Source organism: Solea solea, chromosome 11 (assembly GCF_958295425.1).
Source record: "Solea solea chromosome 11, fSolSol10.1, whole genome shotgun sequence".
In the NCBI taxonomy this organism is placed as follows: Eukaryota; Metazoa; Chordata; class Actinopteri; order Pleuronectiformes; family Soleidae; genus Solea; species Solea solea.
Genome location: NC_081144.1, coordinates 21186757 through 21258845, shown reverse-complemented (window position 1 = coordinate 21258845; position 72089 = coordinate 21186757). Strand labels below are relative to the sequence as shown.

At 38.5% G+C, this 72089-nt stretch overlaps 1 protein-coding gene across 3 annotated transcripts; it reads left to right on the top strand.

Annotated features, from left to right (window-relative positions):
• Nucleotides 1-26347: 26347 nt before the first annotated feature.
• Nucleotides 26348-52011, top strand: LOC131468638 (solute carrier family 41 member 3). Of its 3 annotated transcripts, XM_058643125.1 has the most exons (12): nucleotides 26348-26537; nucleotides 26759-26893; nucleotides 29561-29880; nucleotides 37864-37971; nucleotides 38820-38891; nucleotides 39577-39721; nucleotides 40641-40787; nucleotides 42310-42454; nucleotides 42925-43004; nucleotides 48338-48472; nucleotides 49161-49309; nucleotides 50432-52011. In XM_058643125.1, exons 3-12 carry the CDS (start codon nucleotides 29581-29583, stop codon nucleotides 50603-50605), a joined length of 1455 nt encoding a protein of 484 aa, XP_058499108.1. In that variant the 5' UTR covers nucleotides 26348-26537; nucleotides 26759-26893; nucleotides 29561-29580; the 3' UTR covers nucleotides 50606-52011. The 3 variants fall into 3 exon arrangements, with proteins under 3 accessions (XP_058499108.1, XP_058499109.1, XP_058499110.1); XM_058643126.1 differs by lacking the exons at nucleotides 26348-26537; nucleotides 26759-26893 and adding an exon at nucleotides 28190-28351; XM_058643127.1 differs by lacking the exons at nucleotides 26348-26537; nucleotides 26759-26893; nucleotides 29561-29880 and adding an exon at nucleotides 34349-34558.
• The last annotated feature ends 20078 nt before the right edge of the window (nucleotides 52012-72089 follow it).

The following is a 72089-nucleotide window of genomic DNA, read 5'->3' as shown; positions in this document are numbered from 1 at the left end:
CATGCAGGTCATGGAACTACTGTGGCCTTCGCATACCAGAAAGCCTGTAAACACACTGTCTCACAGTGCATCAGATTTGCGTGAGCGAAGCTGATCATCACATCCAGGCTGCTATAGAAATGTATCGGCACAAGATGGTGACCTCCATAAAGCAAGGCCTTTGCCGGCGGTCCCTATAAAAGGGTCATTCCAAGGCCATGGAAACTCATTTCTTAAAGCAGTTATACACTTATACACACAACTGCTGCTAATTAACCCCTCTCAGAAGTTACACACTGCACTCTTAAATAGAACATGATAGGCGTCAACATTAGTTGAGTGGAGCCATGTTTTTTCTGGCCAAGTCATTAGTCCCAGTGATAACAGAGATTGTCCATCAGCGCTGACCGTGCAATTCAAACAGCTGCAAATTACATCCACCGATGTCTCCAAGAAATTAACTATTATTTGTGTAAGAAATGTCACGTCTCCTGGGTTACTTTTCAAAATGAATATTAATGTATTTTTCCACAGAATGATGGCTGTGGATTTTGCTTCTTCTTAACAGGAAGAATGGCTATGCCAAGTTAAATCTCCTAATAGCCAATATTCATAAAAGTCATACTGTATTTAATTTGAATCCTTCACGCTACTTCCATATTGATACATTTTAGTTTCAAAACAAGCTTTTTCAAATGAAAACGAGCTCAAAATCAAAATTAGTCACACCTGAAAATGCAGGTCACATGATTTTCTGTGAACAAATATTCCGTTTAATAAAGCTAAGGTCCTTAAATCAGCGTTTTTAATTTTTAAAAGTGATATACTACTGTTTTAACTTGCAGTGTATCTTCGTTGTATGATTGTAAAGTAAGTGGTTTAGTCAAAATCCGGCTTGTCATCAATTCATCGATTCCTTTTCCCTCCTCTTTATAGAAATGAAGCTCCGATCTGCTGCCAGAACTTAATATCGGCCGCTTACCCAGAAGGCTCCCTGTAATTAATTGCTCTGGGAGATATTTGGAAATGTAGTCAGTTGGATACTTTCCTTTCATTTGACATTGTTTGTGTGCCGGTGCCGGTGAGAATACGATTTTATGTCTCTCTTGACAGCGTCTCATCAATCATTCATCAGCTCTGTATTTTTTAACAGATGCCATGAATGCAGCATTGTAGTAGACAGAGAGAAAGACCGGGGGAGAGACAGAAAGAGGCAGAGAGAATAATTTCTCCCAGTTTTAAATGCGCTTTTGTTTCTCTTCATGACCACCATATCATCTGGAGCGGAATCTGAAAATTGGACGTCTGTGACTCCTCTTGAGGGTAAACAGGCTTGTATTGCGGCTGTGAAGGAATGGCTGGAGGAGGAGGGAGGATACATGAAGGAGGCTAAACAAACAAAAGAAACAGCACAGAAATTGAAAAAATAAAGTATCTTCAATGTGAGTGCTCATAAACAGAAGCTTTCATAAATCTGCTGAGGAAACACTTTCATAAGACTATTTCTGTTCTGCAACTTTCACTGTCTCTGTGTCTTTCTTTCCCTTTTATTTCGGGCTGTAATGACATCTGCAGAATGTCCCGTCGACTGCATATATGAAGAATCAAAGTAGCTTAAAGGGATAGGTCAGTTTGTATGTTTGTTTTCTTTTTCCAATGGTTGCATATTGTCAGCACTGACTACGCAGAGCCAGCCACCATTGCCAAAGAACTTAACTACAACAAAGACGCTAGTCTATGATATTTTAAGAATATCATGACGAAGCTGAAGCTGAATTTTGTCAACTGCTCACTCTCCCACACTAAAGTCCATTGAGAAAATCCACGTTTTTAGCTCTTGGGAACGTGGGAGCTGCTGGTCTACTGCTGCCTCATTTGGTAAGTTTGTGTAACGCAGGTAAATTTGAATGATGGATTTGACACACAAACATCACAAAATAACACATTTCAGATTGCTGACGGAGGCAACAGTGGATCAAAAACTCCTGTGTGTCAAGATGGAAGATTGTTGTTTTTGTCTATGGAATTTGGTGTAGAAGTGAGCAAAGCCCAGTTGCATTGTGGGTAAGTTTGGTGGTTGCCAGGTTCTTTGCAGATGTATTTATTTCCAGTTAGCACACACAATTTGCATTTAATCAAGCACATTTCAACTTGTTATTCAGTCAATTTTCAATGAAAGCTGGGGTTTTTTTATTGTTGTTGCAACACAGATGATTTCTATTTAACCATCTGGATAATTATCTGATCTCGGAATCAGAACAACCCCCCCCCCCCCCAAACATGGTATATGTTGCCAGTATAGCTTCACTGCTTCAATTCCAGAGTGTGGTATGAACCATGAAGCACACTTATTTATAAAAAAAAAAAAAGAAAGCCTAGCCAAAAAAGGAAGAACATAAACAGGGATTGAGTTGATATCCCACCCACCTGCCGAATACTAACTCAGCGTGTGATTATGCTCATGATCCACACACATAATCTTTTACGCTGTGTTGTGATGTCATGGATGACTTAGATGTTATGCTGTTTTTTTTATAACTTTTGAAGCATGTGATGAAAGACAAAATGATGCGTGAATAAAGTCTTCTCATCTTATCTTAGCTGTTTTAATATAAACTTCCTGAAGCAGTGCTCATTGCCACCACCAACCCAGTGAGAATGGTGCCTGAAATACTTAGGAACTATATCCCCATTGCTGGTTTGTCAAAGAACAATGTCCTCATGGAAAATGTGCATTTTAAGCAGCAGAATGCATTTTATTTATGTGGGAATGTGGGAATTTTTTTGGGTACAGGGTTGGAGTTTAAATTGAAACATATCACCGAATGTCTTTGGGTGTCACTGTACAACAACGGCATTTATGTTCCAAGCAACAACTCCTGTGATGCCCTACTGTGCTATTTAGATTCAGACTCTGCACAGGCGGTATATTTCTGATGGCCTCCTCTCCCTCTGTGGCTTGTTGTTGGAGGCTCCCTGCAGGGCACGTCTGAGGGCGTCTGAGACCGAGTGGTTGACCACACAGAGTCCCGCCAAGCCATTGTAATGTTAAAACAACCGCTGCATTCCTTGCACTGCAGTGCAATCACTAAACTCGGCTTGGAAAGTTATCGACTTGGGGCCCATGGTTTCCCAAAAGCTTTTTGAAGCTCAGATATTAGCCGCTCTGTAGTAAAACTAATAGATAAAGATTATCTGGGAAAGAGAGAGGGAGAGTTTTCAATCGGTGCCATGTGAAAACATTGGCACGTGTCAGATTGAGATATAAAACCCAGCGTCAGTCGATTGGATATGATTCTGTGCTGACGCTGTCTGCCTCCATGCATTCTGGGAATGAGAACACAAAGCCAAATCACTAGTGTTTTTATTGTCCACCATGCCAGTTTGCCAAAGCTGGAAAACCTTAAATCAACATGTTTCAGTCTAATCATCACTTTCGATTATGGGTTTCTTGTCCGAGCCAAAAAAGTGTTGCTAAACTGTTAAAGTATAATAATATATCAAGGAACAAGAGGAATTTTAAGATGTTTGATGAAAACATATAAAATAAAGGCAGCAGTAATATCTGACATAAGGAATCTGACCTCATCTCTGCCAAAGCTCAGCACAGCAGGATCATAATAACACCTCCAATCTACAGCAAACATACTGTAGATTCAGTGGAGAAGGACACTGGAGAGGAAATGGGCCTTAAATGGTGTAAAGTTCTTTTCAAGTGTAACTAAACCCCTAAACCACTTTTTTCCAGGTGAAAACAACTGTATCTGAGTACTGTAGTATTGTTTCCTCAGAAGCCACACCTCCAAAACACAGGAACGCGCAATGCTTTGTTCACGGAGAGCGTTGGTTACACACGGAGTCACGACCACTGCTCAGCATCGGTAACCTTCGGTACTGATGCTAACTTTGTTGGACACTGAAACAACAAAACAAAAAATACTCTCAAAAGATCACAAAGGCATAAGTTAACCTACCTCTCCGGCAGAAACAGGGCCACCACGGCAACAGTTGTTGCCACCATTCAGGAAAAGGAAGGAAGGAAGGAAAGGAAAGGGCCTACAGGCACTACAGGGCCCTGTAGCGACTTCCAGAGGGTAGCAATGTAAAAACATGATGGAAAGGGTGAGTATTGTCACTGATAATTCTACAGGCCTTGCTGTGATAGACTGTTTTTTTTCTTCCCTACAGCAGTGGTGTTTATACTCCATTTTAGGTTAGCGCTGATGTGTGTCCCTGGAAACCTGTTTGAAATCCAGGATGAGCTCTTTTGTCTTTTTGATGTTTCAGGACAGGGACTTCATCCCTGTGGGCGGTCTCTTCATCATTTGCGATGAGACTCAAGACAGTTGTGTCATCTGCAAACTTGATGATGGTGTTTGTAGGTTTGCAGATAAAGTAATGATATATTATGTGGTCAAACACCAGCTGCTGCACTCACTGTTCTGTTTGACAGTCTGTCCACAGGCGAACAACTCTATGACTGATGCACAAATACAGTTAAGCTTGGTTACTGTTACTACCTTTTCAGTTATTAACTTGTTGAACTGGTGTCATTTTACTAATACGGTCTTTAAAATATGTAGTTTTGGTTCCAGTGTGTATCAATTTAGCCTCACAAGATGTCAGGAAACAAATACGATGTATACAGTATAAAGAACATATACAATAGAGTCACAACCTGTTCCCCTTGTTTTCCGAATACTCCATGTTCAGGGTGTCCTGTACATAACTTCCCATGTCGCAAAATTATGAGTTCACAGTTTCCACTTTAACACAGCAATAGAGCAATAGAGAGAAAGAATAACCGGTCACGCGGATGTGAAATAAGTATTTTTATAGCATCCAGCTGAAGGACAACCTCCAGTTTTACTCCTGAAGAAACCCCTTGTCTCTGCTGGACTGGAAGTAATTGGATGCATGCATTTAAAGCTCCAACATACAGTATAATCCCCTTGGATATGGTTTAAATCCAGGCTAAATGGCTAATGGCTGTTTTAATTGCAGTTTTGGTCTCTCCTTGTCATGTTAGTTAAAGTGTAACTGATGAGCTGCGTTGGTTATATGCAGGTTATGAATTAAATAAATAAAGTTTAAAATTACTGTTGCATGTCAGTTCTTGCAGTCTGTTTTCGTCTTGGCATCACAGTCACATATTTGTTTTGGTGTGAAATGCTGTTGCTATTTTGCACAACTGCACAATAAATTGTGTTTTTACAGGAATAATAAATATCAAATAAATCATTCAGTGTGTTTGTGAGAGAGGGATACTGGGATTTCTGCTTAGTAGCACCAATGTGGGTATGTGTGAACACCTACACCTGCAATTTTTCTCAGTTTCACTTTACAGTCAATACACTACATCTACGAGTACCTTCAATGCGGAATTAATTTTTCCTAATGCATCCTGGTGAAGAAGGGACACGAGGTGTTACAGTGGCTAGCATTGTTGCCTCACAGCGAGAATGTCACTGGTTCAAATCCCTTCCTCCCACAGTTAACTGGACACTCTAAATTGACCATGTGATGGACTGACAAACTCTCCATGTTGTAACTCGTGGAGGGGAATGTGGAGGATACAGCATTAGAAAATGGATGGTTGGATCCAGGTGAAGAAAAATGACCACTGGAAGAATAAAAATCAATCCTTGCTTTATTCCTAGTTGTTTGTTTTGCAAAAGGGCAAAATGAACAGGATTAATGACTCCAAAGCAGTAGGTGTTTTAGGTGTAGAGTCATATGCAGTATTTGTCCGCCTGCTAGAAAAACTGCCTGTTTCATTTTTACCCTAAGAAAATAAAAAGCTGGCAGCGATACACCATCTGCTGGCTGAATAACTGTGTGTGTTCTCCATCCTACAAGTTCCTCATTAACCTGAGATATCAACCTGTGACCTGCTCAGTTACATTTCCAGCCCGCAGTGCCAGCCCTCTCAGCGCAGCACCCGCTTGACTAACAAACTGGAGTGGATTTATTATTAATGCTGTTGGCACACAGGACCTGGAAACTAAATATCACAACCTGAAGCTGTTTTTACGTATATAGCAGCATTTATAAGCCACCAGTGGAGATTTTACTGTTGCTTTTTCTATTCTGTTTTGAAGCATATGTTCTGTAGTAGGTCATTAATTTTCCTGTAATAAAAAGGTCTCTGTCAGACTGGTGCAAATGCTCTCTGCACTGCTGCCACTCTCCTCTGTACATTTTTCTCTCTCTCCATAAATCACGAACAAGCGCGCACTCACTCACTTGATCTGTAAACACATGATTTGAATGAACCGCTTTGGACTTCATGATAGCGCCAAACTTAGTCCTTTAATTGGGCTTAATTTCCTGCATGTTGTCCAAATCAGAAAGTGCAAGTTTAAACATTACACACACAGTCAGAAACCTGGCAGGCACACAGCCGGACTTTGTGCCCACTGCGAGCGCTGGGGCAAATAGCACTTCAGATATCAGTGGTGGGGCTCGTGCTGGTTCAAAAACAACGGGTGGATAAATAAAACCATTCTCTCAACATGCCAACAAAACCTCTCTCACCCTATCTCTCATTTCGCCATCGTCTTCCCTTCCTCAGAGTCTCTTGTGTTAGATGTGCTTTTAAACTGGCCACACACTCAGTACATTCATCACATCTTGAATCTTTTGTGTGTGTGTGGTTTTAAGGTTAGAATCTGGCGTTAACTGGCTATGGTTAGATAGCCAGTTAACTGACATCAGCCACTGATGTCAGTGTTGTGCCTTTGTTTGGTCTTTATGAATAGAAACAGTGTAATATTATTTGAATTTGAAAATAGCCTCTGTCAAGCAATACTATCAGAGCTGATTGAGGGAGTGTTTCTGTTAGTACAGGGCTCACCCCTGTACTAACAGAAACACTCCCAAGTGGAGGCAAAACGTGTTCATCCAATCAAAAGCTGTTGAAAAAGGGTTGTTTTGGAATGGGAGCAGTAGAATTCACATCATCTTACTATTAACACAGTTGCCTTTATGTGTGTGTGTATGTACTTATATTCGCTGTCTTTTTTGGTCCTTTTCTAACATAAACACTAACCTTGTCAGGGCTAGTAGTCCTCATGGAGACCACAACCTGGTCCTACTGAGGCAGAACCTAATTTCTGAGATGGTTAACTTTAGGTGTAAGATTTGAATTGGGTGGAGTGGGTCAGTGGTTAAGAGCGGTACCCTGTGTGCAAAAAACATCATGGTCACAATGGTTGCAAGTTCTCGCTTGCAACGCCACCCCTGGCTGGTTGTACTCAATTCCATTGTAAGTTACTTTGAATAAAAGTGTCTGCTAAATGACAAGTAATGTAATTGTAGTTAGGTTATGTTTAGGGTTATTGTCAAGACTTTTGTTATTGAAATTATTTATTATTATTTGTGGGTCTGAATAATTTATTCAAGGGTTTTGTATCTCTTCATTTTATTTTGAAAAGCTGTTGGTAAGTCCGTCTGATTCCGGGTTTTTCTTTATCATGGAAGTGGTTCATATCTAAGTCTTTTACAGAAGCACACAGCCCATTGGTAAGTAGCAGCAGCTATCTGGGAAATACGATGTTTATCTTATAAATACATGTGTTGTGTTAATGTTTACCGCACTGTTAGGCAGCTATCAGTCATAAGAGTTAATCAGGCAGTCATAAGAGTATTAATTAGCGCTCGCGATTAGCGCCCGCGATTAGCGCTCGGCTAGTATTTCCACTAGCATTTCCGCTAGCTCCCGTTAGCATTGTTGGTTAGCGCCGGGCTAACTCTGTTAGCATTCTCAGCTATTAATGTTAGCCAAGACAATAGTATTTTAATCAGTTGGGTCTGCTGTGTTGTATGTAATTCAACATTACTGTTCTGTATAAAAAGGGACATTTTCATTGCTTATATATTTAAAAGAATCCGTGTTTGTTTATTGGAAAAATGAAAGTAGCTATTTAAAAGTTACAGTTTTATTGATGATGTAATTATATGTAACTTTTTGTATTTGGTTTGATTGTTGTTTCAGGTTTATGACCTGTGGTCACATGTAGCCTTTGATAAAAATAAAAAGAAGACCAAGGACCAACACGAGTTATAGCATTTGTGTGCTTCCTGTCAAGCCTTTTCGGAGGGCAACATTTAAAAAATCTGAACAGTTATGCATTAACTAGTTATGGTTAATCTGGGTGATAATGGCTGTCCAAATGAATGGAAGCCAATGCAGTGTCCTACGAAAAGCTGAATAAACCTGTGTGTGTGTGTTCTTGTATATGTATCTTTTTTATTGGAAGGACCAAGAAACATAAAAACATAAAAATCTAGAGTGAGGACATTTTGTCTGATCCTCACAACTTTACATGGCTTTTGGAAGGTTAAGGGTGTGTGGGTGATTCCCATACTATGTACTGCCAAGAGTTTGTTTGAATTGGAGAGGCTTTCTGTGATAGTCAATCTCATCATGTCTCCTCTCAGCCTGACTCCCAGGCAAAAAGAGCCAACCTTCAACCCACCCAGAACTTACAACATAAATAACAGACATACTCCACGACTATAGAAACTATGACCTTGATGTTGGAGTCTTTACGATGTTGTACTAAATCCACTCTCTTAAGGCTCACAAATGCACTAACGAAGACATTTGAGGCAAAAATGCTGGAACTGATTTTTAATAGAAGCTTGAAGGGTTTTAAGCTCTGGGTGAAAAGAGCAGTTGTTTGACTTTTGGGTAAAGTCAGTGTGAACAAAGGAAGCAAAAAGCAGCCTCACTGCCTTAAAGCGTCACTTTGTCTTCACCATCAATTTGAGTCAATAAGTTGCTCTCAACTGCAGACCGACTCTCATTTGAGTGTGGAGAGAGTGATCCAAAAGCTTTTCATTGCCCGGAGGGTGGATGAAAAATAGCTTTGTATCTTACCTCATAACTCTGAATATTTCAGTAGTTATTCACTTGAGTCTTCGCCAGCAGCAGGCCTGCAGCCCATCTCGCATCCTGGGCATCAGCCGCAAGGTTGTCACATGGTTAGACAGGCTGTCACTCAAACAGAGGAACTGGACTCGAGCCACGGTGTCAGCAAATATCCTCTCTGCTGAAGTCCCTGTGAGTAAAACACCAGCTGAGTCTCAACATTTTCACTCTTGCATTTGTGCACACACGGAGAGAAGGTGAGTGCCAAATCATATCTGACACCCATGGGTTCATGTTCGAAGTGTGGTGGTGAGTGACACACATGTTTTCAAATCACTTTGCAGGGACAAATCAGCAGTAAATTTGGGTTTTATAACCTTGACATGAGTGAGGTATTGCTTTGCTTTTTCATATAAATCTGTGTGTTTCCAGTTGTATTTCAAACCTGGATATTAATCTTAACAGCTTTTACAAGACTCCCACGACTCGTACCCATATAACATGAACATGTCACTTGTAAGAGGTGCGTGTGTGTGTGTGTGTTCTTGTAAGGGTATCTTTGTGACGACCAAAAACTTGTATACCTAAGGAAGTGAGGCTGGTCCTCACATTCTGACACCCCTAAAAATTGGTTTAGGTTAGGGTAAAGGTTAGAGTTAGGTACTTAGTTGTGATGGTTAAGGTTAGGGTAAGGGGCTAGAGAATGCATCATGTCAATGAATGTCCTATGAATGCGTCAAATTCTTGTATAGGTGAGCAAAACACATAAATCAAAGGGAGTGAGAACATTTTGGCTGATCCTCACATTCTGTCACCCCTTAAATGGCCATTTTAAGGGTTAAGACTTGGTTTTAGGGTTAGAATAGGGCGTAGGTTAGGGTTAGAGAGAAGCATTTAGTTATGATGGTTAAGGTTAGGGTAAAGGACTAGGTAATGCATTATGCCTATAATGTCCTCACAGTGAATAAGTGGCTTATAAGCTTTCTACATTTTGACAAGACCCAATAGTGAAAGCAAAAGACATAGACAGACCCTATATATATATGTATAAAAAGTGTATGTAGTCTACTGGTTTGCAAGGTGAGTCAAACCAGGAAGCTAAAATGTAGTGCAGTGGTTCCAAAACAGTGTGTTGGGACACTCATGGTCATGGTAGATGTTCCCTAAGCAATTTTGCAGAATTTTCCTCAAACTTTTCTTAACTAACTGTACATACAGTATGTTTTAAATAATGTTCAGTTATAATTATAATGCCAAACATTCTCAATTCTTAATTGATTTATAATATCAGAAAACATTTTCCTTAGTAGTTAATGGTCTCAATTGCTAATTTAAACTCTTCTTCAAAAGAACATGATATTGATTTTGTACATTTTGTTCCCAATTATAGGGAAACTGATGATAAAGCATGTTACATATGAGTGGACATCGTGTGACTGACAGCTTCTGTATGGGCCTGGTTGCAGGTGACATATGTGGATTTCCAGTTTCAAAACCTGACATGGCACTGGTCAAATAACAAATCCTGAGGGTTCAAAACGGGAGTTTGTTTTGCAAACAGTCTATGGGCGTAAGTGACAAAAAGACTAATGTTGGATTCCATCTAAGTCAGTTTGATACTAATTGGCATTTACTTTTTAGATGCTATTCATTCCATGACTTGCTATCTTTGGGTCTCTCATTAGGAAAACACGTCTGGTCACAAAAACGCAACACGGTAAATTATAATTTTGCTCAGTTTTACATAATACAGGCCATTTTTCTCATAGGACTGATCATTTTATTGTCCCCTTCTTCACTCATGGACCAGTGTTCAATGTTTTCATGTTTAGGGTGACCACTGTCTTTACCCCATCTTGGATTTCTTAAGGTGACATAGCTGGAAGCATATTTAATCACAAAGCATTCACACATAGCAACTGGTGACTATCCATCACGGGCCGACTGTATTAGGGTTTCTACTTAAGTTCCAAAACTCGTCAGCATCTGGAAGCTCTGGCTGAAAATCTTCTCAATGAGGGCTTAGCAGCTTAAATTTCAGGGTCGTGGTTTTGATAAATATGGACTCACTGTCACATTGTCATGGCTTTATGGGACAAACGAAGAATGAAAAGTACATGTTATTAGAAACAACCTTGCTTTTCCCACTATAAATCAAAATGTCTGCCATGAAAAAGACCTGTTGGAAGGTCAGAAGTGATGTCACGGCTGTGTATGAGGCATAATTATCCACTGATGAGATGCACCTGGAAGATGCCAGCAGAGCAGCAGTGGAAATGTTGAGCAGTACCATTCTAAGAGGGCGAATTGTTTGACTTATTATTGTTGGACTGTGCTGTTGCAACAATCTAAGAGCGGGCCATTCAACTTTTTACATAAAATAGAACGGGAACTGTCACCAGCAAGAGAGTAGCACGCCGGCAGACAATTTCCCGAGAACAGAACTTCAGCCATGACTTCTGCCATGTCAGGTTCCATCTGTGATACAGAGTCCAGACCTGCAGTTACAGGTGAGTCAGAGACCACGGTACCAGAACGCGCTCATTAGAACAAACTGGCAAATCATAGCATTAAATCTGCAGCACTTTAGAGTAATAAGCAAATAATTAGCAGAATGTAGGGGGGGGATCCTTTTGTGTGCCGTGCCATTAAAAACATCCTTGACAATGTTGACCTTTGGGAGAACTATTATGTTACTGAAGTGTCATAGATTTAGCTGCTCCAATCGACTGTTCCTCTGCCAGAGAGTGGACTGCTCCACTAAAGAGGCATCACTTGCAAACAGGACTTTCTAGTACAAATACGCCTGCTGACTAAAGGGTGTGAACGTCCTGTCTTGAGAGTCAATGTGAATGACTGGTACAAGCACAGCAGTCCCATGCTGGTAAGTGTATTAACAACTATAGCCCAGTAAATTCTCAGTCTCCAGCCATTCTACTGCATTTTCACGTTAAAGCAATATTCATCCAAAGTAACCCTTGGGGTACCAGAGTAGAATGGTACGGTATGGTCAAGGTGGCGCTAGACCGGTTATTCTCATACAAAGCTTGCTGAGAACAAACAGCCACAAACCGAGCAGGAAATAAGAGCTGCTGGATGTCCCCCGTTGTTGTCTGTTGTGTCGCATTCGTCATATGTTGTCATCGCACCGACACCACATCACGCTACACAGCCATTGGTCGCAGCCCACACACACCCGGCTACCAATTAAAGGTGCTGTTCTCAGTCGAATTGCAAGCCTGACCCAGGGCTTTACCATTCCAAACACTGTACTGTACCATGATAGGAACACAGCATTAAAGCAAATGGTAAAGGAACTCTTGAATATTTAGTTGTGGTAAATAAGAAGTGGACAAAGTTTTCAAACTTCTCCATTTTGTAGCTCAAGTTTCTGGACCAGATTTGATTACTATTTAAAATAAAGTTGAGTAGTGTGGATGTAGCCTTACGTGGAGGAAGATGCTGCTAGTTTTTGCAATTGCTGCATAGCCATTGTTAGCAGTTGACTTACTACCTATCAGTAGTAACAATTGTCCAATATTAGCATTAAACAAACCATCTAACCTTTTACTCACCAATTTAAGTATTTTTCCCCTTTCCAATGCAACACCAACATCTTTATTTTTTGTGGAAGTAGTATTTACTTGGCTAGTCCAAGCCCTGTTCCTCACTTTCACATAGTAAGTCACAGTAGTGTCCCATCCATTGTGCTGCTGCTTATGGCGCTTATTAACCACTTTTAGTTTACGTTTAGTGTCTGGTTGTATCCCCTCCAGAGGGTCATAAGATAAATCTGATATTTACCTTTTAATATTAGTGAATTTCATCTTTTCCAGCCTTAATTTGTCATTTAAGACTGTAGACGGCAAGATCATCGGTAAAGAAGTTGAGTCTTGTTCCTAAAACAAGGCTCTCTCTCCTTAGTCCCTCCCACCAGATGAGCACTATGAATGACCAATAACATTTTGCAATCCCTCCATCTCTGTGATGCACCGCTAATGTTGGCATGTGTTTTGTTGTGTTTATTGTCTGACTCTTTTTTTAGACTCTTCCTTTCCTTTTTTAGGTTTCTTTGCAGTGTAGGCAAACTGTAATTTGGTTTGGGAGAAATACTTTACCAAATATATTTATTTGGAATGTTTTGCTGACCTGTTTTTCAGCAATTTCTTCCCTTTTTATGTGTCGGTTGACATGCAGACAGCTCTTGCAACTGGCTGTACAGTATATGGCTTTTCACTGGGAGTGGGTGTTTTCAGTATTGAGGCCTGGGATCATGTTTGTTATAAGACAGCATCTCTCCTGGGATATCTGCTTTCTCTGTTACTCAGGAATGTACAGAAACTGAGACCTTGTGAAGACTTCATGGTGGGGCATCCAAGAGAGAGAAGACAGAGGTAGAAACACACACACACACACGCACACGCACAGGAGAAGAAAGAGAGAGTTGTCTGAGCGTAAAGTGCGCCTAAGCTTTGTCTTTAAGGCATAGCTTTAAACGCTACCACATGCTATGAATCCAGCAGCGGGAGAGACACAGACACTGTGTTTGAGCTTGTGCTTGTCTAACCATACACACATGGTTGTGCCGCAGCAAAGTAGAAAATGTTTGTATACATAAACTTACTTATCTGAGCACATGAGGGTGAAAATAAAGAACGAGAGTGGACTGAGTCTTGATTGTACTTTTATTATTCACTGTTGAGGGCCCAGGCTCATTATAAGATTGATTAGGCTGTATCCTTGGCAGAAAACCACAAGGTTCTGCGTGCCTGCTCTAAGTCAACAAGACACACAGCCAGAGATTTAAGTGTTGTTTAACACAGTCAGTCACACACTCAAAATGTTGCTTTTTATAATGAACAATGGTTCTGTGAGAAAGTTATGTAAGAAGACGCAGGCTCGGTCCGAAAATGTGTTTTCCAGAAAATGTCACCCTCTTCCAACATTTCCTGGTTAGCATATAACTTTCTTCTGTGGTCAGACCATTCTCTGCTCCATGTGTGTGTGTGTTTACCTCTTTATGACTTTTTCTGTTATAAACACTGAACTTGTCAGGACCAGTAATCCTCATGGAGACCAAAACATGGTCCTAATGAAGCATAACCGTATTTCTGAGGAGCTGGTTTAGTTTAGAGCTAAGATTTGAATTGTAGTTAGGTAAAGGTTAGGGATTAAGTGGTTATGGTTAAGGTTAGGGATAGGGATGATGCTTTGTTTAAGCTGTCCAAATGAATGGTCAATGCTGTGTCCTAAGAGGAATAGCTGCACAAACCTGTGTGTGTGGATACATACTCTATATGTGTACGTGTCTTTGTGTTCAGCTGTCCATTTTCCACAATTTGAAATGAATGTCAGAGGACATTTCCAAGAGAAACCATTCATTCAGTAAAGCGACCCCATCGCATCATGCTCCAAAACCACGAGATGAGAAAATCACATCCAGCACATCTCACTGACAGATTTTAGTCCAACACAGTCCATAGAAAATCCTTTGTGTGTGAATGTGGGCGAAAAAAAGATATAGTGTCTATACAGTATGTTGTGTAGTGCGTGTCTGTGTGTGTGTGTGTGTGTGTATGTGTGTGTGTGTGAAGGCTCTCTCGAGTGTTGTCTCTGACACTTTAAGAAACTCTCATTAAAAACAGCTGAAAAAGGGCACAGGCTCATATGTATGACGTTACCTTACTGCTGAGAGACCGTTCGACGAAGAAAAATGCATAAATGATAATAATTCATTAAATAATAGTTCAAAATTGTTACATTTGCACAGATTAGGGCTGTTACTCCCCCCCCGAGTCAAAATGGATATCCACGTTTCGTGACAGCCCCAATACAAAAACGTTCAATCAGCATCTGTTCAGTCCCATACAAAGAAACTCCTCTGTGGTTAAGCAAGAAGGATGAGATGCAACATAAGATGCATATGGTGGTCACATCAGAATAGATGAAAGCCTATGTTTCATATTTCTGCTGCCAGGTCCTGATGGATGCAGGTTTTCAATTTCACCAAGTGGTCAGCATTGGTCTGTTATTGTTGTGAGATGTCTGATCGATATGGAAAGTGCCTGTGTCTCAAATAGTGGTTCATACATCTACATGCAAATTATTCATTGTATGATTTTGCTAATCACTTCCTTAATGCTCCCAAAATGCAAAATCATGTCTTGTCGATGTGGTTTACAATGATAAATTTGCTTGGCCAGTGTCCCCTCGGACAGTGGAGTCTGGTGCTGAAAGCAGGTGATCATGAGGCAAATCAGAACCCGATCAGCCGCATTTTCAGTTCAGCGGCCATGTCAGACAGAGTCTGTGCTCCAGTCATGCAGGAAGTACTGAACTAATCTTTTTAATTGACTGATTCTAATGATTCAATACACCGAAAAGAACATTGAGCAGAGGTACTATAGTAATCAAAAGTGACATGCCTGATATCAAACCGCGTAAATACTCTTACTCCACTATGGTAGTACAGTAGATCCAATTAGTGCTAGTACCGTATAGTGGGAAAGCACCAATAGTTATGCTAAATCAAGTGCGCAACCAAGTGCTATGGCAACTTTCAGGCAGCATGGAGGTGAAGATGATGTCATTACAAACCTACACACCCTGGCACTGGACCCATTTAAAGCTTAGTTTTAATCAGCTTGAATGTTCAGTCGAACATGTTCTGTGGTGCATATATGATTCATTTTGATTATTTTTTTTATTACTGTGTCATGCATAAAGAATATGCTCAGCCCAAATGAGTTTACGAGACGCCATTATTTAGGCAAACAGACTTGCAACAAGCCAGAGTAGAACATTAATTACTGGCAATGTTATACAAATAAACCTTTCTGGCATTTTTTTTTCCAGGCTTTGGAAACAAAGTTGTCAACTGATATACAATAAACTCAAACATCCATGACATTCTGCCGTCAACAGTGCGTGATTTGCACAAGCTGTGTGTGAAGTGTGAAGTGTGAAGTGGAAGGAACTTAGCAACTAAGGACGGCAGACTTGCTGATACATTTACTTTACTACGTAAACTTTTTAATTTACTTCACTACACAATATTTTGCTTGGTTTTAGTGTATGCTCTTTCTTTGGGTCGTTGTCATTTTTCTTCCAATTTAGCCAGTAACTTAATTCTTATTATGTTCAGGCTACATGGCAATTTATTTCAGTAAATATATTGCATTTCAACATGTTCTGTTTAGTCCATGGAGAATTGTGTGATTTACTCCAAAGGAAAATGTTCCTGTTCACCCTGTTACATATTTGCAATAGTGTTTGCAGTTAATGATCAGCAGTGCATTAGCAGAAGAACTTTGGCTTTGAGAACATGTTGTGCATGATGGGAGATTGGCAAATATGCTCGGCATCAAAAATAATCTCTTTTAATTATTTAAAATTAACGATCAACGATCAGCTGATTTCACAAGATCCGATGCATTTTTTATGCCACACTTTTACACTATAAAAAACATTCAAATGTTCAATTCATCTACATTAAAAAAAAAAAACATTTCCCACATATCCCCAGTGCCACTCTGTCTCCTGGAAATAATGTTTATATACAACTTAACTGTTTTCCAAATTCTTCTGTGGTAGCAAATGTAATTACTGGCTGGATTATGTTCAGAGGCAATGTTTCTGTCTTTCTATTTTTATCAATGAATGAACCAGTACTCTCTTTTTTTAAACAGGATTTGAGTCGCTACAAAGTCACTGGTGTGGATTCATTTGCTCGCAGTGTTTCCTCTGTGGTTGGTTTCAGGCAACAAATGCACTCTGGTTAAGGTTAGGAACATATTTTACTTAAGTGTTGCTTCTGAAATGATTGAACCGCACCACAATCTCCCCCTAACCTTTACAGTGCTAACCACGGAGTTATGTGAGTGCCAAAACACATACATAAAAAAATGTTTATTAATTTTGTCTCCTACATCAAAATACATTGACCAGTATTTAACTTCCAACAGTTAGAAAAACACTCGCTAACATCGTGCTTCTCTCTACAGTGGAACATTTGACTTTTTATAATTTGCAAGCACAAAAATTCAAAAACAAATTTTGAAATATTCCTTTAAGTGTTTTTATCATGGAAAGGTGGAAAATTTGGTGTGTCAATAAAAGGTAAATGTGAATAATTGCTATGGAAACAAATGAAATATTTGGTTGAAAGGAGTGAATGGAAACACACATTATTGCACTGCCGGACTGGAACGACGTGCTAATGTCTTCTACTACTTTATTTTGGCGGTCTTGTCTCTTGAGTCCGCACCTTTTCCAGCCATGACATTAAAACATGAAATGGTCAAGCAGCAATCTAAAATCATTGACTTCCTGCTCACTCTGAAAGAGAGACTGTAGTGAATCACGGGTCCACATGATGCAAACTTCTGTTGTGTGTGTTCTCACTGGAGAAGGAGTTAATCACCTTTAATCCACGTGTAACTGCTAGTTAATAGGTAAAGGACAGGGTTGCTAGGTGATTCTGTGTCCAATCGTACAGAAGGCTTCAGTTTCTGTGTTCCAGATACGTCGTGTCTTGCGTTGCTGACCAAAAACAGTGAGAAAAACACAATATCATCTCTCCCTCTCACTCTCTCCTTCACATATGTTCACTTTGATGCTCCTCCCGAGTATGAGTCACCACAGAAAATGAAATGTGGTTCAGGGACATTCTTTTGCATCATTTTGTGTACTTAACACTTGGACTCAAACAAGCAGATTTCCAAAGAGAAACAGCAGATGTGGTCGACATGCCTCATTCTAAAGAGCACGTTCACGTTCGCAGCCACAGACGCACGCTGATATCTCACTCGTGGGGAGATCCCTTACTTTGAGAGCTGAGAAAAGTCGAAACACACCCTGAAGTCCACCTCATATCCTGGTGGTCCATGTGACGCAGGTTCACTTGGCAAAGTAAAGGAGTGAAGACACACGGGCTCCGACACTTCACGCCACAACTGAGCACAATGAGGCCGGTGGTTAGTTTCCCTCGGGACGAGTGCGGTTTCCGCGCCAGTTTGTTTTTTGTCTATTTAGTGTGCACAGTGACGTGAAAGGGAAATAAACTGAAGCGCAGACCATCAAACAGCATCACGTGTAGTTTTGTTTATTTCTGATTCGTGGGTTTGGTTTTGGGATAAGGAACGGAGGAAGGAAATGTTTCATGAGCTGGATCAGTTTTGTAGACCGTGCCAGAGTGAGAATCACTTTGTGGTGAGCCGATGTGGAAGTGACTCCAGGATTGTTTACAAGGAGAAAAGGATTATTACAAATGCATGTGGGGTGGTTATATAATGCAACACTGACATGACAACATGAAAATACTAATACTAACTTGTGTGCAGCTGTTGCTTGTGATTATTTATTAGTTCTCAGCGATAGCAAAGACACAGAGGGCTGGTTGTTTTTTTTACTTTCCTGCTCTGTTTTACAACCTTTCTTGCACTATGGCCTGTTCCCTTTGCTCTCAGCAGGCCACTGGCTCTGTGGGAGGAGTCAAAGAGTCTGCTCACGTCGTTAAATATGAGTGCTGCAGCCTGTCTGGTATCAACTTTTCAAGACTATCTCTGCGGCTTTTAACTTCCACAAGGTGCTGGTGGTAGCAGTGGTGGTGATCTAATTATTAGCAGCATTAGCAAGTGGTTATAGTAATAATAATAGTTGTGCAAGTGTTCATTTGATTAACCACAGCAATGATTACGATTTGACATTATTTCACAAAACAGAAAAAACAGATTAAAGAACATCCCAGTCACCATTGTAGGTGAAACCACAGATATCTGAGAGCTCACATCTCTGAACCACACTACATTAATTACTTACGTGTCCACAGTGAGTAACCTGTGGTTAGAGTGAGGAAAGGATCCTAGTTTTTCCCCTCATAAACCTGTTTGTGTTGAAGCAATTTCCGAATACGGCAAAGCAGGTTTGTGTTTATCAAAGTGAAATCACTTCCAGCTTGTTTGGTGTTTCCTCACACTTTTGATTATGGGCCAGTACAGCTGCAGAATACAAAGATGAATGACTAACTATGAAGCTTCTCATTTGCAGGGGGCTTCATAATGCTCTTACAGTCTTCTGTGCTCACCTGGGGGCTTGTTTTCTCTGCCCTTGTGAAAGCCCACTGGACAGGAACCATGGGGTGAGCGAGAAAGAGAGCAGAATTTAGACACAGTTCACATGCAGCATCTTTTCGTGTGCACAAATACAGCACAGACACGAGCATCACGGTTGCGATGTGCATCCGCTGCACCTGTTTTTGTGGGTGCACTGAAAATAGCGCTCTCAACGTCTCCTTTGAACCTCGGGCCAAAGAAGTAGGTCAAATTGTTTTTGGAGACTCAGAAATAAACGCTGAACCGCCATCATACAGACAAAGCTCCCGAAGTTGCTTAGTAACAACAAACACGACAGGTACCTCTGATTATTTCATGCATTGTGTACGCGCTTTTTTAGGTGTGGCACATAAAATGTTCACCTATGATTTTTTTCACGATCTCAGTGACCTCAGAAAAATGCCACTGCTTCACTCCAGGTTGCGTCCGAGAGCTGAGTGTGTAACAGGCTCCTGTCGCACTAAATCAGGTACTGAATACACCGAGATTGTTACCAGATAAAGACCCACTGAAAACCGCTGCATGCATTTGCACAATTCTATTCTGTGAATCCGTCCCCGAGGCTGTGTGGGACTGACAACTCTACTGAACTGTATAAACTATTGCAGATTGGAATAATATGGAAAAAGTGTCCTTCCTCCTAACTTACAATCATCCCAGTAACCATGGTGACGGTACATTTAAAGTGTACTCATGATAAACTGTAATAATAAGGGTGATTATTAAGATAATTCAAATCAAGGTAATGAAGATATTCGTCAAAACACAGCAACTGATTCAAAGTCCCAGTGAATACAAACAGTAATAGTCAGCAAATAGATGCAGCAGTATTTACACTCATAGCTGTGCTAACAGTGAAAGCAGCAGCAAACAGTGACATGTGATCAGCATGAGCTGCTGTCTCTGCACCTGTGAGCTCATGGAAGAGTTGACAACTGGTTGAACCAATGTGATTTGCAGTGTCAGCGTGTACAAATAACCCCATACACATACACACAAATATACACACATGCACCCTACTTGATGGCATAATCTCACTTGTGGCTCGGACACAACGTGCTTTATAAAATCCTAATCCCCATTAAATTAGCTGAGTCATTTTTGTCAAACCCCTGAAAACACAAACTGGAATGTAGAATTAAAAATTTTGTAATTACCATATTAGATTTAACTCAGTTTTGAACTTTGAAAAATCCTGGTACGAGCTGAGACACACTGGTACAACCATAGATACCCTGGTACAACTGATTCCACTGATCGGTACACTGTGTTTCCACTAGAATATTACCTGGTACCAGGTACTTGTTTTAGCACCTGCTCTGGCGAGGTTCCAAGCAAGCTGAGGCGATACTAGGCTACGTGTGACGATGGGAAATGTCTAAAATCTCAATATTTAACAGAGGAGTCTGGTGTATTTAGCGACAGCACTGCCGAAAGCCCGCGATCGCGAGCTTCTTCTTCTTAAATGTGAGTATTTTCTTCGTTTCTTTGCTCTGGAGGACAAATAAATCATTAAAAGTTAATCATTTTGGTTTGTGGTCAAAACAAGACATTTGAGAACATCATCATTTCCAGGTTTGACCAACACCAATTTCTTATATTTTATGGACCAAACGATTTATCGATCAATCGAGAAAATAATCGACAGATTAATCGATTACGAAAATTATTGTTAGTTGCAACTCTATACTATATTGTATAAACCGTGTAGTGTCGAGCCACGCCGAGCATTACTATGTGGAAAAGTGTCACAAGTGACACCCTGATGCAACCTGAGACACTCAGAGGCAATCCAACACACTGAGAGACACGAGACACCCTGTGACATCCGAAGACACCAGTTCCTTTACTCCAGTTCTAAAAATGTTGAGCAAAGGTCTCTTTGACCCTTGACACCAAGGATTATACTGAGGAATCAAGTAACTTGTATCTTGTTCCACTTGCAGGAAATAAATTACAGTTATATATAATGTTTTTTAAGGTTTTGTTAACATATTATTGATATAAAATCATACAATTTACATTCCAGATCTCTCTTCTTACCCCTTCTGCAGAGTTTTTAGCTGATTCACACACAGAAAGGCTCTTGGTCGAACTGGGATCCAAACCAGCAACCTTCTTGCTGTGAGGCAACAATGCAAGCCACTGTAATTTTCAGTTTCTTCATTCCTCACTCAATGTGATATTCCTGACCCTGTATTGTTCCTTTCCATTTATTTAAAGTTATTTAAATAAATTCCTCTGAAAGAGGGATTGATCTGTAAGCAATGTTCTCCACGTTCACAATATTCATTAAAAATAATCACACTTTAAGGTCAGAGAAACAGTCCTGAAGTCATAGAGAGTCTGTGCAAGAGTGTGTCCCTGTGTGTGCATGTGTAGACAGGGAGGGACAGAGGCGACAGAATGGGTGAAGCTGTATAATCACAAGGCCAACAGCTGCTGGTGTGACCAGCAACAGGTGCTCCAAGGTAAACCAAAGGTAGTGCAGGGAGACGGCGAGGCCATCAGGCCATAGACTCCAATATCTTTATGCTGATACCTGCACAACTCACCTGTGATGTGTATATGATACAGAGCAAACCAGAGGGCATGACACTTGTCTCTCATCAAGAAAAGGTTTTACAGAACGAGTCAAGGAGTCAAAATAAAAGACACAGAAGCCACCGACTGACTTCCTGGAGGTCTGATAGTGTGGTTGGCAACAGGGGACGGGGGCATTTATTTATAGCAGCATTACAAAGTTTCCATGATAGTTTCCACCACACGGGCCAGAGACTCTGCACATGGCTATCTCTCAACAACTGTGCTTATCGTCACACTGGGTAGCAAAGCTACTCTGTCGCCAGCAGCTTCTCAAACTCCGCATGAATAAAGACTCTTACCGTTCCGAAACACACGTCCGTAATTATTTTTTCTTTTTCCCGGTAGTAATCAACCGTTTCCTCTGGTAAATACACAACTAAACAGAGTGTTTCTTTCATTCTCTGTTTGGAAAACGAAACCTGCAAGCTTTCAGTCAATGCCGCAGTTTACTGTGTAAAGTACAGCGCACATGTCAGCCGTCAACCAGTCAACCAACAGCTTCATTGGTTGCGCCTACACTCGCGTGGCATGCTTTATCGTTGGCACGGAGCCTACAGTACCACTCAGCTTAATACACTATGTTTGTTATGCAAGTGTTAGTGAGTAAAACTAGAGCCAAGGGTCTAATATACCGAGTGAGAGCGAGACGTTCGTCAAGCAGCAGACCACACTTCCAGACCAGATGTTTATGTTGCGTTTCTTTCATGGATTTTACAGCGTTTTGAGGACATTCTGCTGTGTTTTTATGGAGAGGTGTTTGATACGATGAGGAAAACACTTCCCAACCCCGACCAGGTGCTTTTTGTGCCCTACAAATAAAGACATTCACAACCAGGAAATGGCTAAATCACCACCCTCATTCCCTTATTTCAGCCAGCGGCACCTCAAGTGGTTTTAACACTGTCCCGTTACGATGCACATCTGCATATCCATGTCAAGTCATTCGTGTCATTTTGTTTCAGTGTTTGCTGAAACATACAGTGGCAGCATGTGATTCTTGTGACTGGCTGCTGCATGTTTTTGGGTAGAACCTCTCAACACCTTTCAAACTCGCGAATGACAAAACCAAAATGAAACAATGGTCTCTTCATAGGAGCAGATTCACAGACTCAAGTGTGTAAGAACAGAGTAAGAGTCTGTTTAAATGCACATGTTAAATTACTCACTGGCAGTGGCAGGTTTTTGTATTGTACAGACTTTGGGGATTATATTTGAATATTAAGACTTTTTTTTATACTGTCAGTAAATCCAATGAAAGGCCAATACAAAGTTTTTGGTTGCGTCTGTCTCCAACTGCAGTTACAAATAAAAGTGACTCACTGATTCCTTTTAAATAGCGTTTGAATAAACAATTACATTACTGTACAGGGCAATGAGGTCTTTTTGTACACACACTTGTCAGATCGTTTTGTTGATCATTTTAATGGCATTTATGAGGGGAATATCGAGCAACGCTGCACTTATTTACCCAAGATTCACCGTGTTTGTAATAAATTTGTAACGATCCAAACTCGCAAAAACACACTTAACATGTATCAGATACAGAATGCAATACGCCCCAGCTGTAGTCCAGTTAAATAACACTAAACGACATTTCCTGCTACGCCATTGCTGCCTCACACTGCTACTGCTGGCAAAGCTTTGTCTAACAGCACCAAGTCTAACAGTGTTTTAATTTGTTGCCATGATTTATGATGACAGTGTTGTTGACTGAACGTCTGTACAGACACTGGCTTTAGGGCTTAATCGATTATTTTCTTGATTATTCAAGTACTTGTTTGGTCCACAAACCCAAAATGATTGAGTTTTAATGGTTTCTTTGTTATATGGAGCAAAGAAGCTTTATTTACTGATGGCTATCAGAACATGAGGGGGATTACGAGATCATAAATGTTTCAGAATCAAATTACAGACCTGTGCTTTATGGGTTTTCTTTCATATAAATCATGTTTGCTTATGTTGGTCCTCTTTATTACTTGTTTTATTGACTCAAATTGCATTCATTTATACTAGGCCATAAGTCTCATCCACTTAAACCAGCCTCCTATATGTTATTCTTCCTTTTTCTACAACTTCCTTGACTCTTAGATTTCATTCATGAAAAGACGGACTCAAAGCTTTTGCATAGTTTCAAAATTCAAAGGACTCTATAGAGACATATATATAGGTTTCCTTTCACCTCTGCCATCTTGGCTCGTCATATGATTGTGTTTGTATCTTCTTTTACATATAGATGGAGTAACAGTGTGAGCTCGGATACATCATGTATATATCTACACGATGTGACAACAATATTTGAATAACTATACATTTAAAAAAGGAATAAGGTGGGGTTGTATATATATAATATATATATGTGTGTGGTGCTATGTTTAATGCATTTTTAATGATGTACTTCATACATGAATTTCTGCCTATATATGCTTTGCATGTGCACAACATCTGCATGGAAGCGTTAATGAGGTGCTGAAAATGCCAAGGCTCACACAGCCATTGCGATCTTAAGCCAAAGAAAAATAGCACCACACTGTACAACTGGTACACGCCGTGCACACAGGAAGGCAATCTTTGGCTATCCTGGTTTTGATTATAGATAATATGAGTTGAAAATAAACAGTGAGGGCCTGTAAACCAGCTTTCCATAACCCCCAAAGGGCTTTTCCACCTCTGAATAGAGGGATATAGGAACCCATAACTCTGACATGGGTCATGTTACTATAAACTTAAATAAGACCAGGACTTAAAGCCTGTGACATATGTATGATCCTTACAGACCACCAACACTCACTGTACCTGAAAGATTTTTTTTAATATTTTAAATGTATCTTTATACTTGAACATTTTCACAAGTCTCATTATTTGAACTGTAGCAGTTATGATCAGGCCAAAAACTGTTCAAGTGTACTTGTATAAATAAAGTCTCTCCATAGGACACTGTTTTTAGACTCAGTATAATGTTGCAAGGGGGTGAGAACTTTGCCAGGCAATTGTCTGTTATAAAAACTCCTGAAAGTTGTTGGGGTTTTTTAACAAAATAAAAAAAGAAAAAGAAAAGAAAAATCAACCCATTTTTGTCTTTAATCCATGCTACCATCTAGTGGTAAAATGGTGTACTGCTCGTGTACCAATCTTTTGGACTGGCATCTGCTGGCAGTTAAATATGTTCACAGAAAAAACTTTCTTCAGGACCCTTGGGCAGTGAGAAAATAAGAACAGGAGTTGTTGATGATGTCTGTAAACAAGAGATCAAGAGGAGGATGAGGAAGTCCTGCAGCCTTCACAGAAACAGTAGAATGTGAGGTCAGTTGAAAAGTGCATATATTGGATGATGAATGTGTGGGGGGTTTAAATGTTAAATGTGTATAGTTTCTGTTATGTAATGTTTTTGAGCACTGTATGCAAAGCAACTTACCTTTTTGGATGATCATTCGTCTACAGTCATGGTTCCTAACCTGGGGTTCGAGGGTGCCAGAGATCACGTTTGCTGCAGACCAATTCCCAACCTTTTTTCTTTTTTCCTCGAAGCCCCCTTTCTTGTGCCCTTTTTTATAACCTTAGAGCAGACAAAGCTCTGCGAGCCCCCATGTGATCTGTGGTGCTCCCTGAGGGGGGCTTGGACCCCAGGTTAGGAACCATGGCTTTATACATGGCTTTAGACACTTAACTTCACTAAGAGACGCCATTAAATGATTGAGTCCATTTTGTTGCGTTGAACTGTCCATATGGTCAAAGCATTTATCAGCGTTGGTTTCTACAGAAACAAGCACATTAGCACTCATTAGCATTCTTTATGACAGTGACCAAAAAGTTGCACACTGTAGCTTTACTTTACTCTCTTTTCTTCATACCAGTGAGCCTAAATAACTACATACCACCACACTGCTGTAACCAATGCAGTTGCAGGTAGAGCTCTGAGTTGTACGTCAACACTCACGGTGAGCAGTCTGCCATGGCTAACTACGTAGCAAGAGTTGCTAATGTTGCTAAAGTGAACTTTTGCTATGTCCGCCGTTGATGGGTGTACTTCATCTGACAATAACCTTTGTAATGGGGAGAACAACCTTGATCGAGACCTTCATTTGAGCCATGTAGTGTTTGAATGCATAAATGTGATTTGATTAGCTGGCGCCTGTGTTAATTCTTGGAAAGAGGAACAAACAAAGCGACAGACCCACAATGCAGTTTGAGGACTCGTGACGCTGCTGCATTCAAAGTGAATGAGAAGCATTTCAGGCGACGCCTCCACCGTGTACATGTGAGTCCAGCACTGGAGCTGGCAACTGCATAGATGGGCCTAAACTAAAAGAAGAAACTCTCACTCTGTCACCCACGTGAATGGAATACACAAGTGAGAGTTCTATTTAGACACTGACCACTGATGGACATCGCCATGACATAACTAGTGAATGTTACAGCATGCGCGCAGTGCAGTGTCACATTACAAAGCAACAGTGAAGCCTCCTGTAAAAATATGTTGCTCCGTGTTGACTAGTGGACGACAACTCATCAGCCATGTTTTTGACAAATATAAATATATAAACTTAACTTATACTTTGCAGATACCAAACATGCGACCCAATATTGGCTGACTAACTAAGTTACCTCATGATTATGGGGAGTTTAATGAGGTTTTTTTCCTTTCCATGAATGAAGCCGACTGCTGCTGTCAACAGTCTTACCAGAGATGGAAAATGACAGGAGGAGAAGGGGGATATCCTTATCTGCCAATGCCGTGAAATTCAAGATGGTGACACACACTCACACACACACACACACACACACACACACAAACGTGCACACACACCCAGTTTAACGCAGAGACATGCAGTACGTAAAGAAAATTCAGGGGCAAATGGAAAGCGGAACACACGCACACATGCAGCGGTAATAGAGACAGACATTTACTCTCCATTTACTCTTTTTTTAGAAGCTTGCGTTCACCTCAGTTGAGCCCACATTGGGCTTCACAAGCTGTGGAGACAAAGGTAAGAATGATACTTCAAATCTGTGTGTGTGTGTGTGTGTTACAGGCTTAAGTTAATTAAGTGACTGCGGTAATGTTTGTGATTTTCAGCCTCAATATAAGGAGCAAATGTTGACCAAGCATGTGTCTTCATTATCAGTGACACAGACTTTGATCATACAGTGTGTGTGTGTGTGTGTGTGTACCACTTGGGAGTGACGCAGTCATTGTGATATCACTCAGTAAATCAGAAACCAAGGAAATACCAGGGAATCCCTTACCTCCTAAAGTCAAGGATCCTTGCTTAGAAGAGCAGATCCTTCCAAGTCCAAGTCCAACAAAGACAAGGCAAGACTCCTCCCTAGCATTCCGGAAGGGGTAAGTGGAACCTTGGCTAGCAAACGATTCCACCGTTTACATGGACCATCAAGACGTTTTACAATTCGGAGTTCTTTTAGAGTCTCAAGAAGCAGAACTGTGTCACCTCCTGGCCAGTTTTTTGCTCCCAACATGGTTCCGTTCTTTTCGAACAAAAACACGGTAACGTGGATGAGACGTGATAGCACCAAACAAGGAAGTCATGATGAACACAGATCCACAAGACATCATCAACCATGAAGTTGTGAACATTTTATGCTTTTTTCTCATTTATTTTGTACATGCAACTTACAGCAAGTACAACAGGTTCATATTTTGTGTTGGTATCACGATCACGTCAATTGGACGATTTCTACAGCACCAAACACGCAGGAGTGTATTTCCATATTCCAATATAGGCTAGTGTTGAAGTCGAAATTGAGAGGGAGCTGCATAGAACAGCATAGTCTGTTTGGAGATAGCTACAGCAGTAGCATAATAAAATTCTGCAATCGACTATTACAGACTTTGAAGATGACTTCACAGGAAGACAACTACAAGTTATGGACACTGTGGTTTGTCTGTAGGAACCTTCTCCTCACTACCACAGAAGTCAAATGTTGTTTTGAGCCAAACAGTGTTTTTAAAAAAATAGCGATTTGTCTCGACGCAATGCTGTGCCCTGTCTTAGCTCTTTCAGTCGAAATCGCAAAACACAAAATTTCTCAAAAATCATTTGTTGGACTCGATTGTAGACCTACAAATAGACCTAGAATGGCTGTAACTCTGGATTTTTCCCTTCAAGCTGTTTGGTCCAAATTTGGTCCTTGAATTTGAGAGAATTGGTCATGGAAAGGCCTTTAATTTCATTTCAGCTAAGGTGCGCAAACTCTGTCAACAGCCGTGAAGCAAGGTGAGGCTGTTACAAGTCCCATTACAAGTCATGACATCACGAGACATGAATCACCAACAACCAAAAACAAATTGAACACTAAAGGTGTTCAACTTGTGAATGTGTCCCACTGCAACCACATTTACTCCTCAAACCTTCACGAATTTAAAACGTTTTCAAGGAAACCTGGCATTAAAACATACTCAAACGGTATGGATTATGTATTAAGTGTGATATTTCCCTGTGCGTTACACCCACCCACTCTTCCCTCTCAGCTTTCACCCAAACTTCACTTCAGAGGGGGGCGGAGCTTAACGGTGCTTTTATTTTACCACCGTTTCTATCCAATCAGAGAGCGCCATCTGCTTGTGTAACCGTGGGTTACCGGGAGTCGTAGCATTATGGGATGGGACACATGGCAGCCTGCTGCAGTCAGCAGCAACAGCGGCGGCAGAGGACAGCTCAGCTCGGATTGCGGGAGACAGTCGCTGCCGTCGTTTGTGTACTTTACTGTCGTGACGCGTTTCCCGACGACCTGCGCACGAATGTTGACATTTGACGACATTTCCGGGACTCAGTCGTCGACAGTGTGTATTCATATTTTCATTACTCCTTGTTTCAGACTGGGTAAACAACACCGATGAATGAGTGCTCCAGTGGCCGCTGTCAGTGACCATACACCACTTCCACTGTCATAGGCCGTCTTATCTGTTTTAAAATGTGCAAGACAATCTACTGCAGTTCAGCTACGTGACAGTAACTTTGATTTAAGTTTGCATAGGATCGCTTATGACATACTCTCTCCCTTATTTCACATTTCACATAGTCCCATGAGAATGACCATTCAATTTAATCCTGGACGTGGTTGTATATTGATTTAATACACAGTCAAGTTACGCCTTAGAGGTAGATGTTTTGTGTTGTGACTGACGTATGTTTACGTTAGTAAACAACTACATCTCAGGTATTTTAATGGCAAATCATGAATAACTGAAAATAGGATGATAAGAGCAGAGGAATTAAAGTTTATAGTTATAATCCTATTGTTATATCCAGAAGCCACATGAGATATTGCAGTCATGGCTGTGAGTAATATTTGATTTTGCATGATTGATGATTATTGGTCACAGTAACTGCAGATATCTTATGGATCAACATGACACGTGCAGTTGTAGACATCTTTACAAAATACTGATGAGTATATCTTACTATACTAGTAACAGTGAAGTGTAAATAGTACCAAAAACAAAATGGTAAAACAATTCATAAAATCAAACAATTCATTTGACTGTAATGACAGATAAATTAAAGGATGCAGAGACAAAACCTGCAAATGTGCATAAAAATCACACTATTCATGGTTTAGAATGAACTTTTTCAATTAATTAAAGGATCACTCAAAGGCTATTCACCTATGAACTGAACTGAACTGAGCTGAGCTGAACTCCCCTTTTTTTTGTATCATTGTGTAGTTTATTTGGTTTCCTGAAAAGGAAATTATAAACTCAGTAGAGCTTAAAGGATAAAACAACATGCCCAACATGGGCTTGCAATTTCATAATCGATTAATTGAGTACTTGTTTGGTCAAGAAAATGTTAAAAAACGTTGATCAGTGTTTTAAAACGTGGAAATAATTATGTTCTCGAATGTCTTGTTTGTCCACGAACAGAAATTATTGAGATTCAATGATTTCTTTGTTATATGGAGTAAAGAAACCAGAAAATATTCACCTTTAAGAAGCTGAAAAATCAGAAAACGCAATAATAATGAAAACAATTTTATTTTGCATCCCCAGATTTAAACCAGCACACCATCATGCCCAGTGAGGAGAAGGCACCACAGCAGCCCCGCCACAGGAAAAAGGGCAAAAAGTCCCGCTCTAAGGGGAAGAGCCCAGGTGGGAGTCCCAGTGCCACCTTAGACGGACAGGATGACCTCATCTTACCCCCAGTCTTCCAGCCTCTGCCTCCTAAAAAACCAGCAGAGAAGCCGAAGTTGTCAGTGGCCAAGGTGGAGGAGGAGTCGTCCACAGCTATTTGTCTTCAGGTGGTGTTTCCTTACCTGTTGGCTGGAATGGGCATGGTGATGGCCGGCATGGTGCTGGACAATGTACAGGTGAGTTTGCACAGTGCTGCAGCAGCAAACTGTTACACAATATCTCTTAAATTTGCCTTGCAGCAAAAAGACCCATGTTCTTACCCTGGTCCGACTGAGGGCATTTCTGCCTGTGGAGGATAAAGTGGTAGACCACATGTGTCAAACTGGTGGCCCGGGGGCCACATGTGGCCCTCCAATCGATTACATGCGGCCCGCCCACCACTGTGCAAGGTGATGGAATAGAGACAGAATATAAGACTAAATGTATTTGCCGGCAATATTTTTATAATAGTAATAAGACATTCCGTTGTAATCATTGCTTTATTGAATGTATTACACTCAACATGAAATTACATATATTTAAGCTGTTTTAATCACAATTATCCTCATCATTATTTGCAAAATTTTCAATTAAATTCTCCGTTTTTGTGCATCATAAATATGTTTTTATTGTGAATCATTTTATATCAAAACAAGCACTTTTACTTTACTTTACCAAATAGTTGTTTTTTCCCCATTTCACCTCTATGTCAGCCCCCGCTTGACCAGACTATATGCTCATTGGCCCCCAGGTAATTTGAGTTTGACACCCCTGTAGGTAGACAATGAATAAATAAATGAACCAAATATGTCTTGATTGGTTGGGGTAGGAGAGAGGAGAGAAAGGAATAGGGTAGTGAAGGAGAGGTGGTGGAAATTAGAATGAAAAGGAAGACGGGGAAGAGAGATAGACACCAGGAACTGTTGTGTAACAGGTGTATTTGACACATGTCACACAAGAGTGACCACATCATCCTCAGCTTGTCTCCTTTGCACTTGAAGCAGAGGGTTGTTGATTTTTGCACGATGACACAAGTAAATCGATTTTATTCAGGGAAAATTTGGTATATTCACTTTGTTACATGACAATTTCTCCAAAAAACATTCAGTGTTTGTCTAATTTATGAAACCTTTTTGGGCTGCAACTATTGATATTGTTATCGTTGAGTCATCGGCCAACAATTTCCCAGATTAATAATTGTGAAACGATAACAAAAAAGTCTCACTGTGAGGTAATGCAGCACACTGAATCACCACAATATTCTGCTGACAGTGATATAAAACTAGAAACATTGCTTTACCTGTTTCCTGTCTCTCCTTCACTATGGAAATGTCCAAATATTCATATATAGCCTACAACCAGCTATAGTGTTTGACACTTTTAATAAAATATGCCCCTGCAGCTTTAAACATAATACAGAGAGTTTTATATTATCTTCCCATAAAGTGTGGAAAATGTTTGATTGGATCACAAAAAGCATAACAAAAATCTTTTGTATACACTTTGAAAACCAAATGTGTCCCCAGACTCTATAGTTTTGTTGTTTATCAAGCAAATGTTGTCACAGAGTCTTTGTTCTACCTGAGGCTGTTTGTATTTTGTGAGTGTGTGTCTGTCTGTGTGTGTGTGTGTGTGTGTGTGTGTATATGTGTCATCCCTTTTTACTGATGTGGAGAAAATGCCTCTGTTTGTGTGTTGTCTCGTCTTCATTCCCTGCCAGACTCCCTGGCAGTTTGGTCTGCAGCCATCTGGGCTCAGACGCACTGCTGTCTGGCTTTATGATGAGCTGGTGCCTCTTCATACCTCTCTGTCGACCTCGTCTTCCCTCATATGCCTCCCTCCTTTCACTCCATCTGCTGCTCATCAGTATTTCCTCCACTTTCTCCTCTACAGTGACAGTTTCCCTGCAGCGTCTGATGGAGGGTTTTGACTGAGCACTTTGTCTGAAAAGCACAGGGGCTGTAGAAGGATATTAAAAGTAGCATTTCTTAATGGAGATGAACTTAATATGAGAAGATTTGACTATCAGCATGAAGTGTTGTGGCTGTGGCCTGTGGCGGATGTGGATCTTGTCCAACCAAAGTCTTTTGTCAAACCTCTACCCTCTACTTTTTATCGTTACATCCTACATCCATTTTCATTTTGCTGTCCAAGTCAGGTTTACTCATTTTAAGCTGCATCACACAATTGTGTAAATCATGGCCTCAATATTATTACTTGCTCTCTTGAAATAGACCTGCAAAATGTAATCTTACATTCTATGATACAACTTTTCACCATCATTGGTCCAAATAAAATGTATTAAGGCCCTGGTATACTTAAGCGCACATGCCGCACGCACCGAAGTGCGCGTCGCATTGTGCTGCGCATATTGTATACTCACGCGGCAGGGTCCTGTAGTATCCCACTTCACCACCGGGTAGCGGTAAAAGTCTGGACGTCGGGTATAGGACGCATTCTTACCAAAGAATAAGAGAACAATGCTACAGCTCCCTCGTACACGTCTGGTTCGAGTGGGTCATCAGCTGAAAGGCCAGTCGGCCAGGGGAGTCGGGGTGTCTGCTGGTTTGAGGGTCGCCAGGTCGAGGCTTGGGTGACTATCGTTGGCGACGACTTCTTCTGTTGTCAAAATGTTTTTTCTGCTTGGTGAGCGGGGCTTAATACTCCGCCTTCCTCTCTTCTATTCGGTGTACTGAGACTGATGCAGTTCTTCTCAAGACTCAAGGTTCTAGGAAATATAAGGGTGCACATTTATCACTTTTTTGGTGAAAATCACTATTTGAATGGAAATTAAATTAGAAACAGCTTCTTCCAGTGACGACACTCGCCAGAGCAGACACTAAAAAAAGCACAGAGTCAAGCCGAGTTGTGCTAGAACTATGTAATTGAAAAGTACCAAATGTTGTCAGCAGCAATGGACAGGATGTTAGCCACAACACCTGACAGCAGCTTCATTAACTTCATTGTTGTGTTATTTTACTACAGAAAATAAGTCAATTGTTTCACCAAAAGTGTTTTGTCTCTTAAGTTTAATTCCTCATGCTTACAGAGAAGAAGATAACAAGTCAGTAATTTGAAACGATTAACTTAAGTAAAGATTAGACAATAGAAGACCCTTAATCTCCCTTCAAAATAGGTCATTGTTATATGAAGGGATAATTGTTGTCACAGAAGCAACATTTGGACTGAAAGTGTCAAGGGAAAGTGATGTAGATTCTCAGAAGATTATTAATGTTCAGTTCAGCTTCTTAGATTGCTTGTGTTTTTTAGAACACGGAGAAAGAGTAGCAGGGCAGGTTGGCAGGATTATGGTGCAAATGCATCATTTATGGTGGTGAACCCCGGGGTAAAGAAATATGGATTGAGTAAAGAGAGAATGAATCGCATTAGGGAGCGAGAGATTCGAAAGAGAAGGAACGAGGAAGAAATGCAGTCAGACTGGGTGACATAGAAAGAAGGATGTCACATGGTGAGCAGGAGGCAGGATGAGAGGCAGCAGGCACGCAGCAACGAAAAGCAGGACGACGTGTGTGAGGCAGTGAGCCGGTCATTTCCCTCATGAGTTTGCAAGTCGAGCGGTGCAGACAGTCCTGCCTCTTTCTCTGCTACGTCACAGCAGAGCAGAGCCGAGGGAGCAGGATTACCCTGATGCTGAGAGGAGGATAGAAACACTCCAGCCTGCCAGGAGCCGGCTGCTGCATTTTGTCAGTGGATCAGTCTGTGATGACTTTCCGCTGTAATGGAGCTCTGTTTGTTTCTCTCGTCACTCTTTGCCAAATTTGTGAAGGAATGACAAAGATATAGAGGAATCCTACTGCTTTTAACTCTCCAGACGTTTTGGACAAATCTTCATCCTTTTGCCACTGTCACGACAGGTACAAGGATACAGCTGTGCCTTTAAATTGTTGGTTAAGTAGTTTCCACACTGGATCAAGAAGGATTCAGTGCTTCATCCAACAACCAGTAAACTCAGGTGAAAGGACTTTGAACTAAATCTGATGGATTCTCAAGTAGATCACAATGACTGGACTAAGTCATGACTTCTTGAACTATGATTTGTCTTTCTCTCTGACCTATGTGTACGTCTGGCTCACCTTCACTTGAAAACAAAGAGAAACCGAGAGTGACTGCAGATTTTGGAGCAGCTGCACTTGTCGAGAACGTTATGACCTATGAATCAGAAAAGGTGTTAATGATTGTGCTCCCCAGTGGTGCTGAAAAACGGATACCTCATCACTGCTGACTCACCACTGGGCCAAAGATGCCACACTCCATTGCCCTCAAGTTAGAGTTAAAGCCTCTAACACTAAATTTGTCTGAAAAAGAAGCACTAACTTGAACAAAATTTGGAAAAAGGCATGGCAGTAGATGATTCGTTTTCTCCTTCAGAGGTCAAATGTTTCATAAGATTGTCTGTTCCAAAGTCAGAAAGGTCTCACAATCAGCCTGAAGTCTTCTGCCCTTGGCTTTTTTCAAAAGAAGGAAAAATAACAGACCGGTTTCTTCAGCATTCACTCCGATCACGTCTGAGGAAAGGTGAAACTTCGCAACAAAGTTTAAGATATCCACCGTCAGAAACAGTTTCCTGCCTCGACTGAACACTCGTCTTTAGGTTTGGATTTCATTTACAATGGAAAAGCGACACCTTTTGAACTGATTGAGAAACTCCTCGTTGTCATCATGGTGGTAACTCGTCTGGAGGTGGAGCTGCGCTACCAGGGCAAAAAGTTACGCGGTGTGACTTGGAAATTGACTCGATCCGAACACGGTTTCCTACCAGAGAGCTCCTGGCTGATTGCTGCTCAGGTCATAGTGCCGTACCTGGTGTCAGGGCTCGGGATGGTCTTCGCTGGTATCGTTATGGACCTTGTTCATGTACGAAAATCTAAGCAGATTCATTTGTGGGAGGTTTCATGACAATTACAGCATATCGAAGTTAAGGTTATGGTAAATTAAATCTTTGATTTAGTGCTGTGACAATTTTTCTTAAGGTCATGAAAATCTCAATACAAGAGCGTCCAATCAAGGAATAACTACCAATGGTCGGTGACAGTTTTTTATACTATGGATATCAACATTTGTTACCTTGTTATACGTGTGTAAAAATTGGACGTAGTCTTCTGGTTTGCCAAATGAAGACAGCTTGGAAGATTATACTGAATAGCCACCAGGGTGCGACTCTGCTAGAGGCAAAAAGAAGTCCGTATGACTACAAGTCTATGGGAAGCTTGATTTGCAACATCAGTAAACATTTTCTTTAGGAATTAATGGTCTTGATCACTAGTTTACTGTCTTCTTTAGTAGCAGTCAATTTTGTAAACTATGTTCCCATTTGCAGGAAAATGTGATTGACAGCAAGTATTGTCCAATAGGAGCCTTGGTTGTTCTCAACATGGCATTGGCCAAGCTTCAAAAATGGGAGGTCAGATTCTTATAGGTAAAGGTTGCCACTTGGATGAGAACATACTATGCACAGACTGCCACGGACAGTTGATAAGGTTTTCTAGTGTCATAAGAATGGATAGGAAGTAACATTGGACCTAAGCCTTCGCTGGGTTGAGCGTGGTCTCTTCCAGGCATCTTTTAATATTCATCCTCATGTTTGGATTAGGGTTGGACTGACATTGGTCTTTTATTAAATACTGGATATTTTTCCAGTCCCATCTACTTTATTGATGACTCTGAGCACAGCCGTGTAGGGAGAGTAATGGGAAAATTAGTAGCTGATGGTGGAATTGATAGACTCAGGCAGGATGTCGGAGTAATTGCACGGATGGAGGAACGAATGAGTGGTGTTTTTTTTATTTAAAACAGGCCGATAACTGGGTAGTTGTTGGGTTAAATGGATGGATACGCTGTATATAAAAGTAGGTAATAGGTGTATTACTTTCAATATTCTTGTCTCTCCTTTGGCAGTGCTATCTTCTCTTAACTGTATGGCGTCTTGTGTAACATCCACCTTTCTTAGTTTTCCATATCAGATTTAGATTTAGGTAAGAGAGAGAGAGGAGAGAGCCTTGGGATAAAAGTGAACAGTTAATTCAATAAGAGACTGAAGGATGAAAAGAAGGAGTGGAGAGAGCGAGGAGGGGAATACGAAACTGTGATTCACTTAGACTAAAGAAATTGATTTAGCAGTAGAGGGAGATTCAGTCGAAGAAATGAATGTCCACACTGTTCACGATATAGTTGAAATATTTCTTCCTTGGCGTGGATATAAAGTAGTGAGTGAGTGCACGTGTTGATGTGATAGTCACTGCCTGTACAATGATGGAGAGTAATTATTCGTAATTATAAACATTGCTTTTTGTCCTGAGAGATAGAGTACAGCACAGTGTAAAGGCACAGCCAAGCAGCAGCAGCAGCAGAAGCGGGCCATGTCCCAAGATAGCCTCCCTGTATGACAGACGTCAGCTAGACCTACTAGTCCAGAACCTGAGAGTGATGTGTATATAAATAGACACACACACTTGTCTCTCTATAGCTGTGAGGACATTTATAGACATAATGCACTTGCTATCCCATTACCACAACCCTAACCATCTCAACTACATGCCTGAACCCAACCCTTACTCTAATCACTTTCTGCATTCCTTGTCCCTAGAGAGCCACTTAACTTTTGAACATGTGCAAACATGACCACAGCTCCCTTCATAATTAATTGAGTGTCCACATCTGCATAATTGTTCCACACATTCCATTCCATAGTGGCGATTTCTTGCCAGCCGTTTTCCCCCCATGTTCATGTCTCTGTATAGTGCTGAGTTGTACATGTTTGGGTACTGGCCAGGAACTGAACTAAAAAGTGTTACAGTGTTACAAGGAGCATGTGCAGACAGTGCATATAGTGTATACACTGCATGCATGTGCTCACATTTATCAACATAGGGCCCACAATCATCATCACAGACACATTTATGTTACGCATATGGTAGCAGACGTCACGTGGGAAGTATGACCCAGGTCTAAGCCTCAAAAAGTTCAACCCTCAAAAGTGATTTGAACTTGGCATCCTTGCATCATTGCACACAGGTTAGCGATCCTACTCTTATTAGGACACTGCTTTGACTTCCATTGACAGCCAAAACAATACTTTTTTCTAACCTTAACTATAATCAATTAATGCTTAACCCTCAACTTAATTCTAACCACCATTCAAATCTTTGTACAAAACTTAGCTTAAGGCGGTAGAAAATAAAGGTACACACACCCACAAAGAGATTGAGGTACAAAACAAAACTCTAATTAACAGTTTTCTCTTTAATCCTCCCCCTTAGGCCAGTGATAAGGCCTTATCACTGCCTCCATATTGTTTTTGCTTTACTGTTGTGCTTATGCAAACAATTTAAGAAGTAGCAGTGATAATGGCTTTTTGGATTCATCCATCTGTTTCCATTGCTCTTTGCACTAGTGTTGGTGGTGATGTTGCTCTCATATTTATCTTAGGTTTAGGTTTTTTTTATGCTGTACTTGATGCAGAAGGGATTGTTTTTCTGGTTCATATGAGGATACAGCTTCTGAAAGGACATCAACCTTTCAATAATGTATCATGTCTGGTTGCTATAGGCTATGTGGTAGAAAAGAACAGTGGTCCACCATTTTATTTTTGAATATTCTGCTCTAATATTGATCTGGTCTATTGCCTTTATTCAATGCACCCATCTAACTAACACATGGTAAAAACACTCACCAAACTTTTGATGTTTCTATTTCCCTTCCTCTGTTTCCGGCCTCTAATCTTTAATCCCCTGCCTCCCTCTGCTCCACATCTCCTCGCTCTTGGCAGCTGCGTCATTCTTTTATAAATGCATCTATTTAAAGATCTCAACCATTTTGGACCTGCCAGCTGGAGTTGTAGTCAGAAAATGTGAGGGAGGCAGACTCTGTGACCTGTACGTCTTCCAAACCCAGTGAACCTGGGTGCATTATGGCGTGGTGTCACATGATGCTCACAGATGTGGGAAGGGGGATAAGTGGGCTACTGGGTTAGTCTACATTATGCTATGGGCTTGTTTAACTACAGCAGGAAGAGACAAGTTTCGGGAAGTTCAGTGGTGCTGCTGCTGCTTTTTAGAGCAGACATGTCAAAGTGAAGGTTGAACTAAGAGAATCATAATCATCTGAACTTCATAATTGTGTTTTTTGTTCTTGTGACTGTCTTTCCAACATTTTCTGTCCAGCACTGGGAGGTGTTTAAGGTGATAACAGAGGTTTTCATCCTGGTGCCTGCGCTGGTTGGACTCAAGGGAAACCTGGAGATGACTCTGGCTGCTCGCCTCTCCACTGCTGTAAGAATAACTGGCTAATAATGTTTATTATTTTGAGGCCCTCATGTCAAATATCACTATTTGTTTTAGAAACAGACACGTTTCCTCAAGACGATTGTTTGTTCATCTTACCTAATCCTTACTTCTCAAATGTCCGTTTTGTAACAACACTAGTCGTCAGGACAAAGATTTTGGTGCAGCTGAAGAAAACAAGAGTTTAGGAAGCAAAAGAAGGATAACAAGACAGGGAAAAAATGATTAAAACTGGGCAGCCCTGCCAACGTTGATATGGAACTGAATACCATAGCACTTTTATAGCATTCAAATGCTATAAAAGCTATAAAAAGTAATGTGCATGCTTTAGAAACTGATATAAAATGGTGATGGTCACTGATTAGTCTTGTCCCATATAGGCCTTTGTTATAAGCTGTCTGTATCCTCTTCTTATATGTACTGCAAAGCTACAAATGTACATGTATATATATTACTGCATTTGTCATAAATCCTGTGCTATTGCTGTATTTCTTGTATTTCTATCCTTGTACCCACTGGTAGGGTGAAGGTAAAAATCTCATTGCTTTGTGGAAAATGTGAAACTAGCCTTGACGTTTTACCAAAACCTCAGGTTTTAACAAACCCTTTTTCTTTTCCTTCATCTGGTTAAATTTAAAGGGGAGTAATTATTTATTTAATTCAGACACAGGCTCTTTCATTTCAGAAGTCAGCCCTTTTGTCTACTTGTCTGCCCCTGAGTTAGAGTAAATGATGATATTCCACATTATTATCACAATTCATAATTGTTCAGAAGTTGTTCATAAAGATATAATTTGAATGATGACGTATTGATATTGTTATCTCCGTGTTTTTAGTCCAACACAGGACAAATGGATGACCCCAAAAAACAATGGACCATGGTGTGTAGCAATCTGGCACTAATACAGGTAATCTACAGTATTTGGATTTGGTGTTTTAAAGCTGCAGTGTGTGATTTTTGTTGTTATTCAGTCTTTGTTTGATCTAGAAATTGTCCTTCATCTGAAAACAGATTATGTTGAACAATACTATCAGACCTGACAGAAGGAGTGTTTGTGTGAATACACTTGCAGAGCAGCTGTCTTGCTTTACTAGCGCAATTGCCTCCGTCTGTCTTGATATAAAATGTCAGCGGGCGACACGAGACGGAAACACGTTACGTGGAGCTGTTAGGCATAATAATTAATTAAATGTGAGTACCTGATGATACTGAGTACTTAATTGAATTAGATTTTAATGCATAATACTTCATATTTAGTAAAAAAAATCATTTTCTTGGTCGTTATTGTGTATCATAATGTGTTGAAGGAGCTACATTTCGCCTCCTCCTCCTACTGACAGTTGAGCAGAGCACAGGTTGCAGTCTGCTCTACTTTTTGTCGTCACCGCTTATCTTAAGGTATTTCCAAACTGCTGACATTGCAACACATACCGGTATCAGTGTTGGTGCATCCCTACTTTCTATATAAAAGGCGGGCACTGCAGATTTAACATCGTAAACTGAAAAACCATACTGGTTGGACCAAGCCCAAAAATGCTCCAGGCTTACTGGCTGTAATAATAATGTCCCCCATTGGGTGTGATTTCCTGCAGGTTCAGGCCACAGTGGTGGGCTTCCTGGCAGCAGTGGCAGCTGTGTGTTTAGGAGCCATTTCCAGAGGAGGCGTTGAACTGGACCAGGCAGCTGTTCTGTGTGCCAGCAGCATCACCACCGCTTTTGTAGCTGCTCTGTCTTTAGGTCAGTCATCTGAGACTCTTTCATTTTTCTGATGCATCTAAAGCAGTTCAGTAAGCTATAGTAAGCGGTAACTGTACAAGGGGAAAACAATAAAGTAAATGTGTTATTTAGAAACTGGTAATTCTATAGCTTTCCCTCAGTAAATAAAGTCTATAAAGTGAATAAATGCAAGTTATTCGTGCAGATGCAATCCCTGCTCCAGTTGAACCAAACTGTGTTTGGATGAAAAGAACCTGAAGCTTCACATGATGATGAGCTTAATAGCCTTTAAACATAAACCCTTTGAGGTAGAACTGGACGAGAGGTGGGTGAACTGTGAGGCTGTTCATCTGCTCATCTGAGTCATAAAATTAACATTAATTTATGAGAAGCCTTGACTCCTCATTATCAAGAACTGTCATTTATTAACCTCCAAGCCACTAAATTAGCAGTTAAAATAACTCTCCACTAATGAAGTCAGTGCTTTATTTGACATAAATCAGAATGGGAATTTTATTTTGAAAACGTCAATTTTTCACTACAAAGTTAAGATTGACAGAACAGCAAAACATCAGCATCCTCCCAACATGTGATTAGTGACCGGTCTGTAACAAATGTCTGCTAATGTCTCAGCTGGGACTCATTTCTTTCTAGCTTTCTTTAATCTGCTGTTTCTCGATGAATCATTTTTCTGATATACATTATACATTTTTATTTAGCTCAGCTTTTTTTTTCTAGCTGTCACTGTGAGGCTGGTTGAAAATTGTCTTTATTCATAGATGAAAAAACAACTTAATGTTGTCATGTGGCTCTTATGAAAGCATTCTGGCACAGCGCAATAAATTGTGCCTCTCTGTGTGCAAAGTGCTGACAGTTGCGGTTTCTCTCAGTCACTTTGTTTGTGTCTTCACTTCCACTCGTCTCTCCTTGGTTTCCATAGGTCTGGTGATGATCGGAGTCATCATAGGTTCCAGGAAGGTCGGGATCAACCCTGACAATGTGGCCACGCCGATTGCAGCCAGTCTAGGGGACTTGATCACACTGTCCCTGCTGGCTGGAGTCAGCAGCACACTCTACAATCACATAGGTGAGAAGATTTGACTAAGAACACACAAGCAGAGGCAGTTCAACCAGATCTTAGACCTGATTTATGATTCTCTGTTTGTCTGTGCAGATGTGCTGTGTTCTATCCATCAGTCACTGCAGCAATTTGTGTACCTTTTGAATATGACGTCTTGTCATATGATTTATGACCTGTTTCCCCACTAAGACACATCTTGAATTCATCATGGTTGTAAAGTAGAACACAAGGTGGCAGCAAAAGTCAGATTTATTTTCCCCGTCTTCTCACCATGGTGTGTGATGTGTGTTTGTATGAATGCATGTGGTGATGATACAGTTTCTTCTGCATCCACAATGTTTCAGGCCTTTTAAAGGGTTAGTGCAGGTTTTATGATTGTGTGATTGATTGTATGAGGCGATGACAAATATTCACCGAAAAAACATTGTCATCCCTGGACACTTAAGCCTCTTTCACAATTAAATTAGCTGGTATATCTTTCTAATGCTAGTGGGTTTTTTTTTCATTCCTGTGTCACCCACGCTTGATATAGAAAACAAACAACACAATGGAACTCAGTGACAGTCTGAACTATTTTGTATGTTTTACTTCGGTAAATAAAAATATTGAGTGCTATCCCAAGATATAAAAAAAAAAAGGTTCACTAAAAACATTCATGACTCACAGCTACAGTATGCTAACGGTTAAGCTAACAGATAAGCTAGTGGTCGGAAATGTTTTCCATCAGGAATGTCTTCATCCACATAAAACCTTTGACTCTAAACGCTGTAGTACATATGCCAGGCCTGTATGTGGTGCTGTAATGCTGTGATAAAAATTGAACATGTGCATAAAACATGCACGCTGGTGTACACTTCTTTTTTTTTCTTAGAAATAATGCTTTGTTTGAATAAACAGTCACATGAACCAAGCCAGTGTGACTAAGGAAAGAAAATAAAAGTTATCATGAAGCATATAGACTAAACAATCTCTAAACAGAAGAAGAGGAAGATGAGAACAATAGCAAATGCAAATGCTAGCGCAGGAGAGAGGTTCGATTACAACATTATTGTCCCAAAAGTAGTGTATGGTTATACACAAAAAGGCAACAGTGGTGTTGTGAGACCCATTTCAGCATCCCAAAATGCCACTTCTGTGTGACTGTTTTTGTCTCCGGGATGACAAAAAAACCAAATTTTCTTGTGTATACCCTAGTGTTAGACCAGAAGAAGAAATTAGCATTTTCATCTGGCTCTTACATTCCCACTGATGGCTATCAGAGCCAATGCAGAGTTTATACTGAATAAACACATTCTCACTGGTTCAAAACCTGTTGAAACAGGATTAAACAGGTTTTTTAACCAGTGGGAATGGAGTACGACTATGTTGCCAACTGTATCCTTTTCTTACATGTACAGTATGTTCTGTTCTGTTCTGTTCTGATAATGAAAGTACATTTAACTGCATGACTCATCCGACCATCTAGTGTAGACAAGAAAATGTGCAGAAGTGCATTTCTTCACGCTCTTCATGTGTTGCTGTCGTGCAGATATATGGTACCTGTCCCCCCTGGTGTGTCTGGTCTTCCTGGCTCTGATCCCACTGTGGGTGGTGGTGGCTCGACAGAGTCCTCAGATCAGCGAGGTTCTCCGCTCAGGCTGGCAGCCTGTCATAGTCGCTATGTCCATTAGCAGGTATATATACAGTGTAATCCTCACGCTCTCTTTTTTGACTTCATCACAATCTGTCAACCATTAAAAAAGATTATTTTTTTGGAGGAATTGTGTAGTTAAGTTTGAAAGTAGGTGCACTGCCAGAGCCTGAATTAAAGAGAAACTGACAAGATTTGAATAAAACCTAAGCATCAAATAAGAAATTACACTCTTTGTGTTGATTTAACTTTGTGCTGTGAAACAAAATGCTGCATCAAACTGTGTCTAAAGTCTAAACCAGTCTGTTATTTTCTGAGGAGTCTTTAATTAAAACCTGCTGATTCTCCTCCAGAGCTCATGCACTCGAAGAAAAAACTGATTAATGAAGTGAGAAGGATAAATAGTAAACTGTGTGTGTGGACTGTTAATGTGAGTGGTTTCCTCCGGTCTGACTCCAAGCCAAGAAACCCCGGCTCTAACTGTGTGTGGTTCTCTGTGCTTGTGATTTCCAGCTTTGGAGGCCTTATACTGGACAAGACAGTGAGCGATCCCAACTTTGAGGGCATGGCCGTCTTTACACCCGTCATTAACGGTAAGCTGATGTAATCGAGTTGGGGATTGAGTTGAGTTTGCCCTGAAGTGGATGTTGACCAGACTACAGAGTGAAGGTTAAATAGGACATATGCATGCTGCTCACAGAAACCAGAATACTAAAGAACCAGCAGTAGGCATGGAAATCACCAGTTAAATAAACATCTCTAATGCATGGGAGGTGCATACAAACATAGCATAAGATGCCATGTGTTTATATGCGCCTCCTTTTCTGTTATATATTATGACATTGTATTTGTCTAAAAATGAGAATCATGCAGGCAGATATCTGCAATCTATTTAACTGTATATTTGTTTTTGCTTCTTTCATTCTCACTCTGCACCTAAACCTTCTGTCCTTGCACAAAGTATGTTTGGTGAGCAGGAAGGAAACACTGTCAAAGACTTACAAGTCATCAGATAAGATCAGATAACCCTATTTTACTCCCACAACGGGGAAATATACATTGTTACAGCAGCAACAAAGAAAGTCTAAATAAAGGTAATAAATAATAATAAACATGTCATTCACATCTGTGAATATACAACAGACATAGAAAAATGTGTACTTTTATGATCCATTATACATTTTATGTTAACCAGAATATACAAAAAATTACCTTGATATTTACAGTGTAAACATTGACCAGAATTCCACATAAATATTGAGATATTATTTTGTAATGGTTGTATTGCACAGAATGGACTATCATTTTCATGTGGTCTGCTGAGATCAGTGCTTGTTGTACAGTAGGGTGTTTCAGTCTGTCAATGAAGGAGCTGCAGTGCTGTGATTGTCCATCAGAGATGATAGCTTTCCACACCGTATTCTTCTCTCTCCCACCACCTCTATTGGATAAAGTGGGCATCCCTGGACAGAGATGGCTTTTTTTTTCGTCAGTATATCCAGCTTCTTCCTGCCTGTGGTCAAGATGGCACCACAGAGTCACAGAAGACTGAGGAGTGCCCCCTTTATTCCAAAAGACCGCAGTCTACAGGAAGGGCCCTTGGGCAACTTAATCCTATGTTCCTTTGAAATTATATCACACACATTGAGTTTGACTGCGCTAAAGAAAACTCAAACAAAAACAAAACAACAGAGTCTCAGTCCTGGATGCGAGCATTATAACCAGGGTTGGGAATCACAGGGTACTTCACGATACGATACATGGTCCACGATACCAATAATATCACGATACAACGATTCTGTGATAATCAATATATTGCGAGACAACCATATAGCGATATGTCATGATGTCTGTCTCACTGAAGAAAACAAAACATCCCTGAAAAGTTAAAAGTGCAGCCTTAATTTGTTCATTAAAATATCAATATTTGCCCTGATGTATCGATTATTGTATTGCATGAGGAAGGACGATGATATATCACTAAATGTATATATATTTTGAACCACCCCAATTTGTACAGCAAAAAAAAAAGGCAGGATATACTCATTTTTAATAAAAAATGATTTGTAAAAAATAACCGACTGTGGCCAACAGAATATTAATATTAGTTGGTCAGTGTCAGTGAAAGAAAACCAGTCTAAATGCTGAACAAGGTTAGTACATGATCATTAGAATTCCTCAGAGTCAGCCTGGCTACAGCTCTGAAAAGGAACACAGGCTGGTTATTTCCTCCTGTCATTGATGAGTAAGTGGCTACTCTGGCATGACAGTGGGCCATCATATGTTTTAAGATTATCTTGTCAGACTGAGATTATCGCCGTTTGGTGGAACACCATATTTTTCACAAATCTAGCTTTAATGTACAGGTTTGGGATTTGCACTATATATTATGTTGCTTTATCAGTTTCTTTTTTCAAGTAGATTTAAACTGTCATTTGGAAATGAAAACTAGTGTCTGTCTGGAAATGAAGCTGGTCTAAAACCCTTGGAAAATATTTGGCTCTCATATAAAAGTCTACATCATTTAAAGTCAGCGCTGCCAAAGACTTCTGTAAATGAAGCTTTTAAACCACTGGAACAATTTTAGCTTTTGTAGGAGCACCGTTAAGGAACAGCCTCGGTGACTCACGCTGAGGCTGCAGTTCAGTCTTTTCAAAAGTGTATAGTTGTGTTCCCAGTTCATGAAAATACTCCCTCAATCAACTCAGACAGTTTAATACACAAGTTTAAGTGAGTTGTTGTGAATTAGTGATTGTGCAATCATAGCTTTTAGCTTAGCAACTTTAGCTTGGGTTACAATACTACTACTCTATTTTCTGGGTACAATAACCTAATAACCTAACAACAATACAATAACCTAATAACATAAGTTATTGAAGCCATGACCATATAAATGGAAAATATGCCTCAGAAGTGATTGTGTGTGTGGCGCAATGGCCACTGTAGTAAAGACAATTTAAAAGCTAGCTTACTCACAGTATTGACAATTTCAATTATAACGAATCGCCATGTCCAAAACAGACACATTTTAAACTAACAACACAGCAACAAAAGCAGCAACAAAAACAAAAACCTGAGTCTTCTCATTTCTTGTTTTAGCGTTTTAAGAATTTAATACTTGAGGTCGCATTTATTGCTGTAAACATCATGCAATAGTCAATCAATAAACGGTAAAAGGTAAAAACAGGCTAAAATTAGCATGTCAAATGAATCAACATGTTCAAATAAGATAGAGAATGAATAAAACTAGGAATGAATGAATACATTTGGTAACAAGTGGCAATTGATAGTGAAGTTGACCATAAGATCCCGGAGTCCCGATTTGAAGCCTTTTCATTTGCGATTTGGCTGGCACCATGTTGAGATTTTGCAACTGCTAACAGATGATCACACTGGTGTCACTTATAAGTAACTTTTTTTATCATCATGTTCATTCGACATACTGGAAGACGACATCCACTTTTTATTTACGGTCTATTTCAGTCGGTCCCCTTTTTTATCAGCATATAGTGCAATAGTTATCATTAAACTGAAAGCACTCCCCACTTCTTATTTGATAATAAAAATAAAATTGTATGTTTTAATAACATATATTCTGCTCAACGAGAAATGACCCTGGTTTTCATTTCAGAATTCTGGTTATCTTAGGTCTGATTTGCCAGAACCCCGCAATAACCAATGAGAGCGAGTTGATCGGGAAACAGATGTTGCGTACTTTTGTTTAGAAGCGTAACTTGAACACGCCAAGTCGATTCCGTCTTCTCAGCCATGACTTCATCCACAGTTTTTTTGCATTTATCAGCACGAAACATCGCATATAAAAAAGCTATTAACTGATGGCGCTGACAGTCCGCCTCCATGTCTGTTTGTATTCTGAAGTCACGTTAAATCACGCGAGTTTCTGTGAGATCTCAAATCCCTGGAGTCTCCTCCCTGAAATGGTTTGATTAAACGCCAAAGGTGTGGTCCTGCGTCTTGACTGGATCATCTAGTCTGTGCTTTCTCAAGGTTAAAACATTGAAAACCAGCTCCAAAGTCCGCTGTGTATGTGGTCTCCCACGTTTTTAAAATCAAATTAGATTTGGAAATCCTCTAGTGAGGGCCAGACTTCAGCCAAAAAAAACTGTACACTGCATTGATTTAACAGTGAAATGGCAGTTTCAGTGTCTGGCAGATGATCATTTTTGGCATGGCCTCTGGTGTTCTTACAAAAGTGCACATATATAAAGTCTGAATTTTGACAAGAAAGAAGCAATTAACCCAAGTTTGTAGGATAAAATAGTTTAAAAAGTAAGTGGAGTAGTGGATTCCTTTTTTTCAGAGAATTATAAAGGTAATGAGTAAAAGCCTAACAAACAAACAAATGGCGTAATGTGGAAGTTGCAGGATAGAAGAAATAATCAAGAACAGAGGGAAGGAGAAAAGGGAGAGATTTTGTAAAGTGACCCATGTGCAATCCCTAACGATGTAATTGAATCATTGAAATTGCATAATGCTAAAAATCCACTGCAAAAATCAGAGAATGGACTATACTTTAAACACAGTATATGAAAAATAAGCAATGTTCCACCCGTTAATAGAATTTCAGGCATAGTGAAGTAGAAGCAGCACTCAGAGTTACTGGTTTGGCTACGAGGTGATGCATGCAAGGATCAACTGAGTATATATGAGTTGGTTTAAACCACTAATGGTGCACACCCACTATCTAGACACTGCAGACAGGGCCTTTAATAATCACCAGCTCTCACCGTCACTGTCTCTCATTTTTGCCTCTTCCCATCCTCTCGATGTTTATCCCTCTCTTTCGCTCTCTGGGAAATTCTAGTCTGGTTTGAATTTCCCATTTTCCTCATCACTGGCTTGCATTAAAAAAAACAGTATTGTGTTTTACTCCAAGTTCCCTCAAGTCTTTTTCATCTCACAAAAGAACATCTGTGCTCATTTTGGGAGATAAATAACTTGGAAAGGTGTTTAGTGTAACTGAGTTAGGCACAGATACAGCTGTCAGCATCGTTGTAATTAAAATGGACTTTTAAACGACACTGTTGTGTGGAACGATTGTCCTGCAGTGTGATGAAGCTGAGCTGTGCGGAAATGAAAGTGGCCTCAATTGATATTACAGGAAAAGTCTTTCATATCTAATATTTGATCCTGATGAGCCTTTTTGGGTCGATCTGTCTGGCAGATGAGGATTTTTTTGGCGTGACCTCTGCCGTTCTTACAAAGGTGCACCTATATATCTGAATTTTGACGAGAAAGGAGCAATTAACCCAAGTTTGTAGGGCAAAAAAAGAATCTTTAAAAAGCCGTGATGATTTTTGCACAGCCACTTTCATATTTCACGGTCAGAATCATTTGGCCGCATAAATGCGGTGGAACTTTCTTTCCGCTGGTTCTGTTTGTGTAGCTGCTCTTGTACTTTTGTTTTGTGTTCATCTGTCAGTGACTGTGACTCACATGGCAACGGTTTAACTCTAAGTCCGTGTGTCTTATTCAAATGGCTCTCGGATTAGCCGAGCTCGTGTTATTACTTGATTTAATTTATGTGCCGTTTATGACGATAAAACCAAGAAAATATTAAATTTGTGTTTACTTCAAGTTTAAAGCTGTGTTTACTGCCCACTGTTTGAAAGAACTTGTGGCTTTCTTTGGTCATTAGAATATCAAATCAATACCAGTTTCCCTGTGTGTTGGGAAGATGTGCTGGAAAAACAATGCTGCAAATATTTGTCATTTTGAGTGGCTTTTTGTTTTTTTACAAATTGAATCTTGATGGGGATTCTTCAGGAGTTAAAAGCAGTGCTTTGTTGTGGCTTCTCTACATTGTGTTACAACCTGATTGATCTTCTCTTGCGTGTGCTTTCCTTCTGTGTGTGTGTTTTTTTTATTTTCCTCCCCCGTTGTGTGTGTGTGTGTGTGTGTGTAGGAGTGGGTGGAAACTTGGTGGCCATTCAGGCCAGTAGGATCTCCACGTACCTGCACTTCTGGAGCATCCCTGGAGTCCTGCCCTACAAGATGAGGCAGCACTGGCCCAATCCCTTCATCACCTTCTTCTCTTCAGGTATCACTGCTATAATTCACACTCTGCATGGCATCTAGTGAATAAACACAGAATGACCTACAGTAAGAGGTCAGCAATTGTCAGTTTGACATGAGTTGAATTCTTATCTTAAAGCCGAGGTCTCAAACTTGCGGCCTGTGGGCCACATGGGACCCACCTACCGCTCTCATGAGTCCCACAACTTCATATCAAGTTACAATGAGTTATTTCTATCTTTTTTTGTGATTCGTAGAAATGTTTTACATCACAAATTAGGGTTGCACTGATACCACTAGTACAGCCAGACCAAGGCCAAATACTGATGACCCAAAAAAGAACCCCCCACGACCATCTGAGGGTCCCAACCCGGTGTTTGGGATCCTCTACATTAGGTAATGCTGAACTAATTGTTAGTTAATGATTATTTTACCATTGACTAATGATTACTTAGTGGTTTAACTTTTTGTGAAACTTATTGTACTTAAGTGTTACCAAAAAAAAAGAAGACAGGTAACAAATGGCACTTTTCCATGATACAGTCCTAGCAGGATGTAGACGTTTCACTTCTCATCCAAGAGAGTCAAGCAAGTCCAGTCAGCTACAGCGAACCACAGGAGATGACAGACTATGACCTGGGTGACTGAGAACCTCCACAGACCTCTCACTGGTTTACAACTGAGTGAAAGCCACTTCTCTCTGTGTCTCCAAGGCGTGAACTCAAAGTCGGCTCGAGTGCTGCTGATGCTGGTTGTCCCTGGTCACCTGGTCTTCCTCTACGCCATCTCTCTGCTGCAGGGAGAGGAGGCTCCCATCTCTGTCGCCTTCACCATCTGCTACCTCTGTGCTGCCCTGCTACAGGTGAGAAGAGCCCTCATGAGCGCTTTCTCATGAACTCACTGGCCCTCACTTTACCCCTGAAGTTTCACACAACCCTCTGATACAAACTGTGGAAACAAGTCATCAGAAGGTACATTATAAGACTTGGCACGGCCCGATGAAAGCGGCCACAGCCACATGTTACCTACCTGTGAAATGAGCCGTGCCAGATGTTGGTGTTTGAGCAGCTCGGTGAGATTTGTTCTTGGACCGATCTGAAAGTGCACTTCTGCCATGCTCGCCTTTCTGACCTCCTCTACATAATGTCATCTCTGCTGTTAAGTGTTAGTAATACTCTGAGACACATGAACATAACCATACCGTGTTAGACACTTTAATCTTTGGCCATCTCTGTCAAAGTCTTGGTGATTTGTCATTTGGCAAAGTCAGGAAAAGTCAAGTTAGACTTTGCAAATGTTCACTGCTTGGACTTATTTATAGACAGCTGCTACTGAAAATACTTGTGAGGCATTTGTTTAGAAGACGCATGTGCAGAAGTAATCAAATTTACAAGGTTCACTGAATGCACCTCTAAGCTGAACACGCTGTTGACCCCACATTACTGACACTAGCTCTCATGTGCTGGAGTTAAATTAATGTGTTTGTTTTCACGATGAACAGACATGATTTCAAGTCTGTCCTCATTTTTCACACCGCACAACTCAACATTCAGAAATGATGACATAACATTTCATAATTCTCACTCTGTGCTTACAACAGCAAAAAAATATTAGCCACTTATTTCAACTAAATTCAGTTTTCCTTTACCTAACCATTTACACATTCCACTGTTAGCCTAATGTTCATGAATATATATATATATATATATATATATGTGTATATTCACAAAGTTTATCCCCTAGTTTTTGCTATTTTCAATACTTTTCTTATCTCCTCTGAGTTTCTGTTAGTTCACTGTTACCTCTTTTAACCTCTTAAAAAAAAAAACATCTCAACTTCGACATCTACAGTTTTCAGAATCAGGAAAATTGTGTGTGTTACATTTGCTCCTTCAAAATTAAACTAACAATATAAAATCTATACATTTAACATGAAGTATAATACAAACATGTTGTTGTTTTTTTGTTTCCTCCTCTTTTTAAGGTCACTATCCTCCTCTATGTCGCTGACCTCATCGTCCGCTTCATGTGGAGGAGGAGTCTGGACCCGGACAACTTCTCCATCCCATACCTGACCGCCATGGGTGACCTGCTGGGAACTGGTTTCCTGGCCATGTGCTTCCGCTCCGTCTCACTTATTCACAGCCTCGGTCTATGATTCTATTTCTCTCCTTTCACCCTGAACTCTTAGCACCAACCACTGTCTCAGTCTTATTAATCGTGTTGAACCGGATTTCCTTTGCACAAACATGCTTTTGATTGGACAATAGTGCATTTTATGATCTTTATCACTGGACCAGTTTAGGAATTAGTCACAAATTCACCTTTAAACTGGTGGAGAGATGGAAGATGTGACGACCAACCCTTTACACCATCGTCTGGGTGGAGGGTTTGCTCTGTGAACATGACCAGCTTTCAGCTGGATCACATTTTATTTGAGAGGAAAATACTTTAAGTACTAGTTTTAGTCCTCTGTCCTTCAGAACATCTGCTCCAGGTCAATGAATTTAAATTCCTCTTTCTCTCATTCCTCTATTTCCCTGTCATTTCATTTTCCAGCACTAACTAGATTTGAGTTTAGGTTCATCAGAGGCACATGATAATGATCGGTTAAGACGGCAGATCAACTGTGTAAGCCAGTAGACATGGTTTTCATTGCCCTTCACTGTGAACGACTGGTGAATCTGTGGAAATTTTAAAGCGGATAAAACAAAAGCAGTCCAAGTTTGGGCAAGATGTAATATGAATTAAGGATGGAGGTTGTGGAGGACGATGTACGTATTTCACCAACTGGAATTTTCCTGGATGTGTGTCCAATATGAGTTTGGACAGATGTTGTTGTCATGGACGTCATAGGAAAAGATATAATCATCAAATTAAAAGTCACAAATCTTTATTATAATGTATATATATATATACCGTATATATGTATGTATATATATATATATATGTATGTATATATATATACTGTATATATGTATGTATATATACATATATGTATGTATATATATTTATTTATACATATATGTGTATATATACATATGTATGTATGTATATATATTTATTTATATATATATACATATATATGTGTATATATATATATATACACACATATATGTATATATAAATATATATATATGTATAGTTTCACCTTTTCTTTTGTAGATACTGTTCTAACAGAGTCTAACAGACAGAGGGCGTGACACAATGTCATCGCCAAAGCCAAGAGACTGGACCACACAGTGGAAACAGTGTAATTAGGTGGAGAACTGTTCAGTAGGCGTGGTTGTTTTTGCTCTTAAACAATAAATTCACATTTGCTCTCTTTATCAGAGAACCGTTACATAACCTTTTTTTTTTCTTTTGCTGAGGAACCAAACAAAACATATTAAAAACGAGTGTTATACATAAGGAGGTGTGACATTTATGGATGTGTTGGGTTCAGAGTTTGTCTGTGTGCCTGTGATGGCTCATGCTGGCTTACACAGTTTGAATTAAAGACAATTTGACTAGTAAAGCAATCATAACACCTCAGCTCAATAAAAACAGATATATATACTGTAACTCATATAATCTTTATTTAAATTGTGGTTATTGGTCTCATTGGCCAGAAAACATTGATTTTTGTGTGGAAATAACACAGATCATGTTCACAAGGAACCTTATAGGAGCCGAGATTGTGACAATGTCAGCGTGGCAGTTTGCTCCTGTGTTCAACTATTCTGTCCACGACAACAAGTCATCCTTCTTTTCCAACGTTTTCACCCCTTCCATTCAGAATAGTTGTGTTGTGAAAAAGCTGCAGTAATAGCATTGTGCACCAATTCCCGTAATGACTGACAGCTGCTCCTTCTCACGCAGTCCTTTCAACCGTGGAGAAACTAGTTTCACGGCGAGTCATCAGAAATAAAAAACACACAGCGAGGCTCTGTCTGCTTCATCCAAAATAAATAAATAAATAAATGAAGAAATAAATAAATAAGTAAAGGCACTCCAGCTCGCAACAATAGGAGCAAAACTCAAAGGTCCACGTTCTCCGTTTCAGGATTTACCCAAAAACATTCTTCAAATACGAAATCGGAGATGTCAACAAGAACATTAAAAACTACAGGAAAAAACAACAAAACCCGTGCGCCATGAATAAAATAACGTAAAAATAAAGTACAGTTCTAGTACAATGTGAATTAAATTGGCACATGCAAGTGACAGTAAAACCTAAATGTGCAGATGAGGTGATTTTTAAAACACGATTTAAAAAGCGCAATTTAAAGGGATCTACATTTTTTTCACTGTGAGTTTTGTGCTGCTTATCCAACAGCACTGAGAATAGTAAGTATTCATGCATTAGTTTGTGTTTACTGTCGACTGCAGGGGCCTCACACTCAAAAGACCTGGGGACCACTGAGGGTCTAAGGGGAAAAAAAAAGTCCAACCAGTTGAGGAAGAGACGTTGAAATAATAATATTTATGATGATATTTGACATAGTTTAAAAATAAAAGTGTTTGTTTTGATACATAGTGCACAATATAAACATGTTTATGATGCAAAATGAATCTATTAATATAAAAAAACATACATAAATAACTCATTATTACTTTATATTAAGCGGTCAGCTGCATGAAATTGAAAGGGGGGGCCACATGTGGCCCGCGGGCCACAGGTTTGAGACCTCTGATCTACTGTGTAGCCGCAGAGGATACACATGTTATCTCCTCACTTCCTGCCTTACTGCTCATTATAAACCATAAAACCTCATCATACACGCACACAATTACATTAGAGTGTTAACAAAAGTTTTTTGGCCTTGCATCTTTTCAGTATTTCTATGTATTTGTGGCGTCTTGATATCTGCAATCTCTCTCTTGCCTCACATACTATTAGAAGTAGCACATGTTAACGTCACGAAAAAGTACAACTTGTATTAAAAACTGCAAAATTACAATTAAAAGTATCCTGCATATGAGCATCGTCTTAAAGATATTCATCCAGTCTTGAAATAACGCAGAAAAAAATGCACTCATCACGTCACGTGGAACACTGTTGATGTTTGCTGTTACCTGTCGCATCTACAGTACTTTTAGAGGCAAACCTCGTAGACACTGGAATCGGAGGCGTTTGAGCGTTATTGAGTATTTTCAGTGTTAATAATAGTGCTTTGCTAAAAGCTTTCATTGTACACAGTTCTTTCTACACGAGAACAAGCGGCGTGACTGTGTACGATCTGAATCACAGGTTGTTTCACTTAGGCTTATTGTGTTTAATGTCTTACTGTGAGAAAATTAGGAAATGGATTTTTACAATGAATCAAGTGGGGGGTATTTTCAATCATGTGTCCATTTTGTGAGTTGATAAAGCAGGAAATAGTCAAGGTTGCAGTTTATAATCTGAGTGACAACACTGAGATTAGCCAACTGTCTGTAGACTGTAGGATCAGGCAAACGTATCAGTCAAATGAAATGTGACTTGGGATCGTGTTTCCCAGCTCTGTTTCCTTACGGTTTATCATCCAACTTTATAATTCAGAATGTCAAAGAGTGTGATGGCGAAACGGTTGCAAAATTGCACTTTTGTTGTAATAGTTGCCTAGGAAACAAAACCATTTACTTGTCTTACCTGAGAAGTTGTCGTCATTACGACCATGTCAGCTGTGAAAAATAGCAGCTTCATGTAAATGTTGCAATAGTCCTTTACCTACTGTCTGTAGACGACACTCTGTATTGTTCCTCAGTGTCGACACTGCCGCATAATGGGATTTATTTTCTCACCGTGATGTGTCCACCATCACCTGAGCTTCCACACGTCCAGTTTTTGGCTGTAATGTCTTCTAAGTGCGTAAAGATCACGTGTGAAAATGAAAATATGACAAGCTGTTGTTTATGTGACTTTGTGGTGATGATGAATTCTATTTTAATAAAAACTTAAAGTGGAAGGAAATCTGTCTGTGCGGTGCCTGTCAAGACTTGCAAAAACTCACATTTTTTAAACCCACTTCCCTAAAAGAAACCTTTAAGAAATTGCAAATAAAGTTTCCGTCTACTGTTAACTCATTGAGATAAACAGTTGTTGGTGGCACTAATTCTTCAGCCATGGGCCTTTAAATCTTTGCTGGAGACAAAGCCACATCAAAGGGACATAATTAAACATCACAATGGCGTCTCGTAAAATAGAAAGTAATGTGGTATTTTTTGTTGTCTGGTGCTCATTTGAGGAGGGTTTTGCTCCACATTTAAATACCACTGTTTTTTGTCTTTGGAGTGGTAAAGGCTTTTCATTTATTTGCTGTTTGTTTCTATTGGATTTTCTCTTATTTACTCTCATTTTGACGCTTGGGTGGGTAAAAAGTATTACGCATTTGACCTACAGGCACATGATCAGCATAATTTACAAGATGCCAATTATTATTCATGCTGCTGCTGCAAGGCATTCTAGTGAGAACTCCTTACAGTTCTCAATAAAAACATTTGACAAACTTAGGTCAAGGTTTGTTGTCCAAAATTTGACAAAACGTCATATTTTAGTATGTTGTCTAAAATTGACAAAAAAAAGTCAGTTTATTATGGCATCCAAAATTTGACAAAAAAGTAGTATGTCTCCAAAATTTCTCAAAAAAGTCATAGTAAAGTATGTCATCCAAAATCAGTCAAAAATGTCATAGTATAGTACGTCGTCCAAAATCTCCCAAAAAAGTCATAGTATAGTATATTGTCCAAAATCATTCAAAAAAGTCATAGTATAGTATGTCGTTCGAAATCATTAAAAAATTTCTTAGTATAGTATCTCGTCCTAAATGAGTCAAAAAAGTCATAGTATAGTATGTCGTCCAAAATCATTCAAAAATGTCATAGTATAGTATGTCGTCCAAAATCTCCCAAAAAAGTCATAGTATAGTATGTCGTCCAAAATCTCCCAAAAAAGTCATAGTATAGTATGTCGTCCAAAATCTCCCAAAAAAGTCATAGTAAAAATATGCCGTCCTAAATGAGTCAAAAAAGTCATAGTATAGTATGTCGTCCAAAATCAGTAAAAAAAAGTCATAGTATAGTATGTCGTCCAAAATCAGTAAAAAAAAGGTCATAGTATAGTATGTCGTCCAAAATCAGTAAAAAAAAGGTCATAGTATAGTATGTCGTCCAAAATCAGTCAAAAAAGTCATAGTATAGTATGTCGTCCAAAATGAGACAAAAAAAGTCATAGTATATAGTATGTCATCCAAAATCAGTCAAAAAAGTCATAGTACAGTAAGTCGTCCAAAATGAGACAAAAAAGTCATAGTATAGTATGTCGTCCAAAATCAGTCAAAAAAGTCATAGTATAGTATGTCATCCAAAATGAGACGAAAAAGTCATAGTATAGTATGTTGTCCAAAATGAAACAAAAATGTCATAGTATAGTATGTCGTACAAAATCAGTCAAAAAAGTCATAGTATAGTATGTCGTCCAAAATCAGTCAAAAAAGTCATAGTATAGTATGTCGTCCAAAATGAGACAAAAATGTCATAGTATAGTATGTCGTCCAAAATGAGACAAAAATGTCATAGTATAGTATGTCGTCCAAAATCAGTCAAAAAAGTCATAGTATAGTATGTCGTCCAAAATCAGTCAAAAAAGTCATAGTATAGTACGTCGTCCAAAATGAGACGAAAAAGTCATAGTATAGTATGTCGTCCAAAATCAGTCAAAAAAGTCATAGTATAGTATGTCATCCAAAATGAGACGAAAAAGTCATAGTATAGTATGTTGTCCAAAATGAAACAAAAATGTCATAGTATAGTATGTCGTCCAAAATCAGTCAAAAAAGTCATAGTATAGTATGTCGTCCAAAATGAAACAAAAATGTCATAGAATAGTATGTCGTCCAAAATGAGACAAACATGTCATAGAATAGTTTGTCGTCCAAAATCAGTCAAAAAAGTCATAGTATAGTATGTCGCCCAGAAAAACAGCAACACATTGCAGGCTTGCAGAATGCACTCATTCAAACCGGGGTTTGAACCCGGGTCTTCCATGTCAAAGGTAGAGAACTAACCACTAGGCCAACCTTGTGAACGCAAACAATAGTATGTCATCAAAAATGACCAAAAAAATGTCATCAAAAAGGTCATAGTATAGTATGTCGTCCAAAATGAGACAAAACAGTCATAGTATAGTATGTCGTCCAAAGTGAGTCAAAAAAGTCATAGTATAGTATGTCGTCCAAAATGAGACAAAAATGTCATAGTATAGTATGTCGTCCAAAATCAGTCAAAAAAGTCATAGTGTAGTATGTCGTCCAAAATCAGTCAAAAAAGTCATAGTATAGTATGTCGTCCAAAATGAGTCAAAAAAGTCATAGTATAGTATGTTGTCCAAAATGAAACAAAAACGTCATAGTAAAAATATGCCGTCCTAAATGAGTCAAAAAAGTCATAGTATAGTATGTCGTCCAAAATCAGTAAAAAAAAGTCATAGTATAGTATGTCGTCCAAAATGAGACAAAACAGTCATAGTATAGTATGTTGTCCAAAATCAGTCAAAAAAAGTCATAGTATAGTATGTCGTCCAGAAAAACAGCAACACATTGCTGGCTTGCAGAGAGCACTCGTTCAAACCAGGGTTTGAACCCGGGTCTTCCATGTCAAAGGAAGAGAACTAACCACTAGGTCAACCTTGTGGACACATACAGTAGTATGTCATCCAAAATGACCAAAAAAATGTCGTCCAAAATCAGTCGAAAAGGTCATAGTATAGTATGTCGTCCAAAATGAGACAAAAAAAGTCATAGTATATAGTATGTCGTCCAAAATCAGTCAAAAAAGTCATAGTATAGTATGTTGTCCAAAATGAAACAAAAATGTCATAGTATAGTATGTCGTACAAAATCAGTCAAAAATGTCATAGTATAGTATGTCGTCCAAAATGAGACAAAAATGTCATAGTATAGTATGTCGTCCAAAATCAGTCAAAAAAGTCATAGTATAGTATGTCGTCCAAAATCAGTCAAAAAAGTCATAGTATAGTACGTCGTCCAAAATGAGACGAAAAAGTCATAGTATAGTATGTCGTCCAAAATCAGTCAAAAAAGTCATAGTATAGTATGTCATCCAAAATGAGACGAAAAAGTCATAGTATAGTATGTTGTCCAAAATGAAACAAAAATGTCATAGTATAGTATGTCGTACAAAATCAGTCAAAAAAGTCATAGTATAGTATGTCGTCCAAAATCAGTCAAAAAAGTCATAGTATAGTATGTCGTCCAAAATCAGTCAAAAAAGTCATAGTATAGTACGTCGTCCAAAATGAGACGAAAAAGTCATAGTATAGTATGTCGCCCAGAAAAACATTGCAGGCTTGCAGAGTGCACTCATTCAAACCAGGGTTTGAACCCGGGTCTTCCATGTCAAAGGTAGAGAACTAACCACTAGGCCAACCTTGTGCACACATACAATAGTATGTCATCCAAAATGACCAAAAAAATGTCATCAAAAAGGTCATAGTATAGTATGTCGTCCAAAATGAGACAAAACAGTCATAGTATAGTATGTCGTCCAAAGTGAGTCAAAAAAGTCATAGTATAGTATGTCGTCCAAAATGAGACAAAAATGTCAAAGTATAGTATGTCGTCCAAAATGAGACGAAAAAGTCATAGTATAGTATGTCGTCCAAAATGAGACAAAAATGTCATAGTATAGTATGTCGTCCAAAATGAGACAAAAATGTCATAGTATAGTATGTTGTCCAAAATCAGTGAAAAAAGTCATAGTTTAGTATGTCGTCCAAAATCAGTCAAAAAAGTCATAGTATAGTATGTCGTCCAAAATGAGACAAAAAAGTCATAGTATAGTATGTCGTCCAAAATGAGTCAAAAAAGTCATAGTAGTATGTCGTCCAAAATGAGACAAAAATGTCATAGTATTGTATGTCGTCCAAAATCAGTCAAAAAAGTCATAGTATAGTATGTCGTCCAAAATGAAACAAAAATGTCATGGAATAGTATGTCGTCCAAAATGAGACAAACATGTCATAGAATAGTTGTCGTCCAAAATCAGTCAAAAAAGTCATAGTATAGTATGTCGCCCAGAAAAACAGCAACACATTGCAGGCTTGCAGAGTGCACTCATTCAAAACGGGGTTTGAACCCGGGTCTTCCATGTCAAAGGTAGAGAACTAACCACTAGGCCAACCTTGTGAACGCATGCAATAGTATGTCATCAAAAATGACCAAAAAAATGTCATCAAAAAGGTCATAGTATAGTATGTCGTCCAAAATCAGTCAAAAAAGTCATAGTATAGTATGTCGTCCAAAATGAGCCAAAAAAGTCATAGTAGTATGTCGTCCAAAATCAGTCAAAAAAGTCATAGTATAGTATGTCGTCGAAAATGAGTCAAAAAAGTCATAGTATAGTATGTTGTCCAAAATGAGACAAAAATGTCATAGTATAGTATGTCGTCCAAAATCAGTCAAAAAAGTCATAGTATAGTATGTGGTCCAAAATCAGTCAAACAAGTCATAGGATAGTATGTCGTCCAAAATGAAACAAAAATGTCATAGTATAGTATGTCGTACAAAATCAGTCAAAAAAGTCATAATATAGTATGTCGTACAAAATGAGTCAAAAAAGTCATAGTAGTATGTCGTCCAAAATGAGACAAAAATGTCATAGTATAGTATGTCGTCCAAAATCAGTCAAAAAAGTCATAGTATAGTATGTCGTCCAAAATGAGACAAAACAGTCATAGTATAGTATGTCGTCCAAAGTGAGTCAAAAAAGTCATAGTATAGTATGTCGTCCAAAATGAGACAAAAATGTCAAAGTATAGTATGTTGTCCAAAATCTGTCAAAAAAGTCATAGTATAGTATGTCATCCAAAATCAGTCAAACAAGTCATAGGATAGTATGTCGTCCAAAATGAAACAAAAATGTCATAGTATAGTATGTCGTACAAAATCAGTCAAAAAAGTCATAATATAGTATGTCGTCCAAAATGAGTCAAAAAAGTCATAGTAGTATGTCGTCCAAAATGAGACAAAAATGTCATAGTATAGTATGTCGTCCAAAATCAGTCAAAAAAGTCATAGTATAGTATGTCGTCCAAAATCAGTCAAAAAAGTCATAGTATAGTATGTCGTCCAAAATCAGTCAAAAAAGTCATAGTATAGTATGTCGTCCAAAATGAGACAAAAATGTCATAGTATAGTATGTCGTCCAAAATGAGACAAAAATGTCATAGTATAGTATGTCGTCCAAAATCAGTCAAAAAAGTCATAGTATAGTATGTCGTCCAAAATCAGTCAAAAAAGTCATAGTATAGTACGTCGTCCAAAATGAGACGAAAAAGTCATAGTATAGTATGTCGTCCAAAATCAGTCAAAAAAGTCATAGTATAGTATGTCATCCAAAATGAGACGAAAAAGTCATAGTATAGTATGTTGTCCAAAATGAAACAAAAATGTCATAGTATAGTATGTCGTCCAAAATCAGTCAAAAAAGTCATAGTATAGTATGTCGTCCAAAATGAAACAAAAATGTCATAGAATAGTATGTCGTCCAAAATGAGACAAACATGTCATAGAATAGTTTGTCGTCCAAAATCAGTCAAAAAAGTCATAGTATAGTATGTCGCCCAGAAAAACAGCAACACATTGCAGGCTTGCAGAATGCACTCATTCAAACCGGGGTTTGAACCCGGGTCTTCCATGTCAAAGGTAGAGAACTAACCACTAGGCCAACCTTGTGAACGCAAACAATAGTATGTCATCAAAAATGACCAAAAAAATGTCATCAAAAAGGTCATAGTATAGTATGTCGTCCAAAATGAGACAAAACAGTCATAGTATAGTATGTCGTCCAAAGTGAGTCAAAAAAGTCATAGTATAGTATGTCGTCCAAAATGAGACAAAAATGTCATAGTATAGTATGTCGTCCAAAATCAGTCAAAAAAGTCATAGTGTAGTATGTCGTCCAAAATCAGTCAAAAAAGTCATAGTATAGTATGTCGTCCAAAATGAGTCAAAAAAGTCATAGTATAGTATGTTGTCCAAAATGAAACAAAAACGTCATAGTAAAAATATGCCGTCCTAAATGAGTCAAAAAAGTCATAGTATAGTATGTCGTCCAAAATCAGTAAAAAAAAGTCATAGTATAGTATGTCGTCCAAAATGAGACAAAACAGTCATAGTATAGTATGTTGTCCAAAATCAGTCAAAAAAAGTCATAGTATAGTATGTCGTCCAGAAAAACAGCAACACATTGCTGGCTTGCAGAGAGCACTCGTTCAAACCAGGGTTTGAACCCGGGTCTTCCATGTCAAAGGAAGAGAACTAACCACTAGGTCAACCTTGTGGACACATACAGTAGTATGTCATCCAAAATGACCAAAAAAATGTCGTCCAAAATCAGTCGAAAAGGTCATAGTATAGTATGTCGTCCAAAATGAGACAAAAAAAGTCATAGTATATAGTATGTCGTCCAAAATCAGTCAAAAAAGTCATAGTATAGTATGTTGTCCAAAATGAAACAAAAATGTCATAGTATAGTATGTCGTACAAAATCAGTCAAAAATGTCATAGTATAGTATGTCGTCCAAAATGAGACAAAAATGTCATAGTATAGTATGTCGTCCAAAATCAGTCAAAAAAGTCATAGTATAGTATGTCGTCCAAAATCAGTCAAAAAAGTCATAGTATAGTACGTCGTCCAAAATGAGACGAAAAAGTCATAGTATAGTATGTCGTCCAAAATCAGTCAAAAAAGTCATAGTATAGTATGTCATCCAAAATGAGACGAAAAAGTCATAGTATAGTATGTTGTCCAAAATGAAACAAAAATGTCATAGTATAGTATGTCGTACAAAATCAGTCAAAAAAGTCATAGTATAGTATGTCGTCCAAAATCAGTCAAAAAAGTCATAGTATAGTATGTCGTCCAAAATCAGTCAAAAAAGTCATAGTATAGTACGTCGTCCAAAATGAGACGAAAAAGTCATAGTATAGTATGTCGCCCAGAAAAACATTGCAGGCTTGCAGAGTGCACTCATTCAAACCAGGGTTTGAACCCGGGTCTTCCATGTCAAAGGTAGAGAACTAACCACTAGGCCAACCTTGTGCACACATACAATAGTATGTCATCCAAAATGACCAAAAAAATGTCATCAAAAAGGTCATAGTATAGTATGTCGTCCAAAATGAGACAAAACAGTCATAGTATAGTATGTCGTCCAAAGTGAGTCAAAAAAGTCATAGTATAGTATGTCGTCCAAAATGAGACAAAAATGTCAAAGTATAGTATGTCGTCCAAAATGAGACGAAAAAGTCATAGTATAGTATGTCGTCCAAAATGAGACAAAAATGTCATAGTATAGTATGTCGTCCAAAATGAGACAAAAATGTCATAGTATAGTATGTTGTCCAAAATCAGTGAAAAAAGTCATAGTTTAGTATGTCGTCCAAAATCAGTCAAAAAAGTCATAGTATAGTATGTCGTCCAAAATGAGACAAAAAAGTCATAGTATAGTATGTCGTCCAAAATGAGTCAAAAAAGTCATAGTAGTATGTCGTCCAAAATGAGACAAAAATGTCATAGTATTGTATGTCGTCCAAAATCAGTCAAAAAAGTCATAGTATAGTATGTCGTCCAAAATGAAACAAAAATGTCATGGAATAGTATGTCGTCCAAAATGAGACAAACATGTCATAGAATAGTTGTCGTCCAAAATCAGTCAAAAAAGTCATAGTATAGTATGTCGCCCAGAAAAACAGCAACACATTGCAGGCTTGCAGAGTGCACTCATTCAAAACGGGGTTTGAACCCGGGTCTTCCATGTCAAAGGTAGAGAACTAACCACTAGGCCAACCTTGTGAACGCATACAATAGTATGTCATCAAAAATGACCAAAAAAATGTCATCAAAAAGGTCATAGTATAGTATGTCGTCCAAAATCAGTCAAAAAAGTCATAGTATAGTATGTCGTCCAAAATGAGCCAAAAAAGTCATAGTAGTATGTCGTCCAAAATCAGTCAAAAAAGTCATAGTATAGTATGTCGTCCAAAATGAGTCAAAAAAGTCATAGTATAGTATGTTGTCCAAAATGAGACAAAAATGTCATAGTATAGTATGTCGTCCAAAATCAGTCAAAAAAGTCATAGTATAGTATGTCGTCCAAAATCAGTCAAAAAAGTCATAGTATAGTATGTGGTCCAAAATCAGTCAAACAAGTCATAGTATAGTATGTCGTCCAAAATGAAACAAAAATGTCATAGTATAGTATGTCGTACAAAATCAGTCAAAAAAGTCATAATATAGTATGTCGTCCAAAATGAGTCAAAAAAGTCATAGTAGTATGTCGTCCAAAATGAGACAAAAATGTCATAGTATAGTATGTCGTCCAAAATCAGTCAAAAAAGTCATAGTATAGTATGTCGTCCAAAATGAGACAAAACAGTCATAGTATAGTATGTCGTCCAAAGTGAGTCAAAAAAGTCATAGTATAGTATGTCGTCCAAAATGAGACAAAAATGTCAAAGTATAGTATGTTGTCCAAAATCTGTCAAAAAAGTCATAGTATAGTATGTCATCCAAAATCAGTCAAAAAAGTCATAGTATAGTATGTCGCCCAGAAAAACATTGCAGGCTTGCAGAGTGCACTCATTCAAACCAGGGTTTGAACCCGGGTCTTTCATGTCAAAGGTAGAGAACTAACCACTAGGCCAACCTTGTGCACACATACAATAGTATGTCATCCAAAATGACCAAAAAAATGTCATCAAAAAGGTCATAGTATAGTATGTCGTCCAAAATGAGACAAAACAGTCATAGTATAGTATGTCGTCCAAAGTGAGTCAAAAAAGTCATAGTATAGTATGTCGTCCAAAATGAGACAAAAATGTCAAAGTATAGTATGTCGTCCAAAATCAGTCAAAAAAGTCATAGTATAGTATGTCGTCCAAAATCAGTCAAAAAAGTCATAGTATAGTATGTCGCCCAGAAAAACATTGCAGGCTTGCAGAGTGCACTCATTCAAACCAGGGTTTGAACCCGGGTCTTCCATGTCAAAGGTAGAGAACTAACCACTAGGCAAACCTTGTGCACACATACAATAGTATGTCATCCAAAATGACCAAAAAAATGTCATCAAAAAGGTCATAGTATAGTATGTCGTCCAAAATGAGACAAAACAGTCATAGTATAGTATGTCGTCCAAAGTGAGTCAAAAAAGTCATAGTATAGTATGTCACCCAAAATCAGTCAAAAAAGTCATAGTATAGTATGTCGTCCAAAATGAGTCAAAAAAGTCATAGTAGTATGTCGTCCAAAATGAGACAAAAATGTCATAGTATAGTATGTCGTCCAAAATCAGTCAAAAAAGTCATAGTATAGTATGTCGTCCAAAATCAGTCAAAAAAGTCATAGTATAGTATGTCGTCCAAAATCAGTCAAAAAAGTCATAGGATAGTATGTCGTCCAAAATGTGTCAAAAAAGTCATAGTAGTATGTCGTCCAAAATGAGACAAAAATGTCATAGTATAGTATGTCGTCCAAAATCAGTCAAAAAAGTCATAGTATAGTATGTCGTCCAAAATCAGTCAAAAAAGTCATAGTATAGTATGTCGTCCAAAATGAGACAAAACAGTCATAGTATAGTATGTCGTCCAAAGTGAGTCAAAAAAGTCATAGTATAGTATGTCGTCCAAAATGAGACAAAAATGTCAAAGTATAGTATGTCGTCCAAAATCAGTCAAAAAAGTCATAGTATAGTATGTCGTCCAAAATCAGTCAAAAAAGTCATAGTATAGTATGTCGCCCAGAAAAACATTGCAGGCTTGCAGAGTGCACTCATTCAAACCAGGGTTTGAACCCGGGTCTTCCATGTCAAAGGTAGAGAACTAACCACTAGGCCAACCTTGTGCACACATACAATAGTATGTTATCCAAAATGACCAAAAAAATATCATCAAAAAGGTCATAGTATAGTATGTCGTCCAAAATGAGTCAAAAAAGTCATAGTAGTATGTCGTCCAAAATGAGACAAAAATGTCATAGTATAGTATGTCGTCCAAAATCAGTCAAAAAAGTCATAGTATAGTATGTCGTCCAAAATCAGTCAAAAAAGTCATAGTATAGTATGTCGTCCAAAATCAGTCAAAAAAGTCATAGGATAGTATGTCGTCCAAAATGAAACAAAAATGTCATAGTATAGTATGTCGTACAAAATCAGTCAAAAAAGTCATAGTATAGTATGTCGTCCAAAATGAGTCAAAAAAGTCATAGTATAGTATGTCGTCCAAAATGAGTCAAAAAAGTCATAGTATAGTATGTTGTCCAAAATGAAACAAAAATGTCATAGTATAGTATGTCGTACAAAATCAGTCAAAAAAGTCATAGTATAGTGTGTCGTCCAAAATCATTCAAAAAAGTCATGGTATAGTATGTCGTTCGAAATCATTAAAAAATGTCATAGTATAGTATGTCGTCCAAAATCTCCCAAAAAAGTCATAGTATAGTATGTCGTCCAAAATTAGACAAAAAAGTCATAGTATAGTATGTCGTCCAAAATGAAACCAAAACGTCATAGTAAAAATATGCCGTCCTAAATGAGTCAAAAAAGTCATAGTATAGTACGTAGTCCAAAATGAGACAAAAATTACATAGTATAGTATGTCCTCCAAAATCAGTAAAAAAAGTCATAGTATAGTTTGTCTTCCAAAATCTGTCAAAAAAGTCATAGTATAGTATGTCATCCAAAATCTGTCAAAAAAGTCATAGTATAGTATGTAGTCCAAAATGAGACAAAACAGTCATAGTATGTCGTCCAAAGTGAGTCAAAAAAGTCATAGTATAGTATGTCGTCCAGAAAAACAGCAACACATTGCTGGCTTGCAGAGAGCACTCATTCAAACCAGGGTTTGAACCCGGGTCTTCCATGTCAAAGGAAGAGAACTAACCACTAGGTCAACCTTGTGGACACATATAGTAGTATGTCATCCAAAATGACCAAAAAAATGTCGTCCAAAATCAGTCGAAAAGGTCATAGTATAGTATGTCGTCCTAAATCAGTCAAAAAAAGTCATAGTATAGTATGTCGTCCAAAATCAGTCAAAAAAGTCATAGTATAGTATGTCGTCCAAAATCAGTCAAAAAAGTCATAGTATATAGTATGTCGTCCAAAATCAGTCAAAAAAGTCATAGTATAGTATGTCGTCCAAAATGAGACGAAAAAGTCATAGTATAGTATGTTGTCCAAAATGAAACAAAAATGTCATAGTATAGTATGTCGTCCAAAATGAGTCAAAAGTCATAGTATAGTATGTCGTCCAAAATGAGACAAAAAGTCATAGTATAGTATGTCGTCCAAAATCAGTCAAAAAAGTCATAGTATAGTATGTCGTCCAAAATGAGACAAACATGTCATAGTATAGTATGTCGTACAAAATTAGTCAAAAAAAGTCATAGTATAGTATGTCGTCCAAAATCAGTCAAAAAAGTCATAGTATAGTATGTCGTCCAAAATGAGACAAACATGTCATAGTATAGTATGTCGCCCAGAAAAACATTGCAGGCCTGTAGAGTGCACTCATTCAAACCAGGGTTTGAACCCGGGTCTTCCATGTCAAAGGTAGAGAACTAACCACTAGGCCAACCTTGTGAACACATACAAGAGTATGTCATCCAAAATGACCAAAAAAATTTCATCAAAAAGGTCATAGTATAGTATGTCGTCCAAAATGAGGCAAAAAGTCATAGTATAGTATGTCGTCCAAAATGAGACAAAAATGTCATAGTATAGTATGTCATCCAAAATTAGACAAAAATGTCATAGTATAGTATGTCGTCCAAAATCAGTCAAAAAAGTCATAGTATAGTATGTCGTCCAAAATCAGTCAAAAAAGTCATAGTATAGTATGTCGTTCGAAATCATTAAAAAATGTCATAGTATAGTATGTCGTCCAAAATCTCCCAAAATAGTCATAGTATAGTCTGTCGTCCAAAATCTCCCAAAAAAGACATAGTATAGTATGTCGTCCAAAATTAGACAAAAAAGTCATAGTATAGTATGTCGTCCAAAATGAAACAAAAACGTCATAGTAAAAATATGCCGTCCTAAATGAGTCAAAAAAGTCATAGTATAGTATGACGTCCAAAATCAGTGAAAAAAGTCATAGTATAGTATGTTGTCCAAAATGAAACAAAAATGTCATAGTATAGTATGTCGTCCAAAATGAGATAAAAAAGTCATAGTATAGTTTGTTGTCCAAAATGAAACAAAAATGTCATAGTATAGTATGTCGTCCAAAATCAGTCAAAAAAGTCATAGTATAGTATGTCGTCCAAAATCAGTCAAAAAAGTCATAGTATAGTATGTCGTCCAAAATCAGTCAAAAAAGTCATAGTATAGTATGTCGTCCAAAATGAGACAAAAATGTCATAGTATAGTATGTCGTCCAAAATCTCCCAAAAAAGTCATAGTATAGTATCTCGTCCAAATTAAGTCAAAAAAGTCATAGTATAGTATGTCGTCCAAAATGAGTCAAAAACGTCATAGTATAGTATGTCGTCCAAAATCATTCAAAAATGTCATAGTATATAGTATGTCGTCCAAAATCTCCCAAAAAAGTCATAGTATAGTATGTCGTCCAAAATCTCCCAAAAAAGTCATAGTATAGTATGTCGTCCGAAATGAGACAAAAAAGTCTTAGTATAGTATGTCGTCCAAAATGAAACAAAAACGTCACAGTAAAAATATGCCGTCCTAAATGAGTTAAAAAAGTCATAGTATAGTATGTCGTCCAAAATGAGACAAAAAGTCATAGTATAGTACGTCGTCCAAAATGAGACAAAAATGTCATAGTATAGTATGTCGTCCAAAATGAGACAAAAAAGTCATAGTATAGTATGTCGTCCAAAATCAGTCAAAAAAGTCATAGTATAGTATGTCATCCAAAATGAGACAAAACAGTCATAGTATAGTATGTCGTCCAAAATGAGACAAAAATGTCATAGTATAGTATGTCGTCCAAAATGACCAAAAAAATGTCGTCCAAAATCAGTCGAAAAGGTCATAGTATAGTATGTCGTCCAAAATCAGTCAAAAAAGTCATAGTATAGTATGTCGTCCAAAATGAGACAAAAAAGTCATAGTATATAGTATGTCGTCCAAAATCAGTCAAAAAAGTCATAGTATAGTAAGTCGTCCAAAATGAGACGAAAAAGTCATAGTATAGTATGTCGTCCAAAATGAGACAAAAAAGTCATAGTATAGTATGTCGTCCAAAATGAGACAAAAAAGTCATAGTATAGTATGTCGTCCAAAATCAGTCAAAAAAGTCATAGTATAGTATCTCGTCCAAATTAAGTCAAAAAAGTCATAGTATAGTATGTCGTCCAAAATGAGACAAAAAAGTCATAGTATAGTATGTCGTCCAAAATTAGACAAAAAAGTCATAGTATAGTATGTCGTCCAAAATGAAACCAAAACGTCATAGTAAAAATATGCCGTCCTAAATGAGTCAAAAAAGTCATAGTATAGTACGTAGTCCAAAATGAGACAAAAATTACATAGTATAGTATGTCCTCCAAAATCAGTAAAAAAAGTCATAGTATAGTATGTCTTCCAAAATCTGTCAAAAAAGTCATAGTATAGTATGTCATCCAAAATCTGTCAAAAAAGTCATAGTATAGTATGTAGTCCAAAATGAGACAAAACAGTCATAGTATGTCGTCCAAAGTGAGTCAAAAAAGTCATAGTATAGTATGTCGTCCAGAAAAACAGCAACACATTGCTGGCTTGCAGAGAGCACTCATTCAAACCAGGGTTTGAACCCGGGTCTTCCATGTCAAAGGAAGAGAACTAACCACTAGGTCAACCTTGTGGACACATAGAGTAGTATGTCATCCAAAATGACCAAAAAAATGTCGTCCAAAATCAGTCGAAAAGGTCATAGTATAGTATGTCGTCCTAAATCAGTCAAAAAAAGTCATAGTATAGTATGTCGTCCAAAATCAGTCAAAAAAGTCATAGTATAGTATGTCGTCCAAAATGAGACAAAAATGTCATAGTATAGTATGTCGTCCAAAATGAGACAAAAATGTCATAGTATAGTATGTCGTCCAAAATCAGTCAAAAAAGTCATAGTTTATAGTATGTCGTCCAAAATCAGTCAAAAAAGTCATAGTATAGTATGTCGTCCAAAATGAGACGAAAAAGTCATAGTATAGTATGTTGTCCAAAATGAAACAAAAATGTCATAGTATAGTATGTCGTCCAAAATGAGTCAAAAGTCATAGTATAGTATGTCGTCCAAAATGAGACAAAAAGTCATAGTATAGTATGTCGTCCAAAATCAGTCAAAAAAGTCATAGTATAGTATGTCGTCCAAAATGAGACAAACATGTCATAGTATAGTATGTCGTACAAAATTAGTCAAAAAAAGTCATAGTATAGTATGTCGTCCAAAATCAGTCAAAAAAGTCATAGTATAGTATGTCGTCCAAAATGAGACAAACATGTCATAGTATAGTATGTCGCCCAGAAAAACATTGCAGGCCTGTAGAGTGCACTCATTCAAACCAGGGTTTGAACCCGGGTCTTCCATGTCAAAGGTAGAGAACTAACCACTAGGCCAACCTTGTGAACACATACAAGAGTATGTCATCCAAAATGACCAAAAAAATTTCATCAAAAAGGTCATAGTATAGTATGTCGTCCAAAATGAGGCAAAAAGTCATAGTATAGTATGTCGTCCAAAATGAGACAAAAATGTCATAGTATAGTATGTCATCCAAAATTAGACAAAAATGTCATAGTATAGTATGTCGTCCAAAATCAGTCAAAAAAGTCATAGTATAGTATGTCGTCCAAAATCAGTCAAAAAAGTCATAGTATAGTATGTCGTTCTAAATCATTAAAAAATGTCATAGTATAGTATGTCGTCCAAAATCTCCCAAAATAGTCATAGTATAGTATGTCGTCCAAAATCTCCCAAAAAAGACATAGTATAGTATGTCGTCCAAAATTAGACAAAAAAGTCATAGTATAGTATGTCGTCCAAAATGAAACAAAAACGTCATAGTAAAAATATGCCGTCCTAAATGAGTCAAAAAAGTCATAGTATAGTATGACGTCCAAAATCAGTGAAAAAAGTCATAGTATAGTATGTTGTCCAAAATGAAACAAAAATGTCATAGTATAGTATGTCGTCCAAAATGAGATAAAAAAGTCATAGTATAGTATGTCGTCCAAAATCAGTCAAAAAAGTCATAGTATAGTATGTCGTCCAAAATCAGTCAAAAAAGTCATAGTATAGTATGTCGTCCAAAATCAGTCAAAAAAGTCATAGTATAGTATGTCGTCCAAAATGAGACAAAAATGTCATAGTATAGTATGTCGTCCAAAATCTCCCAAAAAAGTCATTGTATAGTATCTCGTCCAAATTAAGTCAAAAAAGTCATAGTATAGTATGTCGTCCAAAATGAGTCAAAAACGTCATAGTATAGTATGTCGTCCAAAATCATTCAAAAATGTCATAGTATATAGTATGTCGTCCAAAATCTCCCAAAAAAGTCATAGTATAGTATGTCGTCCAAAATCTCCCAAAAAAGTCATAGTATAGTATGTCGTCCGAAATGAGACAAAAATGTCATAGTATAGTATGTCGTCCAAAATGACCAAAAAAATGTCGTCCAAAATCAGTCGAAAAGGTCATAGTATAGTATGTCGTCCAAAATCAGTCAAAAAAGTCATAGTATAGTATGTCGTCCAAAATGAGACAAAAAAGTCATAGTATATAGTATGTCGTCCAAAATCAGTCAAAAAAGTCATAGTATAGTAAGTCGTCCAAAATGAGACGAAAAAGTCATAGTATAGTATGTCGTCCAAAATGAGACAAAAAAGTCATAGTATAGTATGTCGTCCAAAATGAGACAAAAAAGTCATAGTATAGTATGTCGTCCAAAATCAGTCAAAAAAGTCATAGTATAGTATGTCATCCAAAATGAGACAAAACAGTCATAGTATAGTATGTCGTCCAAAATGAGACAAAAATGTCATAGTATAGTATGTCGTCCAAAATGAGACAAAAATGTCATAGTATAGTATGTCGTCCAAAATCTCCCAAAAAAGTCATAGTATAGTATCTCGTCCAAATTAAGTCAAAAAAGTCATAGTATAGTATGTCGTCCAAAATGAGACAAAAATGTCATAGTATAGTATGTCGTCCAAAATGAGACAAAAATGTCATAGTATAGTATGTCGTCCAAAATCTCCCAAAAAAGTCATAGTATAGTATGTTGTCCAAAATCTCCCAAAAAAGTCATAGTATAGTATGTCGTCCAAAATTAGACAAAAAAGTCATAGTATAGTATGTCGTCCAAAATGAGACAAAAAAGTCATAGTATAGTACGTCGTCCAAAATGAGACAAAAATGTCATAGTATAGTATGTCCTCCAAAATCAGTAAAAAAAGTCTTAGTATAGTATGTCGTCCAAAATGAGAAAAAAAAGTCATAGTATAGTATGTCGTCCAAAATGAGACAAAAAAGTCATAGTATAGTACGTCGTCCAAAATGAGACAAAACAGTCATAGTATAGTATGTCGTCCAAAATGAGACAAAAATGTCATAGTATAGTATGTCGTCCAAAATGACCAAAAAAATGTCGTCCAAAATCAGTCGAAAAGGTCATAGTATAGTATGTCGTCCAAAATCAGTCAAAAAAGTCATAGTATAGTATGTCGTCCAAAATGAGACAAAAAAGTCATAGTATATAGTATGTCGTCCAAAATCAGTCAAAAAAGTCATAGTATAGTAAGTCGTCCAAAATGAGACGAAAAAGTCATAGTATAGTATGTCGTCCAAAATGAGACAAAAAAGTCATAGTATAGTATGTCGTCCAAAATGAGACAAAAAAGTCGTAGTATAGTATGTCGTCCAAAATCAGTCAAAAAAGTCATAGTATAGTATGTCATCCAAAATGAGACAAAACAGTCATAGTATAGTATGTCGTCCAAAATGAGACAAAAATGTCATAGTATAGTATGTCGTCCAAAATGAGACAAAAATGTCATAGTATAGTATGTCGTCCAAAATCTCCCAAAAAAGTCATAGTATAGTATGTTGTCCAAAATCTCCCAAAAAAGTCATAGTATAGTATGTCGTCCAAAATTAGACAAAAAAGTCATAGTATAGTATGTCGTCCAAAATGAGACAAAAAAGTCATAGTATAGTACGTCGTCCAAAATGAGACAAAAATGTCATAGTATAGTATGTCCTCCAAAATCAGTAAAAAAAGTCTTAGTATAGTATGTCGTCCAAAATGAGACAAAAATGTCATAGTATAGTATGTCCTCCAAAATCAGTAAAAAAAGTCTTAGTATAGTATGCCTATGGGGCGCAGGGTACAGCCGGTGATCTGCATCAGCGTACCAGAATGAGTGTGCCCTGTAGAGCGCCACCATCAGCCTCCTCTTAAAGTGAATTGCTAAACAAATCATTTCAAATGAAGAGATGTTTGGAAAATTGATTAAAACTTGTTTTTTATGCCCGTTATTGTAAACATATACACATAAGAATGAACTCAAAGGGAAAATTGTGTAACTTTGTCAAGGGACCCAAAAGAAATCTGTGTGCAGACTTTGGGAACCACTGCTCTAGATTAGCGATAGCAATCAGAAA

What these genes read in the sequence shown, in the direction of transcription:
- LOC131468638 (XM_058643125.1), top strand. Translation starts at nt 29,581, where the DNA reads ATGCCCAGTGAGGAGAAGGCACCACAGCAGCCCCGCCACAGGAAAAAG. An exon ending in GCAATCTGGCACTAATACAG is followed by an intron (nt 38,892 to 39,576) that starts GTAATCTACAGT and finishes GATTTCCTGCAG; the next exon opens with GTTCAGGCCACAGTGGTGGG. An exon ending in TCTGTGCTGCCCTGCTACAG is followed by an intron (nt 49,310 to 50,431) that starts GTGAGAAGAGCC and finishes CCTCTTTTTAAG; the next exon opens with GTCACTATCCTCCTCTATGT.